The 68,716-nt window shown below is 28.3% G+C and overlaps 1 pseudogene; it reads right to left on the bottom strand.

The window, feature by feature from the left end:
* Window positions 1–36,356: 36,356 nt before the first annotated feature.
* Window positions 36,357–60,083, bottom strand: LOC129980665 (cytochrome P450 4V2-like; annotated as a pseudogene).
* Window positions 60,084–68,716: the final 8,633 nt, after the last annotated feature.

Below are 68,716 nucleotides of genomic sequence, written 5' to 3' on the forward strand. Positions count from 1 at the left end.
GTAGAACTTTACTCAGCTGTTGCGCTTTATTTTCCAAAACTTTTTAAAAACCACGCTTTATAAACACTTCTTTCAGTAATTTTAATTATGGCATATACTTTAATTTTACTTTTTTATATCATAATTTGGTCCTCATTATCCTGTTTCATTTTAATTTTATACTTAATTTAGGTCTAGTTTCATTTGTTTGTTTTTATTTTATTTTGGTATAAATTAGTCAATTAGTTTTAAATTTAGTTCATTTTAGCTCACGAATATTATTTCTTAAATGGTATAAGTATTTTTTGCCATGTTATACATAATCCAAGATTACTCGAATATTATTCCGCGTGTTGTAATAAATTATATGATGCATATATTGCATGGATTATATGCTTAATCAAATGTTTGCGATATATGTTGTGAATATTTCCGGCGCAATTAAATACCATACATCATTTTGAATAAATAGATGAAAACCGCAAAATTTAAATAAGCGAATAATATCTCAAAACATAATTTTCTTTTTTAAAAAAAGGTCAAAATATCATAATCTTTTACCTTGATTTCAATCCAAATACAAGGTAAAATCAAACAAAACAATGTAAACTAAATTTCCAAATTCAGATCTCCGAATTTCCTAATATGTTCCTATTTCAGTTATCATAAATTCAAGTAATCAAGACAAATAAATGCAAATATCAGAAAATATTTATTTTTAATTCCATCTTTTTTTTCCTTCATTATATGAAATATGAAACAGCTGACCAAAATGTGTAAGATTATGAAAAACGCATTTGCTTTACTTTCTCTGTTTCTTTCTCTTTTTCGAAAATCACGTAATCGAATTTCGAACAAATTTTACTATTTTAGAAATTAAAACAATAAGCGGTTAACTTTTCAACATTACAAACATTATCTGGGTTTGCCATTAATAGCGGATTTGAGATGCACCAGGTCGAATTATAAGATGATTCGGCTGTAGAATCTGATCTTTAAATAGTGTTCCACCTATAGTGAAGTATAAACCCTGTCACCAGACAATAGTATCCATGTTTATAATTTTTTGCAAGTTTAGTTATTTTTTTATATACACCTGAAATTTTGAAAAATGTATGATTTGAAAAAGGTAAATCATTTCTGGACATTTTATTTTCTTATTAATTTTGTTGGCTTAATTCAAATAATAATTTTTTTTATATTATATTTTTCATTTTGAAAATATGCTCTAAAACAATTTTGTAAATTCGAAAAATATTTTAATCATTAGCAAAACATAAGTTTTCTTTTACTACAGGAAAGAGATTTTTTCAATATTTTCAAGTGATTATACATGTAAATGTGACAAACTTATGAATCATGATATATTTAGAAAATTAGATTATGATATTCGCAGATACTGTCAGTAAAATTTCGGTAAGATGGCTCTTTGAATTCCATTCAAAGCTGCCCTTGTAATATCGTCAAATTAATGGTTTTTAAATGTGGAAATGTAAAACTATAACAATACCCTTCATTTTTTGGGAGCATACATCATATCATTTATATTATTTTTATTGATATTACGGATAAAAATTACTTTGTTCCATCAAAAATAAACAAGTGCAAAAACTTAACGTTATCTGAATTTTAAAAAAAGTTAAATGTGCAATGCCTTAATATGATCCACAAAATAATGTTATGGAATATGAAGCGAGGCCTCAATTGAAATGATTTTGTGTAGCAAAATATGATGCAGTATATTCTGAAAAATATAAATGGAATGAAAAACGTTTTCTAAAAACTGCTAATAAAAATATCATTAAAATCTATTGTAAGAAAATATATGGGAAAAAAGTCCAACCTATTGATTTATAAAAGAAAGATGAAAAAAAAAATCTTAAACATGTTTTCCAATAATGAAACACATTTATCACTTGAATACATAGAAATGAAATTTTCTATCATCAATTTAGTATTTTTTTTTCCTATAAAGATATAAAATACGCTTTTCTATTTACAATTAATAAAAAAGCAGAAGATAACTTCAGACTCTTTTAGATGTTATCGATTTAACATCACGCGATTTTTCTTTCAAATATAGAGGAACGCATTTTTCTTAAAAAAATGAACCACCAATATATGAAACTATGAAAGACGGCAGATGTATCAAATAGGAAGTAAAAAATAGGAAATAGGAACATTTACGCCATCAGTATATATTTTTGGAGTTCTATAAGTTATCGGATTAAGAATTTCGTAGTTGCGTTTTTTATTAGATGGAAAGATAAGAATAGAAAGCTTAGTACACAAAAGAAACATAGGAGAATTATGGCTTTCGAAATTTTCTGATAAGATTATTTTGAAAGCATATTAATGCATGGAGTTAAATATACATAAGATAAATATTTGATCTTAAAGTTATCTTAATTTTAAAAACTGGTATTTAAAATTGCATGTAAACCAAATAAGAAAAAAATCTTAAGAATATTGACAAAAAATATACATATTTCCCCATAAAATCAAACCTTCATTAATTATTATAAATCCAAATATTCCTGCCCTCGTAAATGTATTCAAAAAATCCATCGAATTTTTTAATAGTTTAAATCGAATAGTTTTAATTGAAAAATTAATCTAGCACTACATTTCTAAAATCTTAAAAATAATAAAAACATAAAAAATTGTTTTTTATGAGATATGACTTGAAATATTATATATTGTTACGGATTACCCTCTATCACTATCAATCCGTCGGGTTCGTTTACTTGTGTGCATTGTGGTTGTGTACGGTATGAAGATAACACAACAAAATGATCAGTCTTTTCAGTAGACGAACACACAACCATTTATTGACACTACGACACACAGGACAGCACAAAGACGACAACTATATACAGCATAGAGAAGACAATTATTTTCAGCCGAGACGTGCACACAACATGACTCTACTGCAGACAGTAGCTCACAGCTTTGTTCAGCACTAGCTTAACTCCGTCGCTGCTCTGCTAATCTCTGGAAGACCCGTTGTTTACTGTCGATTCCGACTACAACTAGCGGCAGCTGCAGACTGCCTCCTTTTATAGGTCTCAGGAGGCGGGGCTAGAAGCTCGGCCTAATGGACGGATCGGGAAAATTCTCGATGTTTCGGGTATAATCTATTTTGGCGCCAAAGTCACCAAAATCGTCGCCAAATGGTCACCAAGTTTGTCGCCAAGCTCTGAGTTCATTGACGCTTAGCATGCACAGGGCAGATAGTACATCCTGTCTTTCTTACGATGACACTAGTCGTACTGAGAAGCAAAAGTACATGTTTGTAACAATATTTTGTTTTGAAATAATTACAAAGCAAGAATGTGAAAGTTCATAAGAACAATGAAAGAATGTGATTATTAATTCTTTTGGTATTAAGTCAAGCTAGTGCTGAACTAAGCTGTGCGCTACTGTCTGCAGTAGAGTCTTGTTTTGTGCACGTCTCGGCTGAAAATAATTGTCTTCCTTATGTTGTGTTGTATATAGTTGTCGTCTTTGTGCTGTCCTGTGTGTCTTCGTGTAAATAAACGTCGTTGTTTTTTTCTACTGCCGTCTGCTGATTGAGCGTTCTCCGCACCATATAGCTTCCACTATCCAAACGAACCCGGAAATTTCGTAATAGTATATAAACATAATAACTAGGCCGGGATAGCGTGGTTAGTAGGGCGTTGGATTTGCCTCCCTTGGCTTGCTAATTTGAACCCCGCCGGAAGAAGAATCTCCTTGTGTATGGTGGCAGACGCACGTATAAATCTGTCGTGGTCACAATGTCCTCTGACAATGTCAATGTCGAGAATAATACCACTGGGGGTACTGGCTCAGACTGGTACTCAGTACTGGCTCGTCTCTGATTCAGGTCTAAATTACGATATGTGGATGAGTGAATGAAACGCATAAATGAAATCCGGCCAGTAAAAAGAGTTGTGACATGTGAGTGGCTAAGTCGTACTCTTATCCCTAGTTGGGGCTATTGAAAAAACAAAATACGCTCATTCGGCAAATCGCTGACAGATAACTGTCAGCGGGCTTGTAAAGTGCCATAGGTAACAACAAAAACATAATAACTTAAAAATGCAGTGTCTTAATGAAATTCGGTAATTTATCTTGTCAATATAATTGTAGTTTCGCTTGAAATTTTAGTTTCAGTCCATCGGAAAAAAGCTGTTCATATTCTCATGAAAGATCCAGTAAAAGTGTTGGTTTACGTCAGAGATCTATATTTCATAGCTACTTATTGTTAGCTTCATGCAAGACATTAGAGACCTTGCTAAAGACTTACAATTTTATACGCTAGGCACAGCGATAAGACTTAACAGAGAATATACTAGAAAGTTCAGGAGAGACCACTCCAAGAGCGTTTTTGATTTTTCAACTTCAATTATTATTCCAATTATTTTAGATATCATAAAAAAAGTACAAACATGTTAAAATATAGAAAATAATTCAAAAAATGGCATTAGACTTTGTATCCCGTAATGGAATGTCAGACTTAATTTAAATAATTGGCATTAAACTTTATTAAAAAAAATGTTCAATTAGTTTTTAAAGTTTTCTTTTCTAGATTTGCTAGATTTTTTGCATCACAATATTTTTTAAAGAAGGAAAATTGTTATAAATATATTTTTGTTATAGATCAATTATTTCATATCGTGTACCAGAGAATTTGACAATTTTTTATTTCATAAAAATCTATGTAAGGCATTGCGCATATTTGTAAATACTATTTGCATATTTGCGCATATTTGTAAATTACTATTGCGCATATTTGTAAATACGTTTTTCAAATAAATATAAAGTATAAATATTAAATTTCAAGAAAATATATATTTCTCTTCTATATTAATTACGATACTTTTCCTTTCAGAGCATAAATAATTTTAATAAAGACAATAAAGACACCGTTTGTCCAAAGAGACAAACTTGTTGGGATACTAGTCTCTCATTGTTTTCATCATTCTGAATTCCAGAGAAGAAAAAAGGTGATTTATATAATTTACTATCTGTGCGATCATGAGTTGCTGTAGTCATACCAGTCATACAATTAGCAGAGTGTATCTAGCAGAAATATGAAAGACTTGCTGTTGAATAAGATTTAACATATAATAAATGAGAATACAGGAAAGAGTGGAAGTTTTGAATGAAATTTATGTTTACTACTCTTTGCGAACTAGACCTTTCAAAAACTCTAGACCTTTCAAAAGATTTATTGTCGCAAAGAGTAATTTTTATTCAGATTTGGACTTGATAACTTCTTCTTAAATCTGAAATAAAATCTAGCTCTGAAGGATCAATTTATTCCGGGTATATATCTGCTCAAAGAATTCATAATTTCGTGATAGCGTATCTCAGTTTTCAAAAAATGATACCAAAAACTTTTTTACTCATAACTCAAAAAAGGGTTTGCATCAAATATAAGGAAGCCAAACTGGAATAATTCTGTTCACAGATTACTGTACTTCTGTCATGTACTGTAGTATCGTATTAAATATAGTACTGTAGTATCTTCTATAGTATCATCTTAAGTGTAGTACTGTAGTGTCTTCTGTAGCGTCATCTTAAGCATAGCACTGTAGTATCTTCTTAAGTATAGTACTGCCATATCATCTTAAATATAGTACTGTAGTATCTTCTTAAGTATAGTACTGCAATATCATCTTAAATATAGTACTGTAGTATCTTCTTAAGTATAGTACTGCAATATCATCTTAAATATAGTACTGTAGTATCATCTTAAGTATGGTATTATAGTATCTTCACACATTGCATCATAAATTTATCATTTGTTTCTCTTTCCTTTTTTGGAATAAAAATATAAAACTTTTTAGATATTTCAATTTAGACTTTCAATTATTTGCTCCATATGAGTTATATGCTCCATATTTTGTTGCATTAGGAAATCCTGTAACATTATTTTTTATGGATCGAAACAGGTTTCGTGGTAATACAAATAGGAGTTTAATTTCTTCTTAAATGCTATTCTTTATTTTCAGCAATATCGATAGAAAAAAAAAGAGAAACTTTTTTGATATTTCAATTTAGACTTTCAATTATTTGCTCCATATGAGTTATATGCTCCATATTTTGTTGCATTAGGAAATCCTATAACATTATTTTTTATGGCTCGAAACAGGTTTCGTGGTAATACAAATAGGAGTTTAATTTCTTCTTAAATGCTATTCTTTATTTTCAGCAATATCGATAGCAAAAAAAAGCGAGAAATGGCTACATTATTTATCAATTCTGCTTTCAAAATTTCATTTCCAATCTCTGATAAATTTATAACTCTATACAATTCTATTCACTAGTGAGCATGCATCTGGAAACCACACCAATGAAATCCTAGACATTGATTATTTGCCAAAGGAAAAACTGACAACAACCCTTATTGAAGATATATGATCTTTCTGAATAGACGTCGTCGAACAATAATTATGATATGTCAACAACAGCTTTGTTTCTTTTAATAACTTCACTCTGTTTGGAATGTTCTTTTTATTATGATTGCTATTTCTTTTATTGAAGTGCTCATACTGGAGGTGAAAGAAATGTTTTTTTAGTGGAAATAAAAGCAGTATTGAGTTGCAAACGGAAAAAAAAGAAACACATATCAGTTTATATTGCTTTTTAGAAGATATTTCCTCACAGAATGTAATTTTATAGATAGCTTCACCATCATAGATGGGATGGTGAAACAACCTCAGATGTTTTTTTATTAAATGTTCTGCACTTAGATAGTTTGAATTCAATTATATTTAAAATTAACAAATTTGCAGTTGAATCACTTAATTTATATCTTAAATTCTATGCTTAATCATGTACAAACATTTTATTAGCAATATACATTTTACAAATTTATCGCCTTTAATAATTCATATTTTAACCGAAATATTAACTAACGCTAAATTAAATTAATCAAAAAATATTGGTCATATCAATCATCTGGAAATATAGTTTTTATATTTTAATAAGTCGGAATATATTTTGTGGGGCATATGGAAAATACTCACTCTCCCCTCACCCCCCAAAAAAATCTGGAATCATATGATGTCCATAAAAAGACATCTTATAAGTAGTATTTTGACATTTAGAATTGCAGTTTAGATAGTTGCAAGCGATTACCAGCTCGAATTATTGATTTCGAAAGGTTCATAAGCCATTTCCGGTTATTTATTTACTTTGAAGCAAGAATGATCAATTAATAAGCTAGTAATGATTATTTCTGTCGATTTGTAACAACGACGTGAGTTTCAATATTTGTTCAGATTCCAAAGATTACAAAAAATACTCAAACAATTTTATAACAGTCGTATAATACACACTTTTTTGCAAGAAAATCATCTAAAAAATTTGGTTTCCACTGTGTTTGAAAATTTGATGATGATGAGATACATACATTAAATAAATTAGGTAGCGTGCATACCCATTACCTTGTTAATATAATGTAGCCAACGATGAAACTGTTTCCCATGCTTGTAATATCATTCCTATTTGATTGGAAGATTCAATGCTATGTTGAGTCGGTTACATGGTTACATCTCCTCCTCAACCACTTGCTGTGACATCGAATTCAGTATTTAATTATTATTGTATATGTGCTCATATGTTACAGAAAGATTTCTTCGACGCATCGCAATGTGAAACTATGATGCTACTAAAACGTCTAGCATTTTTCTAATCTCCATTAGCGCTCAATTTGAAAAAAAAAATGAGCAAACAGGCATTAAACACAGATTGATAGCTGAGATGTTGGCACGATTACGAATGCGACCTTACGATGTCGCCTCGTACCCACCTCGCGAAGTATTGTTCATTAAGGTAATCTTTTTAATAATTTTTTTTTTTTGCACCTTATGCGAATCTTTTATTTTGAGAGGTATTTGTTTAGCGAAGTTTGACTGCCTAGCTTATGACTTACGGACACTTGGCTATAGCACATGGTTTACGCTTACTTACATGGTTTCAAAGTTCAATAAAATGATTGAAGGAAATTTCATAAGAAAAAAATATGGGACTTTATAAAACAGAAAAATATATAACCAAAATAGCTGTACACTAATTATTCATTCCTATTTGAGCCCATAGATGATAATAAAGGAACATATAATGTGTAAATTCAAGGAAAATGATCAAAATGAAGCTCACATAAATTAAATCAAAGTACAACGATATATATATATAAAATTTTGTCAGAACTATGTGTATTTAAAGGTATTTATATTTGTCCCCAAGAACTGATATTTTGATGTCCATTCAATAAAATTCTACAAACAAACAAACAATAAAAGCTATATTTTATTCACTTTTTTTCTCACATTTGTTGTGCAGATATCTAAAATACAAAAATTCTTCTGAAGACAAGAATATGTAATAAATTATTTATCACCCAGACGAGCAAAATTATTTTATGAAAGAAAATAAATGCAAACCATCGCTCTGAGAATATCAGTTGTAATTCTTTTTTTTATTAATTTTCATGAATATATTTTAAATACGAGATAAGTAATTGGAAGACAAAAGTTCTAGGTACTTATAATCTGTGTTATCAATGATAATATTTTATTTTCAGACTTTGACGCATGTATAATTTTCCGCTGGAAGCAAAATTAGGATTAAACAATGATATATTGTTTATTTTTTGTCTATATCAATCGCAATATTAGAAATTGAATTGAAATTTGGAAAATTATTATGATAAATTTAGTATTATTATGATAGCATTATTTTTGTATCCAAAATAAGACATTCCAAACCAAAGGAAAAATCTAAGACGGTGAATAATGATTTCATTTCTTTTTACCACCGTTTGAAAACAAAAATTATTTCTATTTCAATAAAATTTAATCAGATGGCATGTTTAAAATTTAAGCATTTTCACGAAGAAAGGGTATTTAAAAGACCTGCTTCTATCATGAAAACACAACGAACAGGGAAATTTCCCTTTCGCTTTTTTGTTTGTAGAGAGATTCCTTATTTCACCAAATTTTCTAAATGGTGATTTCGAAAATGGGTTCAGTATGATTTAAAACCACACTCTGGCTTCTAAACGGAGTTCCAAGTATTTAGTCATAAAATGTTACAGATTTAAAAAAGAAATTTATAATTATATTAATATAATAAATATCATAAATGAATATTTCCTTCGAATTATTGCAATTTATTAATTATTCAAGTTCATTGTTAACAACATCGATAACAAATATTACCTCATATGCTACTATTTGATGTGGAGTCAATCATTTAAAGATGTCATCTTTTCCATTTAAACAATGTGGAAATTCAGGGATATTTCAAATTTGTGTTTTGTTTAGCACTTATATTATCCCCTGAAATCTCGTAGACGCAATAGTCAAAAGAATTTACATCTTGTTAAGAAGTTGATAAATCTTTTCTATTAATAATATTCAAACAATTAACATGGAATCTAATATGTATCAAAATGGCTCAGTTTGATTGTGAAAAATAATACTGAAATTTTCAGTTTTTTTGGAATAAGATTTGACAGCATATGATCATAAAGTGTTATTTCTGTTTTGTAATATTTAGCAAAGATTTTTATCTCATTATAGATAATTTTAAATGTAATGTTTCCGTGACACGATATCCGAAACCATGACAGATTGTTGTTCTGAAAGATTTTAAGAGTTTAAAAAGAATGAAGATTTTCATGTATATAGTAGCTTAATATACGAAAGTATTCGGGGCTTTATAACAATATTCAAACCAAAGTCTTTTCTCAGTGGAAAATATTATTTTGTCACCATTTATTTATTAAATTTCCTGTTTAGATATCCCTTCTATTTTTATATATTTCTTTTATTATTTGTATAGCAAATATACCTCAGAATTTGCGCTTGCAATCAGATTGATCAGGATTTCATTTATGGTAACTTCAATAATACATTCCCATCTGCAATTATTTTCTTTAAAGCGCATTGAGATTTCTTTATATCTTCCCTAATTTTTTTTTTATAATTTCTTTTAATGATCTTTTATTCTTTTGATGAGTGATCTTTAATAGTATTACTATCCAATATGCGATTGATGGCTTTGTGGATAAGTCGAAAAATAATATATTTTTATCAAACACATATTTATCAACCATCCTGTAGAAAAGTACAGCATGTTAGTTGAAACAGTTATTGAAATGAATGAGAAATTGATACTGAACAGCTTTATGTAAAAAAAGATTTAATATTTTCCTTCGTTATATTTCATCAAATAATTCCAGAATTCAGTAATGGTAGTTAAATGATCAATTCAGAAATACCCTATAGAATGAATAAAATAAAACTATTGTCACGAATCTATAATGAGCAGTAGGGTGGAACAAAAATGACCTTAATTTTTGTTTCTGCGTTTTGGTCAAAAACATTTTTTAAAAAATGTGTTTGAAAAATTGCATTATCTTGAAATGCTGCAAAAAATTTGAAAATTGAAAAAAAAAAAAAAATTACAATGGGCTTTTAAAATTTTTTCTTAGATTTTCATTTTATAATAGCACGGAAAAGCTGTATTTTAGGTTCAAAAACAATTTTTAAAAATTTGGTTGCAAAATTATATTATCTTGAATGGCCGCAAAAAGCTTGAAATTTGTAAAATAATTGGAAAAAAATGGAAATTTTTAAAATGGGCCTTTAAAATTTTTTCTTATATTTTAGTTTGATAAAGAATTTTTTTAAAAAAATGTTGCAATACAAACATATCTCGTGGTGTCGCAAAAAGATTAAAGTTTATAAAAAAAAATTGAAAAATTATAAACTTTGATAAAATACTTTTATGAATTTTTCGTTCATATAATGTTACAAAAGATGATTTGAAATACATATATAAGCATTACAACTAAAAGAAATAATTAATTACAAAGTATAATAATAAATAAATACTTTTTATGTCATTTTTTTTTTTTACTTCTGTATCCCTAATGATTACAAATGCTACAGCTGCAAAATGCTTCTTTCTACTTCATTGCAGCATTAAACTGTTTATTTAATTAAATTTTGGTATGTTCATACGTTAGTCAATTTTTGTTCTTATGTATCTCCTTCTCTTGCGGGGGCCGCGGTGGCCCGGTGGTAAAGTCTCGGCTTCGGAACCGGAGGGTTTCAAGTTCGTGACCCGATTCCACCGAAGAACCGTCGTGTAAGGGGGTCTGTTGCACGTTAAATCCGTCATGCCAAACGTCCTCCCGTTGGTGTGGTGTGGTGTGGTGTGGAGAGGGGGGTGCCAGCTCAGGTGTCGTCCTCGTCATCTGACCGTGGTTCAAAATTACGAGGTCCGTCCCAAAATAGCCCTAGTGTTGCTTCAAACGGGACGTTAATATAACCAAACCAAACCTTCTCTTGCGATTGAACCACAGCCATTTTAAGCCGACTCGGCCACCAGTTTCACAGCTCTTTGCACTGCTTTCAGGAGACAGCGAAAGAAGGGAAAGTGGATAACTGAGTCCCCTATACTATTTGGTTCAGTTTCAAATGGCTTCCTTATAAATTCTTTCAGAGAGTCACTGAAAACATGTTTTAACAAGGGAGGTTCAATTACGTCATTTTCAAGCCATGGAATTGTGTCGATATAATCCATTGCATCGAAGTTTATCTTTGGAACATTAAACTTCCTGACTCTGCCTTTACTTTCTGTTCTTGCTTTTAAAACACGTCGTAAACGAAGTTCTCTTTGAATTTGACGTTCATCACTTAGCATGGATAAACGGATATTTTCTGAAGTAGCAAAGTACCATTTTTTGAATAATCTGATCTAAAACATTCTTGAGATCGTTAGAGAGATAGCGTGGATATGAGAAAAGGATAAAAAAGTATTTAAAATATCTGAAAAGGTACCCGAAAGGTATTTATCTTTAAAATGAACTAAAAATCTAAAAGATTGACTAAAATGCAAAAATGTTATGAAGGTGTTACATTACATTATAAATATTACAATATATTATATATATTGCAATATATATTACAATATTTTTTTCCAAATTTTCCTATTATTTTTGAACAAAAAAGGCTAAAAAATAAAATAATAATAATAATAATATTTAATGTAAATCAAAAATTGCAATATATAAAATTCATTTAATTTTGAGTACAACCTAACAGTGTAACTCATATCCCATTTCAAATTTTTCAAAGTTTCAAAAATATATATAAATGATACTTTAAAAAATATTTTGAAAACTGATTAAAAAAAATCAAAGAAAGCATATTCGAATTTTCTTAAGAAGGCAGAGGTAAAATTCTTTTCGAATGATTGATTCATTATGTAGAAAATAAAAAAGTAAAAAATATAAGGAAAAAGATAAGAGTTAAACGATCTGAATAGGAACAGCTGTTGATCTTCGAATTAATGCAGGAGGAAACTTCTCAACTCTGATACATTCGAATGGAGGTAATGAACCGAAACTTCTCTGAAAATTTCCCCGGAGTTGATAAAAAGGAAGAAAAAGGTAGATAGTGAAATGATAAATCCAACCTAATGCACGATTTTGGAAGGAAATAAAGATAGATAGATTTCAGACGAAGTAAGCATATGAATGAAAAATGCACAACAAATACAATGTGACAGTTTAATTTTGGAATCAATTACACATCTTGCATTTTTTTCAAGTACTCTTTCGTTTCAAAATTGATGGGGAATGCTAATTTAATATCAGAATTGATTTAGAAATTTTCTACATTATAAAAATTGTGACTTTTTAAGGTTATTTCCAATATACTTTTTTTTCTAACTACACATATTTATAATTCAAATATAAGATTATGAAGAAAAATTCCACTCCATTTTGATTCTAAAAAGATAGTAATAGTACTTTGGATACTAAGTAGATTTTATGACTAAGGTAAAAGTCTTTTTTTAGTCACTCTTTCAAATTTAAATTTATCATTAATTATGAAATAAACAATGACATTTTTTAGTAAACGGAAATCCCGGAAATAGAATATGTCAAAATTGGACTCATCTTTGTCAAACATTAGTATCATTAGATATTTCTGACAAAAATAAGCGATCCTTTTCAACTATACTGTAAGTTTGCAGATTCAATATCATCAATTGCGACTGCATAAATACGAAAAACTAAAAAAGAATAACTTTCATCTCAAATGAGTAACCCTGTCATATGTGCATTCCTTCATCAAAAACTATGCTCTAAATCTATTAGAGCATTATTTTTATTTCCCTTTTGTTATAAACTTTTTTATTAAAACCGAACTACTTAAATACTGCATTAATTTTTTTAAAATTAATATGTTTTATGTATTTCAGTTATATAATTAGGCTTGACATTAGATTTTTCGTTCAAAATTTGGTAATTTTCGATATTTCTAATCGAAATACTAATAGATCGGAATGTCAGATCTTATAGTTTCTTTTCTTTGTAGAAAGTCAATGTTTTTCTTCTTGCTCATTTTTTTAGCATTTTGAATAAAATATTGTCTTTTTACATTTAATGATAAGTTTAGATAAAAAATAATTAAATTCAGCGATATTAGCATTTCAAATATTAATGTCATTTCCATTCTGCGCTTGTTATACATTCAATTTTAAAATCTAAACCATGGATACTTTATAATAAAATTACTTTATACTTATAATAAAATGTGGATACTTTATAATAAAATGTTAAAATTTTAATCATAAAAGATTTGTTAAAAACACCTAATATAATTTTTATGCAGAGTATAAAGTTATATATATATATATACAGGTTTTTGCCGAATTCGACCGACAAATTCAGAGTGGTGATAGTAGGCTACAAGAGGATAAAGAATCACCATACAACATGGTATCCCAAACGTCGTTTAGGGGGTGAAAATCGCAAAAATATAAGGAGTCGGAGAACTGTTGGAAAGTAAAAAATTAATAAAAAAAAAAATAACAAATGTTGTTTCAACTATGATTTTTTTTAAGTGAAAGCACATTCTGAAAGGTTATTTTTCATGTAAGTAACATGGCGATTTGTTGAACCAGGGGGGGGGGGTCGTAAATTATTAAAAACGAAAAAGTAGCTTAGTACCCTTATCTGCAAAAATATTAAAAATTTAAGAAAAATAAAAGTTTGAAAATATAAGGAATTGTATACTCTTTAATTTGATATAAGTTTGTAGTGTGAAAACATAGAAGGTTATAAGATATTAAAAAAAATGTTTGCCTAGGAACATCGCTGTAATATCGGCACCGATGTTCACAAAAAATATTGCAAAATTCTACTGAAAAATTCTGAGGAGTGATAGTAAGCATCAAGACGATAAGAATTTCCACAGAAATATAAAGTCGCAAACGACGATGAAAATTTATTTGTTGGAATACAGATAACGCATACATTTACAGCACAGTCATTTTAACATTAGAAAGGAGACAATGCGAAACTTTTATAAAAATTGCTCAAAATTGTGGCCGCGAAGGTCATTACACAACCGACGCCGACGTTTAAAGGACCACCGGATGCACTCAAGCATATCAGGTGTGCCTGCGATTTCTCCAGCAGCGACGGCAATCCGTGCTACGAGATATTCCACTGTATCCAAATGTGTCTGATAAACAAGAGATTTCATGTGGCCCCAGAAGAAGAAATCCAAGGGATTGATGTCCGGGGAACGTGGAGGCCAATCAACAGGTCCGTCGCTTCCAATCCACCTCCCAGGACATGTATCATCTAGGTAGTTACGCACAGAATTCGAAAAATGCGCTGATGCGCCATCGTGCATTAACCACATGTTCTGGCGTGCAATGACCTGTATTCCCTGCAGTAAATCCGGAAGGACGTGCTGCCAGAAAACAAGGTAATTTGCACCACTGAGGCGTTCAGGCATAAGTTGCGGTCCCAACAGATGATCTCCGAGAATTCCTGCCCAGATGTTAATTCTAAATTTATACTGCACGTTTGACGAGATAGTGATATGAGGATTTTCGGAGGACCAAATATGTGCATTGTTCGTGTTGAAGACGCCTTCTCTACTAAAGAAGGCTTTATCTCAGAATAAAATTTTTGCAGGAAAGTGCGCATCTTCCTGTGTGGCACCAAGCAACCAGCGTGCGAACTCCATCCGACGTGGGAAATCGTCATCGCATAGGAGTTGACTTTCTGCAAGTAGAAGGGGTACATGTTTTCAGCATGCATGACTTTCTACACCATTTCGTGCCGAATACCCAATTCAGCTGCAACTGATCGTGTGCTTATCTATGGGGTATCGGCAAAGCGCTGCAAAACTAGATTTTCTGTTTCAGGTGTGCGTTCACTTCGTTCTTGCCCAGCATTTGGTCTAGTTATTTTGAAGGATCCTGTTTCCAGCAACCGTCGATCAATATTTGCAAAGGTGCTGTGGTGTGGACAACGCCTACTTGGATATTGCTCTTGGTATATTCTTTGTGCTAGGCGTCCATTACCATCCGTTCGATCGTAAATTAAATGCATATACGCATATTCATCATTTGTGAAATCTGACATGTTGTTTGCGAATGAAACTTATCGACTATCAATTCTGATAATGATTCTCAATCAATTCTTCTATCTGATTCTCAATCAATTCTTCTATCTGATTCTCAATCAATTCTCTATCAATTCTTCTATCTGATTCTCAATCAATTCTCTATCAATTCTTCTATCTGATTCTCAATCAATTCTCTATCAATTCTTCTATCTGATTCTCAATCAATTCTCTATCAATTCTTCTATCTGATTCTCAATCAATTCTTCTATCTGATTCTCAATCAATTCTCTATCAATTCTTCTATCTGATTCTCAATCAATTCTTCTATCTGATTCTCAATCAATTCTCTGTCAATTCTTCAATTCTGATTCTCCTTAATGAATACAAGCTGCTTTTATACTCCTCGAACAATCAATTCTTCAATTCTCGCTGCTTTTATATTCCTAGAACGCATGGAAAATTTACATACGAGAAAGCTTCTTCTTCTCGACAACCTTGTCTCAAATCCTTGCATTCATTGGGTCATTCTCTTTGCCAAGCTAATTGTCTCTTCGATGTCTGTTTTTGTGATTTTCACAGAATAAACGTCTCTTGCGACCCTAGGTTTTATGATAATTTTTCATCGCCTTAATGCCTACTATCACTTCTCTAAATTTATCTTTCGAATTTGGCAACACCCTCTGAAAACATAGGTGCCAATGTTGCAGCAATATTTCTCGGCAAACATTTTAGTTTTTCTTAAATATCTTAAAACCTCCTCAGTTTTCACACTACAGACTTATATCAATTTAAAGAGTATAAAATTTCTTATATTTTCAAGCTTTTATTTTTCTTAAACTTTTAATATTTTTGCAGATAAGGGTTCTAAACTATTTTTTCGTTTTCAATAATTTACGGTCCCCTGGTTCATCAAATAGGCATGTTACTAACATGAAAAATAGCCTTTAAGAATGTGCTTTCACTTTAAAAAAATTCATAGTTGAAACAACATTTGTTATTTTTTTATTAATTTTTTACAGTTTCCAACAGTTTCCCGACTTCCTATATTTTTGCGATTTTCACCCCCTAAACGACGTTTGGGACCCCATGTTGTATGGTGATTCTTTATCCTCTCGGCGCCTATTATCACCTCTCTGAATTTGTCGGTCGAATTCGGCAACACCCTGTATATATATAACTTCATACTCTGCACAAATATTATATTATGAATTCGGTAAGACAATACCCAGAGTGAGCTCTTATTTCTTTTTTTAAAAATCTGAAATAAAATAAGTTAATTAATTATGTAAAATCCATTTCTTTTTGGCATTATTTTGTAAATAAATATGTGTTAGCTGCATGTTAAAGCTATGCTTCTTATTTTCTCATTCTATTTAATTTAATATAAAATGTGCAATACTGATTATATTAATGTCATATCTGGCATAATTGAAAGCATTGGAAATTTCAAACATGGGCCCAAAGTAATTATTTTAAGTTTCTGTTTGTATGTCGTTAAATTTATTCTGTAAAGGAATTTCAGAAAGTAAATTCTTCAAAAATATATCCGCCTTTTATTTCATAATTATTTTACCAATAATTACAATAATAAGATTTATTATTATAATTAAATAGAAATGATTATAAGAGTTATTGAAATCAAACTGCAAATAAAAGCTGAAACCTTTGGTCCTTATTGTACTAGATTAAATATCCATAGAAGGAACATCTAACAAATAAATACTCGTTATTATTTGTTATTCTATTATTAATCTATTCCAAGTTCTTATATCTAAACACAAATTATTATAGAATTGTAAATTATTAATTCTAATATAATTAAAAAAATAACAAAATTATTTCAATGGTGTGTGCTAAAATGAGAGAAAATAAAGTCGTTAAAACAATGAAATATGTAAAGAAATAACGAAATGAAATTTCAATTTTCTAAATACGTATGATTTCTACATATATAACGAAAATAATAAAACTAAAGGAGATGAGATTATAATAAATTTATTTGAACAATATATTTTTTTAAAAAATCAATAAGGATGCGTTATGCTCATCTTCATAATATATAAACCCTTTTTAACAATATTATTAGAAAAAATAATTCGTTTTGTTTTGAAATAAAAATAAACTTTTGAAATAAAAAAAAATTCTGCATTTATATTTAATTGCAATTATTTTGTATTTTTTAATTTAAATTATTATTAATTATTTTGTTGCACAGTATTTTTATATATTAAAAAATAACAAACAATATTAAACAAAAACTACAAATAATATTAGAAATAAACAATAATATTCAAATATTTATGCCATATATAAATTTAATGAATTCTCCTTTCTTGAGAAACGTAAGCAATAATCCGGGGTTAAATATATATATACAAATAAAAAAAAAAGAAAACATCTATATTAATTACTTGCAAAAAAATTTGAAAACGAATCAAATGAATTCTTTTACATTACATTTTATTTGAAGAAAATAAGTTAAATTTTCTGTAAATTCCTATTATCAAACATTTTTTGTAAAGTAAGGGTTAACAGAAATTTCCTTGCTGATTATTTTATACATTTCATTCAAAATAAAGCTAAAAAGGCCTTCCTGTGTAAATGCAAAAAATTTTAGCAACTAAATTTCTTTAAGGAAACTCTTTTCACACTTAAAAAAAATAGCGACATATAAAATTCATGAGAATTTAGATATAAATTATAAACTTGAGGAAATTGAAGTAAAAGTGTTCTAAAAACAATGTAGTTTTCTGAACTTTCGCCATAATATAATTTGAACTCTTGCCAGCCAAACAACCCATGAGAGTTCTTTGCGCCTGAAAGTTTCTTTTCTACTTCCTTTTACTTTTCTATAGTTTAACTTAATTTTCACACATGCTCTAAAATGAACAATAATACTTTTATTTAATGTATTTTTATTGCCAGTAAATTTGGTTCAAGTATTTCATCTTTCCAAACGATATTGTTTTACAAATTTATACTTTCATTGGTTAAATGTAGTTTAAAGCTATCTTCCTAATATTCATCGTTTAGAAACTAAGCCAAATTTAGGCTCAGAGCTGCACAAAAAGGGAATTGTATTTATGAATGGGGCATGGAATGATGAAAATGAGTCACACGTGGCAAATATTATATTTTCTCACATAATTCTAAGTTTTCTCTTTTATTATGGTTAAATATTTTCCCTATCTTTATTTACAAAGTTATAAATAAGAGGATCAGCAACCAAGTCCATATCCGTTGAAAATAGAGTTGTCAACAATCAGAACACAATCCGCATGCATAAATTTTCAACGCCAATTAAGGTAACGTAAATGCGTGAATTTTCTACGCCAGTTGGGGTAATGCTAAGCAGATTAGACATTTTTAATTTCCTTTATTCTGTTTTATTTTAATTCAAAAGTACTTCAGAATGAATGTGGAAGATCGATTATTAACAATGTTTAATTTTAAATGCATCAAATACTAAGAAAATAAAACGAATCGTTTGAAATAATCGGCCTAAAAAAAGTTAACCTTTCCTCGTTAGCATGGGAAAAAAACTGTAAGCCTTACTCATTTAGCGGTGGGGAAACGAAAAGATTTTTTTACCGGGAAAGTTAGTTTTTAATTAATAATTGAAATTCTAATTAAAAATTCAAAAAAGGGACCCCAGGTGCACATTCCCGACCTCCAAGGTATGCATGTGCCAAATTTGGTAGCTGTAGGTCTGGCCTGTAGAGCGCCAACACACACACATTGAGCTTTATATAAGTATAGATTATTTTTTTATATTTCACATTTCTGCCTATTCATTTTATAATTTTTGCAAACTGTTGTATCGAGTGTAAAGAAATGCCATACGTACTTAATTTCAAAAGAAACTTTAAATATATTGTGAAAAAACTTTTATATAATTAAAATTTAAAATAAATATATTAAAAATAAATAAATTTTTAAAATAACAATTTTCTTCAGCAAATTATAAAATTGTATATTCTATTTTTGATTTAGGATTTTTTTTTTCCACATAACTTCATCTTTTGAAATACACAAAAAAAAAAAAAAGACTGGGAATGTTAATAATTGTGATTCCATATATCAGCTGGCGTCCTGGCATAAGGGTAGCGCGTCTTCCCCGTGATCTGGGTATCCTGGGTTGAGTCCCGGATCGAGGATGGTTGTTCTTCCTCTGTTCTGTCTGTGATTTGTATGAATGTACCTTCCCGTAAAAACGGGTTGTGCAAGCGAATGAGTGATGCATAAGTGGCCAAGTCGTACTCTTGGCCCTAGTTGCCGCTACTAAAACATGAAACACACCCTACCGGCTTAAATCGCTGTCTCCGTAACAGCGGACTTGCCCAATGCAAGTGCCATATGAAACAACAAAAATAAAGTAGATCGCGTTGTATTGAAACGATACAATTTAGGAAAGCAATGAAGTTAAATTAGATGTTAAGTGAAAAGAATTTAGGAATTTTTCTAAATGGTGCTAAAATACACATGATTTTTACTATGACTTTAGTTTTCAAACTAATTATAGGTAATGTATTAAAATATATTTTATCGTCTATTCATGTCACAGTTTGCTGAATAAGAGATTTTCTGCTCTCAAACGTTCATACATCTACTTCTTAATTTAACTTATTTATCGATAAAAATTAAGAATCTAAGGATTTCATCATACAAATTGATTATAAAAAGACAAATTTTGCAACACCAATACTATAAAATAGAATCATAATAGAGTATGAGTAAATGACAATTATAACATATAGTCCAAATGATTTACAGATGATAGGAAAGAAAAAAAAATATTTTACTGATTGTTTTTACAATGTTATACAGATTTACTCGATATTTTATTCTCTAAAATAAATTACTGTTCTAAAAATATTTAGGTCATTTTACTCTTTGAAATAAAATGAAAGGATATAAATAAAATGAAATCATCATTAAAATGAGGAATATGAAATATCAATCCCGTTTTCCGTTACAGTGATATCTTCTTGAACCGAAATATCACATTCTTTCAATGGCCCCGAAAGAATAGCCAACTGAAAAAGAAAAAAAAAAAAAACGGAAATTTTTGAGATAAAAGCAATGGCTCGTATTTACTTCGATCTTTCCCCTAAAAGTCTAAATTTATAAAGCAAAAATAAACTCTCCTGACATCTTATAAGTGCTGTATTTCAAAACATAAAATCTACAGGACGTCTGTATTTAAATACAGTTGAATCAGCTTCTGATTGGATTCTTTTATTGACCTCAAACTTATCAGCTCTTTTTGAAACTCAGCTAGAAATCACAGAATTTGCCCAAAACAAAAGAGCGGAATGTGATTAAGCGGTAAATTAGAGTGTAATTTATTGTTCTAATGCATCTACTTATTGTCTTTTCAGAAACCGGAACAATGTACTCTCGACGATAAATATAATAATCACATCAATAAAACAGATATATCAATTTATATCTTTACCTTTTATCTTTAATGAAGCACTCTGAAAATAACCTACAAATCCATTTCATATATAATAAAAACGAAGAGTATTTTGATGACTGTTTAGACGATGATTATAGATATTTTTCAGACATTCTTTAAAGCGATAAAGTGCTTAAAACATAACAAAATTAAATTCCTCTAATTATAAAAATAGAAATAAATAAATCACATTAATATTTAATAAAAAATACGTGTTATAAGATAAGAATTATTTTAATCCATCATTTTTATTTCTCATCTTTAAAATTTTAATAAGTAGCCACTAATGTTCTTCATAATGACACCTGAAACACATTTTCTACCCATCATATTTTGAACTTTCATGGCAAATCTGAATTACATAATTAATTTTGACTGAAAAATTTTTACGTTATAATTTTAATATTACTTTTAATGAAAGTATAATTTATTTATTCAATATTTTATGTCCATTCACCGATATTTTACTATGATTATTCTTATTTTTATTTTATTCACGTTAGATGAGAAACTGAACATAAATCATTCTAAGTCAAAAAATTGATTTTTAATCATTATTTTTTTTTATTCTAGTAGAGTCCTTTAATAGATATTATTCATAAGGGAAAGAAAACATTTTTTAAAACGCCATCACTAAATACATTTGATATATCATCTAAATAATGACATATCATTAAATACCATATAAAATGCAATTTTTTAGTTCTTTAAGCTTTTTCGAGTAATTAAGAATTAACTTTAGATAAACGTTTGATTCAACAAGCTCCAAACATTTTATTTTTCAGTGATTTTCAGATGGAATCACTCAATTTTAGGTATTGAATAACGTTTCAAATATTGTCAATAATAAGCATTATTTTCACATGCTTATGGAAGAAAAAATATGAATTGAAGCTTCGTCCTCAAATTCTTAATTTGAAAATTATACAATATACTTAAAAAAAAATTTTTCTTTGATTTCATCTGTAATCTAATAGTTAATTAAATTTTCCTAATCAAAATATTCAGTTTGAATTTTAAATTATGAACCAAACCTAAATAATTGAAAATAAATTCTAAATAACATCAACTTAGAAATTAATTAACAAAGTTGAAAACATCCATATCAGATTACTTCTGAATTCCAAAGTAAATCCGTGTTCAGTCAAGCTTGACGATCCATTTAAATACAAGAAGTGCAAATACAAGGAGCGCAAAACTTATTTCGCCTGGAAATCTCATCCTCATTTACACTTCCGATAATAAGCTCAATAAATTTCCGCTAACCAATTTGCTGGTAAAGGAATCTGATTTTATGGTCCGATAAGGCCGTCAGAAACAGACGATGTCGATCGATCAACCGTCTTGATTTGAATAAGCAAATTATTCTAATTTGTTGTGCGAAAACAATAGAAAACAAAAGTCTTGTACACCAAATCGGACTTCCGACGCAACTCCAACACATTTAAGATGAGAAAACAATTGGGTTAATGCCTGTAATTGGGTTAAAAGGGTCGCCGTATTGAAAATATTTTAAATTGCCACTCGTTGCTATTTTTATATTAACCTATATATTTTTAAATCATCCAAAGGGATAAGTAAGTAGGGGATTTATTGAAGCGCATGTCAGAATGGTTTTCTGTGATTACATTCATATGTTAGCGTAATTTTTAACTATATCTAACTATTACAATAGCAATAAAGAAACCCGAACGAAAACTGTATGTGCCATGAATAAAGTTGCACTTTGCAAAAACTGTTTAGCAATGTATCATACGTAGAAATGCCACGACTAATGTTATTAGATATGTAATTAGTAAGAATTTTATTGTAATAAAATTGTTTTAAAATATTACAAAAACTAGAAATTCGACTTTTCACTGTATTTCATATGGTCACCTCAACCTCAATGGGGCACATGTGTCCCATTTAAAACGAATTGCCTATAGCACCTATAGTTAGTTTTTGTTTTTATTTTAGCAGAGTATAGCTATTTAGACTTTATTTGACCCATTAAAGCCCTAAATTATCTTAATTTTGGAAAAGAAAATACTGACATTGAAAGGGTTAAGGCTAATTTTAAATTTACCTTTATTATTAGTTTAAAAAACAAGGGATTCACATATTAAACTTTCATATATTAAACTTACACATTAAAACTCTAATTTGAAGATGTGATAAATAAAAAGAAATATTATGGATATCTTTAAAAATGAAAATAAATACAATTTTCTGAAAATTTCTTCTTTTAGAAAATAGCGAATTTTGAAAAATTTATCCAAGAATATTTGCTTTTCTTTCAAAATGGATATTTATTATAACGTGTGATGGCTTATTTTTTAGAGTTTATTTTCAAAGTTCATTTTAAATGGAACAATTAAGTGGGAAATTTCAAAAATGTACTTAATATTCCTTGTTATAATAGTCTTTCTTTATTAAATTTTTTGAAGACTACTTCCGATAAATCTTCAATTGATATTAGCAATATCATATTACTATAAATAACTTCCACATGATATTCAAAGCATAATATAATGTATTTTGCAGATCCATTCATTATAATAGGATTATAGATTATCATGTGGAACTTAGTAGTGAGGGCTTGCTCATGAATCCAAGGCTTTTCAGTGGATTATTTTTAGTTTTATTTCTATATCTGCATTGAATATGGCACTCGCCGTTTTTACTCGATATTGATTTATTCAAATTAATTCTTCAATTGTCTTATCCTTGCCCCATACAAACATAAAATTATTAACTTTCACATTTATATTCAATTAAATCATTCAATAATTCTGTATATCAATAAAAGATTTGCACATAATCTTCAAACACTTTAAGTATATGACTCTTATTTGAGTCAATAGCACATTCCGTCAGTAAATTTTGGAAATAGAAATTTCATCTAATTAGATTATGAAAATAGCAAATCAATTAAAAGATAATTCTAGATACAGGATCTAGAGATACAACTAAACCTCTTCAACCGTTTTAATGTTAAAAAAAGGATTTTCACTACTTTCTTATCAATAATAGGTTAATTATATGATTTGAATATTTGAATTAAAATTCTCATCCATTCTACAAATCTAACATTTAATATTTTCTCAAAATTAGGATCATCTTGGGGTATTTTGATAAAATTTGAAACTTTCGAATGAATAAATTTCCATCCATTTTAAATTTACATACATTTAATGAAGTCAAGACAGTTTTCTTAACATTCTTACCGGGAATTTAATACTTTTAAAAAAATAGCAAATATGTTAAGCAATTTTAATCTAATAATTTTATCTAGTGAAACTCATTCAAGCTTTAACTACAAAATAAGAAAGTAAATACCATTGTAATTGCGAGGCGTTTTATTCTTTTAGAGAAATGACCGACTGCATACAATTCAATTAAAATAAATGTAGTTGAGTTTTAAGGAATAGAAAGAGTTGTTTATGAAAAATTATAACGGTTTTTATTATTTCATTGTATTTGTATTATATAGATTAATCACGTTTAGGGACCAACTGGTGCATAAACATATTGGGTATATTTAATTTCATTCAGATTACAGGGATATAAATTCATGTCATTTATTTCTTCAAACTGGCAGATATTCAATCGATGTTATTTTAATCCAATTTGTTCATTGTGTGCATGGTATTTTCCAATGGAATCTAGGCTCATAACATCGTAGTTATATTATAAACGTAAATGTGCAGTTCCTCCACTTTCTAAGCCTTCATATTAAAATTTCATTTTTTTATTCGTCGTTTAAATTACATGTATTTAAACAGATTCCTTCTTCTTGAGCTTTTAACATTGAAAGTAGATCAAGCGCTTAAATATTTGATGAAACAAATGGTTTGAATGAAACTGAGAAAAAACAAATGGCTCATTGACATTTTATGAGTCTTTCCTGTTATCCAAATCGACTTTTCTTTTTAAGTTCCCATTATTTCACAATAATGCTAAATATATTTTTCCAACAAAAATTGCGAAATTATATATTTCTCTATAGCTTCAAATTTATTTCCAATGCTAAGCGGACTCCCTTCCAAGAACATAGAAATCTTGATAAATTCTATATCATTTGTAATAATGGTTTGTTATATTGCTATTTACCATTTTTTTGTCTGAAATATTTTTACTTTTTGCTATACGAAGCATAAAAAAAAACAGACAGTATTGTTATTGTCACCAAATTCAATTTACCTTATTTAACGGATCTGCTCATTTCTGATTTCCATGAGTCAGAATTATACATTTTTTGAATTAATTTTGATTTTTGTTCTGATGTATTTGAGAGCGCCGTACTTCAAAAACTATTTGATCTGAATGGATGAAATTTAGTTTATGGTATTTACGCTAAATTTGGAGACTTATGTCAAATTCGAAAATATATCTATCCCGACGAAATCTATTTAACTGGCTATATGATTACAAATAAACATGAAATTAAATTTATATATATATATATATATATATATATATATATATATATACTAGCCGCCTTTGGCGACCAGCCGGTTCGCCAATCTTAATGTTCGTTAAAATTTTAATAATTAAATATTTTATGCAATTTCTACTTTAATAGCTTCTTTATCAAAATATTTTAAAACTTCAAATTTTGATTATCATATAATTCATTCATAATATTATAAAGGCCTTCAGTCATAACGTAATATGTATCTCTCTCATTTTCTGTTAGCACCCGTAGAATTTATGCTTTAAATTAAAGTGGAAAGAATTTATCTTCAATTAATATAATAATATTTTTCACTGAAACAAAGCATTTTTTTATAATCTGATTACTGAAAATAGAGTCACTCAGCGTTTAAACTTTATGGGCACTAAAGAATATCTTTTTAAATTTATGTAATATCTCAAGAGTTGGTCAACAAAATTTTCTTAGATTCATTATGAGCAGATCGATTAATTAACAATGTTTAAATTTAAATGCATCAAACACTAAGAAAATAAAACGAATCGTTTAAAATAAACGGTTGAAAACGGTAGAATTTATGCTTTAAATTAAGTGGAAAGAATTTATCTTCAATTAATATAATAATATTTTTTACTGAAACAAAGCATTTTTTTATAATCTGATTACTGAAAATAGAGTCACTCAGCGTTTAAACTTTATGGGCACTAAAGAATATCTTTTTTAATTTATGTAATATCTCAAGAGTTGGTCAACAAAATTTTCTTAGATTCATTATGAGCAGATCGATTAATTAACAATGTTTAAATTTAAATGCATCAAACACTAAGAAAATAAAACGAATCGTTTAAAATAAACGGTTGAAAACAGGTTTTAAAAAAACTACTTAAAAAACGATGTACTTAAAACTATAAGCATATACAAAAAATATATAACTAACATAAATACAATTTACTTACAAAAGCATGCAACGAACCCAAAAATAATTTAAATCATCCATTGATAACGTTGTCATGGCAACAATCAGAACAGAATGCGCATGCGTGAATTTTCTTCGCCGGTTACGTAACGCAAATACGTGATTTTTTCTACGCCAGTTGGGGTAACTCTATGCGGATTAGAAATTTTTAATTTCCTTTATTCTGTTTTATTTTAATTCAAAAGTACTTCAGAATGAATCTGAAAGATTGATTCATTAACAACGTTTAATTTTAAATGCATCAAACATTAAGAAAATAAACAGAACCGATTGAAATAATCCGCCGAAAAATGTTAACCCTAGCCTCATTACTGTTGGGAGAAAAAAAAACTGAAGCCTTTCTCGTTTGGCGCTGGGGATAATGGAAGATTTTTTTGGCGGAAAAGTTGACGGTGGGGAAAATGGAAGATTTTTTTGGCGGGAAAGTTAGTTTTTAATTAATAATTAAAATTCTAATTAAAAATTCGAAAAAAGAAACCCCAGGTGCACATTCCCGGCTTCTAAGGTATACATGTACCAAATTTGATAGCTGTATGTCAAATGACCTGGCCTGTAGAGCGCCAACACACACACACACACACACATTTATTATAAGTATAGATATATAGGTATAGATATAAACACCGTTTTATCATCTAAAATATAGATTCATATTAAATTTGGAATAAAATCCTTCCAGAGGCTGACGTATGTGCATATGTTAATCTGTAATTTTACACGCATGTATATCCGATAAGTAAAAGAAGCATTGATTTAAATAAAAGAAATTCGGTTTGTGATCTTACGATTCTAATTGTAATACTGGTATAGTAAAAAAAAAACCGCCAGTGACAAACTGATAAAATCTTAATTGCAACAGATGTTTCTCCACTCTGCCTAAGCTACTCGTGTGATCTGAATGATTTTCGTCTCTGCAATGAAAGACAGGAAATTAAAATATTAGCAAACGGAGGAACATTTCTGGAGACTACAAGAATAAAGAACTTCTTACACGATATACCCTTCAGAATAAAAGGTTGAAATAGTAACGTTACAATCCGACAACCCCCTCACCCCTCCAAAAAACAACCCTCAGTTAAAAACTCTTTTCAATCCTCTGTTGCTTATGCTTCTATAATTTCGCGGTTCTTTCATTTTTATACCTGAATTCGAGTTTGTACTACTTGTCATTGTATATTAAACTAGGTCTTCCAATAATTGCAATAAAATATCAATACTCCTGATTATAACGAGGGTATTTTTGTTGTGTTGATGTTACGGATGGTTTGAAAACAAAAAAGAAATACAAACAGAGCACCTCGATTCTTTAAAAAAAATAATAATAGAGGTACTAAATTACAGACTATATGATGGAACTGCAGGTTTACGTATTAAATTATAATTCGCAGTATAATCTGTTGATTGGGAAAAATTTGAACTTAAATGTATATTTTTATAATTTAAATGCGCGTTTTTTATAACGTACATTTTTATATGTTTCAGATTGCAATGGAACTTTAAGTTCATGACTTACTCTTATTAATCTCTTCATGACTCTTTTTAATCTGCCCTGAGGAGTGAGACAAAAACCCTCCCCAGGGCTTTTTCTTGTGTACAGCCGACTACCCAGTCGCTTTATAACTTGGCACACTAATTTACATGGGATATCAAAAGAGTTCACTCTCGTTATTTCACTGCATATCTTTTCAATGCATTCTTTACTTTTCTTTCTTAACATTCCGCTGTATATTGATACATTTTTTTATAAATTTATTTCTCCCCTTTCTCTCTTCAGTGTTTTTACATCGTAAGATGATGATGTTGCAAGGCTCTATCAATTTTCTCTATGATGCAAGGCTCTTGTCAATTTTCATTAATTCTCCAGCTCGGTATCCCGTCAAGGGACCCTGAGTTGATGTGTCTCTTTGCTGTTTGATTTTTTGTCTATGTCTGGATGAATTCCGTAAATTCTAAGTCCTTCTTAGTTTTTATCCTTTGCATTGTTTCTTTTATATTTCCATACTTTTAAGCCACTTGAGAGCAAATTTGTCGAATTTTCTTCATTATTAGTTTAAATCTTAGTGCTGAAAAAACTTTTCCACTCATATTAATTAAAAATTCAAAAGTCCATGGTCACTCAGCATACTTTAGATTACTTTCCATCCTATTGTTCTGTCATGCAGGTCCTTAGTTGATATATTTTCGAAACATTGCTGCATTTTACTCAAAATTTGAGTAAATTTACTTTTGTACTATTCAAAAAAATATTTGATAATTTCCATTTCATGTTTTATTTCAATTAAAGAATTAATTTCATGTAGCGTTGAAATTATAATGGATAAATGATATGTTTATAGCATAATTTTAGAATAATAATTTTGAATTAATCTTTACAATATCTTTAGGTTACAGTTATCAATTATTTGGGCATGTCATCGATGCAAATTAGTCATGTGATCTTTTCTTTTTAATTATGTAATAACAAATATTTAATAATGTTTGTTAGTTATTACACTGATATAAGTTGCAAACATTAATTCCATTGGGAATTTTGCGCAATTCAACTGTTCATCTAATCGCACTCTAATTTTAAGAGTAACATATAAAAATATATGTCTTAACTTTCTCATATTTTTACTAAACTATTTTTTGAAAATCAGTATCAACTCTCAATTCTTCCTATTGCTAGAAAAGAATAACAAATAGTTTTTTGTGGTAATAAACCTAACATTTTTTTAAAAAAAGGGGCTTATGTGGAGAAGCTAAAAGTAAGTTAGTTTTCGAGTTATTTATGTAGTAAATAAAAAGTGAATTTAAAAAAATGGAGAGAAAATTAAAAGCGGAAGGAACAGTTGTTGATCTTAGCATCAACAAACTGCGGCCTTACTTTTCGAATACCTCAAATGAAATGAAACTCAAGATTCTACAGTTAAAAAAAATGGAAAAGATCAGAACGCATTGAGATATTTATAAAAGTGATAGCTTTTGGAGAAAGTATATGTGTTCTACCTAAAGATTTTTTCGGTTATTTTCCATGTGACAGGAATAAATATGTTTGTTTTTCCTGAAGTTTGAGCGAATTCTTTTTAGCTTTTATCAGATAGTGCACCATGTTCAGAAATTCTATTAAATCTCGTAGGGTTTTTTTTATTATTATTTAAAACAGGCAACTATTCAAGCGAAAGTATTACTTATATTTAATTTCAGTTCAATCACTTTTATGGAATTATTTCATTCCATAAAAACGTCAGATTAGAGATAATAAAACCCATGGTTTTTTTAAAAAAATATTTTGCATATCTTTTATCCATTGTTTACAAGAATTTTCTTAATCGAAACCAGTCCCATAAATATCATATGACTATTAAAAACGCAATTATCCGATTAATTTTTCTTCATTACAAATTCGCTTTTCATTCGTCTTACAAACTATATACAAATTAAAAAGATTTCTTCTTCATTAACTTCCAATAACGGAAGAAAATTTTGCACTTAAATATTTGATGAAATAAGAAAATTCAATGAAAATTCAAACAAATTTCAAATCAAAAATATAATATATTTTTGAAAATTATGCAAATAACATTTTAAAAATTTTGCTAATAACCTGCAGAAAATATTAAATTAATATAATTAAAAATCAGAATTTTTTTAATATTGAACCTGTGTAAAAACGATTTTTATGTTATAACATGTTCAGAATTCATGGAAAAATCTCGTAATCTCAAATTAATTTCTAATAAATTAAAATTTTAAAAAATCAAAAGGATATCATAGAAAAAGAAGAATATCAATAGCTTTCTGAAGAAAATGCGTTTTTCGTGGTAGAAAATTATTTAAAAACAATTCAAACATTTTTTCAGTAATTTCATATTATATGAGGAAATGAACTTTAATATTCAAATAAAGCTTCAAAGGTATCAACTCATGCAAATAAGTTAAAAAAATTATTTAAGATTTATTTAAATAATTTTAAAATTTTACTGGAATAGTTAACATATATGAAGTTAAATTTTACAGATCTATTGTACCAAAATTCAAACCATGATAGAAAATTAACTAATTTAAAGCTGTTGATTATTTGCTCCAAATTCATTTTCGCTTATTATTGTTTATAACAGGAAAATATAACTTCTGAAAACGAATTTTTATAAAACCACGTAAGTGATATTATTGAAATTGATTGCTTGATTTTGTACAGCTACTTTAAAACTACGAAAATAAGCTAAATAAATTTATTGCAATTCGTAATAACAATACTAAAAATTTATGACAGCTTCATTAAAAAAATCATCAATGAGGAATATTAAATAAAGATTTAGAGCATTATTTGTGATATTTCTTTATCCTAAATAAAATTTTTCTGGAAGTGTTAAAAAAAACCCGGAGAAATTATCCCGACAATACGTTTCACAAAAAAAGAAAAAAAAAATTATATTTTAACAACCATTGAAGTGACATAAACCTGACAACATAAACCTTTGATATTTAATGTGAAAAAATACGCAGCTTATTTTTTAAGCATAGAAAGGATTTATAAATATAATGATAAAAGTTCTTGAAAAAATTTGAAAAATTATGATTTATCTCTTATATTTTCCCATGTGGTCTTTTAATCTTTTGAATTAAGTCTTAAATTAATTACAAAATTTAGTTTTGAAATAATATAATGGATTTGGATTTGCATTTCAATGGATTTTTTTTTATAAAACCATTAGAATTTATTTTCTGTCTATCTGTTCAGAAGTTGCATTGATTTTTATATTTGCATTACATACATTTTAAATCTGTTTAACGCTTTTCATGGTATTTCCTCAAATTCCAATCTTTGATAAAAATTTTCTTACGAAAACCCTCATAAATTAAAATACATGAATAAATACATTTTTTTAAAATTTGATATAACTTTCCAGTATGCTCTGTATTTACTAAACTACAGAATAAGTAATCTATTGTTCTAGAAAAAATTATTGTTGTTTTAGTGCTTCACAATATAAAAAAAAAATAAAATTATGCGTTAATCATCACTGAATAACCCCAATACATAAAGAATGAATAGAAATGCTGCTTATTTTTTAGTTCTGAAAGTAGATAATATGTTTCTTAAGTTATTTGCAAACATTTTGATATACCTTTAAAATACAAGGATTTTGGCTTTATATTTCTTTATTTAGCTAATAATAAATAGTTAGTTCTTCCAATTTTTTTTTATAAAAAATTTCTAGTTAACTGATTTATTTTGGTTTTATAGATGTGTTCCCACTCCTTTTTATATAAATATTTAAAATTATAGCTATTTATGAATATTTTTCAAAAACTTCATCCCAATCATATCATATACCTTAACCTAAAATGGATGATAAATTTTTGCAAAAATTGAAATTGCCAATACATTTATTGGCAAAATTTCTATAAAATTATATTTTACAAAGGAATCTTCTTTTTTATTCAAAAGCTGGATGTAAAGACAACTATGGCCATATTTACTATATTTTTATTAAAAAATAGATCCAAGATATTGTATTTCGAACTACATGATTACAGAAATGCACTTTAATTAAAATAATTCACTACATTTAACATAGTTCTTCAAACGATTTCTCATTCTTTTCTCTTTCATGGCAATAACGACGAAAAATCCACTATTTTTAAAACATAATCAAAGAAACGTGACAGCTTTATCATTCAAATAAAAAGAAATTTGTTTATATGCTAGGAATGAGGAATATGAAACTGGAAATAAATTATTTTATTACACACAAGTACAGCAACACCTTATAATTATTTTGAAATTCTAATTATTTTGAAATTATTATTATTTAAATTATAATTATTTTGAAATTCTCTGCACTCTTGTACTTTTGAAAATAGAATAAATTTTTGAAGAACTATTTGAAGAACTGTAATTTTATTCGTTTTCTTGCATTTAGTTGTTTGAAAGTGTTTATTTTTCTCCTTTTTTTACCCAAACTAATTTGGAATTATAGTCGATAAAATATTCTTTCTCGCTACCATATGTTTTTCAATAGAAATTTTAAACAAATGAAACTATATTCCAAATGTTAAAGGTTGTAATTGTTTATAATCCAGGAAATAAATAGAATTGTAACTATAAATCTGAAAAATAGGAATGAATATTTTTCTTGCAGTAATTACGAAATCAGTCATAAATAAAATATTATTTTCAAGAATTTTAGAAATAATTATATTTTATTACAATGCTAATATTATAAATTTCGTAATTCGAACTATAATACAAACTTTTTCATTTTTCTCCAACAACAATGTATAAATTTTAACTTTTTGTGTAAGTTCGACGAAGCGTAAAATACGACTAATTTAAAATTTGAAAAAAAAAAATATTGAAAAGGCTCATTTGAAAATCAAACAGTTTAAACAAATACGAAGAATGTTAATAATTTAGACATTTTAGGGCATTTAAATTCTAAAAACTGTAATAAGATATTTTTAAACAGACGAAAATTGTTCCCAATTCCTGTTTACTCCCACTTCATATATTTACACTTTTTAACGGTGGTATACTAGGAAAAAAAACGCACGAATATCCTAGAAGAGAGTGTTTCTGTTGGAATTTTCGACATTTGTCAAAAGCAGCTTAATTTAAAGCTGAGCAATATGCATCAAAATTCAATATCTATGATCTCATCTTGTTTTATGAATATTCATATTAATACATAATCATAAACCTATTTCAAAATTTTGGAATGACTGAAATGATGTTTAAATTATATTTTCAGAAAGAAGAACGAGGAACAAAATAATTAGTAATGTTTTACAATTAATCATCATTAAATTATAAAATTTTATTTATATAATTAAAATATATTAAACATTGAAAGTGTTAATAATAATTAAATATACTATATTTAATATATATATATATATATATATATATATATATATATTTAATAATAAATATATATATATATATATATATTTAATAATAAATTAATTAATTAAATATTTTTTTGATTAATTTAACAAATTTTACATATTAAAATATTAAATATATTAAATTTGTCACCTTTGTATTTTCGATGATAGAGTTTAAGGTTCTTGAAACATATTTCGCACTTTCTACTTTGTAAGATAATTGATTAAATACCCTTCTCGAAAGTATGAGCCACCATTTAAGGAAGATTAATGAGTGAATTATTAGATCCCGGAAAGAAATATTTATAAAACACAAGTATACTAAAATATTTTTCTGATAATATAATTTTTTCTAATTTTGTCAATTGGTATCAATTGAGAGTAATTTTCAAAAATTATTCTTTAATAAAAAAGTAAGCTTCAAAATTTTATATTAAGATGAAATGCTTAAAGATTTATTCATTTTAACGATTTAAACCACAAATTCTTTATGAATGCCTGAATTAATGTATATGTGAGGACATTTTTTTATTATGAAGTAATTACTATCTTCATTACAATGCAATATTAATTTTAAAATATCGCAATTTAATTTTGTTAATTCCAAATATTCACGATAATATATTTTACATTAAAAGTTTTGCTTCATATAATACTTTCGTTAATAGAGAATAATCAAATTTTGACCCAGGATACCAATTAAGAATAAATTTCAAAAATAATTGTGTATTAAAAGTATTAATATTTTAATTTTAAATTAAGATAAAATGCTAAACCATTTCTTCATTTAATCATTTCCATAAACAAATTATTTAAATATGCCGGAATTAATGAATATTTGAGGACACTTTTGATTCTGAAGTAATTGTTGTCTTGATTACAGTGAAATGTTGCTTTGAATTGTGGCAATGTAATTTTGCTAATTAAAATATTTTCACGATCATATTTAATAGTATTTTATACGACAATATTTTGATGTGCAGTAAATTTATAAGACATATCTATAATAATTATAATATTCTTTTAGTAATTTTTGTTCCTTATAGAGAGAAATAAAAGAGAAAAGACAGCTTTGGACACGATATGAATTTTGAATAAGCTTTAGATTTCCAAATATTGTTCATTATTTTCAGATCTTTCCAACAGCATACTACAGGCAAGGAAAAAAGATGAACTAAAAAATCTGAATTCTTAAATGAAAATATAGTTTGCCAATTAATTTATTGAATTAAATATTCAAGCTGGTATTACCAAACTTATAATCATTACATTCATAACAAGATGAATAAATTGTATTTGTAAGTAATTTTAGTATTTTAAAATAAATTATACGAAATTCCTGAATTTCAAAGAATGCATCAGCACCATTTGAATCCTATTGAAATTTAAATTAAGGATTATAGACAGATCAAACCAAAATCCTTTCTTTTCCTAGAAACTGTGCATGAGCAACATTTTGATAATGTTTAAGATTCCTTTCCTTTCGCGTTTTAATTTAAATACTATAAAACTTTCCATCGAAAGAATAACAATTCCAAAACAATGAAAGAATATTAAAATTTCAAAAGTGCAATGTTGCCATTAATATTTTCCCATCTTATTAAATTGGGATTAAATATATATTCTTAATTTATGTTTTTATAAAAGCGAGTAGAGTGATGGTTGAATTCAATTGTAGGAAATTGTTCCTGGAGAGAATACATTGATTATTCACTCCGCAAATCTTACTAAGTGAAAATAACGTCAAAACAATCTTAAATTTCATTTCTTTTTCAATGGAAATCTATTTATCTTTAGAATCTAATTAGTTCTGAAAGAAAGATAACAGGGTTTTAATAAAAGACAATATTTGTAATATTTAATGTAAGATATTAATGATCTATTAACTACTGAACTAGAAGAATCATGTTATGATTTTAACCGTATCATTTTGATAAATAAAATGTTAAGGTTTTCAATAATTAATTTGTTATTGGTTTTCAAATTCCAAAGCAAATTTGAAATTACTACAAAACCACAGCGTTTTCATCATTTTTTCTATAATTTTTCTATATTAAATTATATTACATTTAATTAATGAAAATTTTTATAATTTTTAAAAATTATAATATTTTTCTTGTTTCAAATATAATGCAGCTTTTCTTTAAACACTCTCAACAGATATATAAAGTAAGCATTCTGTAAATTAATTAAATTTAATACTGATTTATATTTACTAATATGTATTTTTCAAATTAAATCAATCAAATCAATCAATTTAATGTCATTATTTGAAAATAAAGAAAATGATAATGATAATAAATATAATAAGAAGGCTTATTATCAACCATTAGTTTGAAAAACTGGCATCACATTGCCTCATCTATATAATGGATCTGTCGAGTTAGGCTTTCCGATGAAGAGGTATAAAGATCAGCTATTGCTTCTCAAAATAGGCTCTCTCGCTTGCAAGCTAAGGATGGCAGTGGGTAAAAGAAAACAGAAATAGAATAGAAAGTAAACTTGAAGGAAGAAAAGGCCTCTTGAGAACCTTTAAGTACACGTAAACGCAAAAAATTAGATGAAATACCGACATATTCAGCTGTGTAACTTCAATTAATGCTGTACATTCGCATTTATGGAATTGTTTAGTCGATAACAAATTTCTAAATAAAGGAAAATCTCCCTCCCTTTGAAATTCCCGTTTTCATTTTCTATTCATTCAAAAATAAATGGGATATAATTTTTCTATCAAAAATAAAAGAAAATCTGTCATAAAATATGTTCGTCAAAATTGAAAAGATTTTAATCTTTTCTTATAAAAAATATATATATTATTAAAAATACTTAAAAATTAAGTAGAAAAATGCAAACATTTCATGGAAACAAGATTCTAATCAATAAATATATAATTTAAAAATATTATAATGCTGTAAAAATAATTTGTGTTTTTTATTCTCAGCATTTGTAGCATAAAATATCAGAATTACAAGTAACTTTTAAATCATTAAAATACATATTTGCACTTTACAAATTACATACATTTTTATAAATTACTTTAAAATTTAAAGAATTATGATAAAAATATAACTCACTCGCATTAAAATATATATCCTCATTAAACAATAGTAAGTGTAAACATTTTTGAATTCATTATATATTTATGTGACGCTAAAAGTAATCATTATTTTATTCGTCATTTTTTATTCCAGATAAGCAATACAATGATCTTCAAATCACATGTGTTGACCGTGACCGAAATTTGACATAAACTGGTGATGAGGGATGTAATGCAACTTGCATTACTGGTAGAACTTTGTCCCTTTCTTCCAAAGATTCAACAGTGAAATTTCTCAAGATTGTTGCAAGAAGAATCTTAACTTCCATTGCTGCGAATTTGTACCCTAAATACAGTAAAAATATCTTATATAGATTAAAATAGAACATTATTGTAAAAAGCATATTAATTGTTTTTGAAAATAATTGATTGACGCACTTTAACATTTAACCTCTGTTACTAATTCACGGCAGCATTGGGAAAAATAGTTATTAAATTATTTACAAGAATTGCAAATTTAAATTAAGATAAAAGAGACCAAAATAAATAAATTTTGTAAATAAATACGCTTTTCATAACTAAACTTTGAAATAGTATATGAAGAAGAAAGATAATGATTGAGATCCTTTTTTTTAGTGGAGACATATATAGAATCTTGTAAAACTGAATCTTGAATGTAATATATTTATGTCGGTCACCGAAGTTAGTTTTTATTTAATAATACATGCAACTCGAAATCCCCAAAAGTGAATGCAGTTGCTAATAGCACTTTTAATTATTTAAAAATTACATCCCGTTCATGCATTCCATTAATATAATATGTTCAATTCAGTTCCTTTGTTCCTAATTCGATGATTTCTGGAAGAAAAGAAGCAAAAGTAATAAATTCAATAAAATTGAAAAATATTTATATTTCTTAATTTATGGTCCATCAATATTTATTCCTTAAAAATACTTCTCTTTTGAAGCAAAAATCTTGCATATCTTAGTTTATGTGGTCGAAAATTTCATTGGTAATTTTTTAGATATCAGATTCTTCAACTGATTCATCATCACGATTAATATCGCCTTCACATCATTCCAATGCCATATTTCAACACTAATTTATATTTTTTTTATTGAAAAAAATAACACAAATGATAAATTTACTGTAAGAAGGGCTGTTTAACATTGAAATCAAATAACGGTAATAAAACTGAATAAAATCATTGTTATCAATACAAGATTCTGAGAAATTTTCCGTGCATTTTCTCAATTTCACTTAGCGAATGGTTTGCGTAATGCCACAGAAAGAAGAAAAAAAAAAAAAAAAAGGAGAGACCGAAATAATGAGCAATAATATCTCTGCGATATTTGCAATTCGTGTTATTATTTATAAAATTCGCTATTAGCTAAAAATTTAGATGTTACGAAAACTAAATTTGTTTAATGCTATGTAAATGCAGAGCATAAAATTTACTTTCATCCAAAAATATTTTCTTAAAAATTAAATTAATAAACATAACCAAAAATATTTTCAAAATTCTATTTATTTCTTTATATGAGTGTTGGCAACGGCATATTCTGTTAGTGAGTGGAAGCGTTTAGCAAACTTCACATATGTGGGCGAAATTTGAGATCACAAATTTCATTTATTTGAAATCTTTGGTAAGAAAGATATTAGATTAAAGTCTTTAAGAATCTGAATCATAAATTATTCAAATGTAAAAGTGAATGTATTTTAATTTTTCATTCCTATATATATGGGATAGATTAACACGGCAAGGCCATGTAAAGACAGTTAGTTTTTATAGTTCATGCTCAATTATTATTCAGTTTTGAGTTATATAAGCATAAGTCTTTACTCATTTTAATCTGTCGTATTTTGATATGAATTAAACTACTTTAATCTAAATAATCTTTGTCGTTCTCAACTACATCCCATTTCAATCTTTAAAGATTGTACACCCATGACGAATTAATCGGTAATATAAAAGGAATATTAACAAAAGCATAAAATGCAAATTTATGTGTTTTTTTATGTAAATACAATTTCTAAAAGATATCGAAAATACAAGAAGCATCGTTTCCATTTTTCCTGATAAAGATTTTTTTTTTTTTGCTTCGTTTACAGGTCTTTTTTTCTAATCACAGCAAATATAAATTACCCTCCCCATGGTATATTTAATATGACATTTCTGAAAGAATGTATTCAGAAGAATTTGAAGTCAGCCCTCCACATATACACTTTTGTCATTAAATATTCCTTACCTTTTAGATTTAGTGATTTCATTTAAAAATATATTTTTTTTTGTTTCCAGTGAATTCTTGTTACTTATTGATCATACATTGTTTACTAAATAATTTTAACAGAGACCTAAGAATCAAAATTCAGCTTTTGCTAATTTGTATATTTAATATTGTTGAAAGGGATATTTATATAATTTATATTCAGTTTACTTTTTACGTTTTGTTACTAAACTAGCTTTCAATAATAGCCAGCGTGTTTACCCAGGTTATTGACTATTTAGGGTGTGAATCTACTTATATGGAACACTTTAAAAAAAGATATTAGCTTGTTATCTGTTAAGAGAAAAAGTGAGATAAATTGAATTATTTTGCTAGAAATTAAAAAATTATATATTATTACAAAATAAAAGTGAAAATTTACATCCATCTTGAATTTAGTTAATATTGGGCAAAAGCAACTAAAAACATTAAATAACAATACAAGGGAAAAGCGTATTATTGAATGTGTTTGATGAATAAGCTTGAATTTCAATCATAACATCGAAGACAATCTTATAAATTGTGTGGCAAAAAAGTGTTTTCAAAAATATTGAAAATGTAGAAAATATTTGTGTGGTAATAGAATTAATATATCATTATAAAGAGAATAAGTGTGTGCGGGCGTGTGTGTGTGTGTTTGTAAAAATAATAAATTTTAGCAAAGAAAATGCAATATATATATATATATATATATATATATATATATATATAGTAACCAAAAATATTAGCAGAAGGTAATTAATACCTATAATTGAAATAATCTAAAATTAAAAATATTTTGGGAACGAAACTGGATTATTTCGGAATCGCAACTGAAAAGTTATTTCTGGCTCAAAGTAAAAATTAAAAAAACCGAAAATGCACCATTGTATTTAGAGAGCGCAAATGCAGCTGTTACCAAAACACAGATGAATCAAGACAATAGTAATAAAAACCAAGTTAATAGGGAAAAAAATTATTAAAACTAATACAAATAAAATAAGAATCCAGCCTGAAGACTTTCTCAAATGTCAACCTCTGTTTGGGATTCAAAAATGGACTTTTTAACCCGTATTTCCTCACAGAAAAAAAAATACCTCAGTCTGTATTTCCTCGCAGAAAAAAAATCTCTTTTTTTGAATCCCTACCTGAGGGTGACCCTTGAAAAAGTTTTCAAGACGGATTCTTATTTTATTTGGTTTAATTTTGTTACTCTTTTCCCATTAAATTGGTTTTTATTACTATTTTATATATATATATATATATATATATATATATATATATATATATATATATATATATATATATATATATATATATATATATATATATATATATATATATATATATATATATATATATATATATATATACGTATCAAGACATTTTGGGTTACGATCGGATTCTCAGGCGTAGATCGGAGCATGCGCGGATGCCCGCATGCGCAGAAGAGACCAGAGGCTCTTATAAACAGCGCCGTCCTAGGTACGATAATTGTTCAATTCCATGAGCACAGAAGAACCATTAACTCCGATGAGTACTATGAGAAACTCCGAAAACTACGCAGGTCCATCAAGAATAAAAGACCGGGGTTAGTCACGGAAGGTGTAGTTCTGCTCCATGAGAATGCTGTGAAGGAATGTCTCGTCGCGGTCACAGAAATTCTGGGAACAAAGAATCCTTTGGCTCGTTAATCAAAGGGATCGTTGTACTCAGGCCGGGAGGTATATTTTAAATAAAAACTTCATTTATATCCTCAGTGTCGTTCCGTACCTTTTCCTTTGAACACTCTTTGTATATATATATATATATATATATATATATATATATATATATATATATATACGTATCAAGACATTTTGGGTTACGATCGGATTCTCAGGCGTAGATCGGAGCATGCGCGGATGCCCGCATGCGCAGAAGAGACCAGAGGCTCTTATAAACAGCGCCGTCCTAGGTACGATAATTGTTCAATTCCATGAGCACAGAAGAACCATTAACTCCGATGAGTACTATGAGAAACTCCGAAAACTACGCAGGTCCATCAAGAATAAAAGACCGGGGTTAGTCACGGAAGGTGTAGTTCTGCTCCATGAGAATGCTGTGAAGGAATGTCTCGTCGCGGTCACAGAAATTCTGGGAACAAAGAATCCTTTGGCTCGTTAATCAAAGGGATCGTTGTACTCAGGCCGGGAGGTATATTTTAAATAAAAACTTCATTTATATCCTCAGTGTCGTTCCGTACCTTTTCCTTTGAACACTCTTTGTATATATATATATATATATATATATATATATATATATATATATATATATATATATATATATATATATATATACGTATCAAGACATTTTGGGTTACGATCGGATTCTCAGGCGTAGATCGGAGCATGCGCGGATGCCCGCATGCGCAGAAGAGACCAGAGGCTCTTATAAACAGCGCCGTCCTAGGTACGATAATTGTTCAATTCCATGAGCACAGAAGAACCATTAACTCCGATGAGTACTATGAGAAACTCCGAAAACTACGCAGGTCCATCAAGAATAAAAGACCGAGGTTAGTCACGGAAGGTGTAGTTCTGCTCCATGAGAATGCTGTGAAGGAATGTCTCGTCGCGGTCACAGAAATTCTGGGAACAAAGAATCCTTTGGCTCGTTAATCAAAGGGATCGTTGTACTCAGGCCGGGAGGTATATTTTAAATAAAAACTTCATTTATATCCTCAGTGTCGTTCCGTACCTTTTCCTTTGAACACTCTTTGTATATATATATATATATATATATATATATATATATATATATATATATATATATATATATATATATATATATATGGATATATATATATATATATGGATATATATATATATGAAGGATATAAATGAAGTTATTCAAAATATACACACCGGCCTTAAAAATGCATGCTTACAATTGTTAAATGTCTCTTACCAATACAATTTCTTGGACCAGCAGAAAAAGGTATATAGGCAAATTCAGGTATTTTTATGGAATTTTCTGGTAAAAACCGATTTGGATCAAACTTTTCTGGATCGGGAAACACGTCTTCGTCTCTGTGTAATAAGTAACTGCAGAAAACGCAAGTTGCTCCTTTGGGTAGGGTGTATCCGCCTAAAAATGAATGCTGTTTCATAAATGAGTACTTAAAAGGTTAAAAATTTTAATATAATTCAGTTATCTTCAAAAGGTGGTTGGAAATAATTCTATACAGAATTTCAAATAAGTAATGCTTAAAAACCTAATACTTTTATACAAATTACTTTGCACTCTCAAAAAATGAATGTATTTTACTAATTATTCAAATGTTATAAATCTTTTCTAGAAATAAATTGCTCTAAAATTTTACACGAGACTTTGAACAAGAATTTAAATGTTTGATACTATCCATTTATTGAAGTAGTTTATCGGTGCATAATTATGTATTCACTTTTAAAAATAATTTTTAAAACCCAGATTTAACTTTTCCTCAGACGGTGTGTAGCGTTTTCTCCAGTTGTTCTAACATTTATTTATAAGCCGGTTTTTTTTTGTCACTTTATTATAAAAACATATTAAAGGCGTTCGAACGTTTCATATACTAAAGAAATAATAAAAATAATTATAACAAATCAAAAATATCTTTAAATCCATGTCCTTTTACTTGACGAATTTCCTTTTATTTGGAAATTAAGAATGTGATTTTCTCAGACACTGATTTATGTACATAAATCTTAAGATTTAATGAATATATCTAAAGAAAATACACTACGATTAAAAAAGAAAATACACTTCTATAAAAGAAAATACACTTCTATTTTCAATGAAAGTTCCCATGTGTGTTTTGACTAAATAGTTTCATATGCATTTGGAAATTATTTCATGTTTTCTAAAATATACTTTACTATATTAATAAAATTAGTACAATATTAATATATTACTACATTAATATTAGTACTATATTAATTAATAATATTTTAATATATTTTAGGGAAAGTCCGTGCAATTTTTCTTTAGAGAATAATTTGCCACGGAGAAAATGCTTCCATCGATGATTTTCACTGATACAAAGTGGACATTTGTGTCTAGTGTCCTTATCAGACAGAATAATTTTTAAACCAATTTTTGAAAGAATGTAATTCGTTTGAAAGCAAATCGTTGAGATCGACCTTATTCTTAGGCTTTCAAATTATATGATTTATAATACAGACATAAAAACCATAATGCATACACAAATTATAATACATACAGAAACATAAATATTATATATATTGTTACGAACCTATAATATTGCTACCCGGCACGAATAGAGTCATCGCAAGAAAGACCGTTGTACGATCGGTCCTGTACGTGCTGAGATCAATGAACTTAGAGCTTGGCGACAGACTTGGCGAGCATTTGGCGGCTTGGCGATAAATTTGGCGAGTTTGGTGACTAAATGGATAGTACCGGAAAGTTCGAGAACTTTCAAGATCCATCCACTAACAACCGAGATGCAGCCAGGTACGCCCTGATTGGTCAGAAGATTCTAGCCCCGCCTCCCGGAACTATAAAAGACGGGCACTCAGAAGCTACGAGGTTGTTGTTGTTGTGTGGATCGTCCGAGTCGTCGTGTGTATCGTCACAAGTGGTGTGAGAGGAGTCGGAGTCGCCGACACGTAGAGAAACTGGAGGATTAGACAGCAAGAAAGCTGCTGAACTATAGCAATTAAATGTGCTGCGGCATTACGATTGATAGACGGTATTTTGCTGTATAGAAAAATTTTGTAACAATATCTATATACCATATATATATCTCTTTGTTTGTATATGAGAGAGACGAGAGATGTGTGTGTGCGTGAGTGTCACTACGAAAGAATGTCAAATTTGTGTTTTATTGTAAAAAATATTTCTGTGACAATCAGAGTTACAAAGACCGATTGCAAGCATTTAAAAAATATGGGATAAGTAACCAACTTCATGATGACATTGCAAATGGAAGAAAGGTCGGATGACAACAAGAGTTGTGGAAGGTTGTTGGGAGATAATCAAGGGACAAACAAATATTGATAAATAGCTAAAAGTTTCTTGTGAGAAATCCAAAGACGGAAAAATTATTTAGAATGAATTTTGAGGGTTAGAACTTTAATTTTTTTACGTGACATTTTTAATAAGACCCTGAAAGGTTTAGGGATGCACGATCAGATGATATTTGCATCAAATATTGCGATATTTTCTATAATTCATTAAGATATATGAGATAATTTTGATATTTTCTATAATTCATTAAACAAGATAACACTGATATGTAATCAAAATTTAACAATATCAATTAATAAAATTATATTCTGAGATATATTTTCTCAAAACATGCAGAAGAATATGAAATTTCAAATTTCTGGTGCTTTAGGAATTAGGTAAAAATTTCATTACTTAAATTCATTTATGCAAATACGAAATTTGCTTCCAATTCGCGTTTATAAAAATGGTGTTAATTTGAATTTAAATAAAAGAGAATTGCAGTAATATATTTTATTACTTCTATATAATAACCAAAAAAATCCAAAATTGTTCTGTTTCAACTTTTATTAGTTTTTAGAATAAAAGAGATAAATGAAATTTTTGAAAATCTTGTATTCCGATATTTTTTTCTAAACTATGGTCGAGAAATATGCATTTTTAGCTATAAACGTAACAACAATAACAAAAAAGAAAATCTTACAAATGGTGGTATCTTCTTCGACGTTTCTTCCGATCGCTGGTACAGCAGGATACAGTCTAAGGGTCTCCTTTAAAAAGGATATAAATAATTAACTAAACTAGTTAATTAATCGTTAAATGTCCCATTTCAGAGACTATTTTAATACAGATATCTAAGAATACTGAAATTTCCGAAGAAAAGAAAACTAAGAAAGCCCTGCCCCTTCAAAACCACAATGGAAGCCCGTGTTCTTGAGACGTTATTAATACAAAAGAGGTCTGAGCTTAGATAATACCTTAGATGTATGATTAGACATCCTATCAGTGTTCTTAGGAAACCTCCTTTTTCCCAAATCCGTCAAGGCGAGCATCTGTAACGAGCACGCGTCATAGGAAATCAATCAATAATATTAAAAAAAAAGGGAGATATATGCAGATATCCAGATGACTCAGGAGGACGTCCATAACTTCACTGAATAGACTTTGTGGTCTGACCATAATACAGAATGCGGCAAAAAAAAAAAAAAAAAAAAAAAAAAAAAAAAAAAAAAACTTCGGTGAAAGTTATTGCATTAAAAAATAGAAATTAATTAATTTCTTTTCTTTTCTTTTTGTCAACCAATTCAATTATAACATTTTTTACAATGCATCTTTTACCTTACATACTGAGTTTTGCTTTTTTACCATGCCAAGCAAAAGATATGCTGTTTTAGACTTGGAAAACAAACTGTATGAAGTTGTTCGTTTGCTTACTGTACCTTGGTAAACAGTGTCTGATGCAATCTCTCATTTCAAAAAGCTTGGCAATGATGGTCAAAGTCCAGGAAGGGAACAAAATCGTATGATGAACACTTTTAAAGCCCTAATGGTATCAAAAAACGAATTCAGTGAAATGCTAGGGTTATCATATGAAAGTACGCTTGTGAATTGGAATAAGGGATCGATGAGTGCAACGAATGGCAAAAACAGAACTTGAACTAATGCCTAATAAGTTCCAAAATGTTCAGCTTCTCACTGAAGAAAAAAAACTCGTATAGCTCCAAAGATGCCGAAAACGTTTGATAGAGGCCACAAGTCAGTTCTGAGAGAGATTCCTTTTCACTAATGAGAAGCCCTTTACCGTCCAATAACTCATAATTTCTAGAAGTATAGGATCTAGTATGTAGTCGTTCCAAGCACTTCAGCAAAAGTTGAATATCGCAATAATTCAAAGTCGGTCATGGTCTGGGTAGGAATTTGCGCAATCGGCAAAACAATTCTGGTTTTGGGGGATAAGGGCGTTGAAATAAAACAAGAAATCTACCAGTGGGAAGTTGCTAAATTTCCATGGACCAAAACACAATTCGGCAATATAAAGTGGGGGTGATATTTTGTTAATTTATTTATTTTGAATCAAGTTATAGTAAACGTTGTTTGTCCGGGTTAAAGCACCCTGTAATAGAAGTCACCCTGTAATAAGTTACTAAATAAGGATTTTCCGTTCAATTGCTTCAGTGTATTGCTCACCAAATCAATCGAAGGCAGTCTGAACTGACGAGAAAAGTCAAAATGTTTCTTTGATTTGATATGAATATATGCAAGAAATTGAGTATTGCATAAATGAAATTCAATATGCACATACATTTTAGAGCATATGCATATTTATAAATATTAGCTTATTTCAAATTTCAACCATTATCTTTCTGTGGTATAAAGCATATATGCGAACATATAATTTTTCCTAATCCATTTTGATGATATTATTTCTTTATTTGCTATGATTACTCTTTCTGTCATTTTAACCATTTGGTTTAATGTGATATAAAATACCACCTTTTTGAGTAACTTCCGTAAGTTAATTTTGCTTCTGATAATAACCTGTCATTTAATTATTAGAATATTCTCAAGCCTTCAATTATACATTAGATATTCATTATATGTAAAAACTGTATTAATGATATATAAAATACTAAAATTTGACCAACCTTTACGACACAATCCAGATAACAGAGATCATTCAAGTCCTTTTTCAGTAACATCTTTATCAATATTTTCGCCCAAAATTCTATCGAGTTCTTCGTGAACTTTTACTTGGACATCAGGATTAAGACCTATGAGGTAGAGTGCCCAGGTAACAGTAACTGCTGCTGTATCATGGCCCTAAACGTAAAAATTAAATACGAGATTTTACAGTTCAATGAAAACAATTTGAGACACACATTATAAATACCAGAAGTTCAATAACTGATATAATATCCTCTACAGAATATAAATTGTACACTTAAATAATTGTAATATGAAATTTCTGTTGTGTAATGATGTATTCTTTTCAAAAATCATTCTTTTTATAGCAAATGAAAATCAATGAATCAATATTACTTTGATTGGGCAGTGGATTTTCACTTATGTCATGATGTTGTTTTTTCAAAGATTATTTATGTAGGAATAATTAAAACCAATTAATCAATATTACTTTTATTTATTTATTTCTTATTACTTTCTATTTCAAAAGGAGTTCCATAATTCCGTTCACAAGGAGTCCTTTTTACTTGAGCAAGCATGCTTTTACCGAACAAAGTAAAGATTTAGAGACTGATTTGTATTGAGTGTTTTATTGTACAAAGACATTAGAATGAGTGATATATGTAGAAGTCTGACAATTAAAAATCAATCTAGTGAGTATTCCGAATGATTCAAAAATTTCCATTGAGTTTTAAAAAGTTTTCAACCAGTTAATTTTTTTGTAAATCTATAGATATATTCGAATGGAAGCAGATATTTTATGGTTCATACGATTTTCTGATATACCCTTGTTTTTTTTTATATGCAGAATATTAATTTTTAATTTTTATGATGAAATATCTAAGATACGTTTATTTTTGTGTATATTTTCACTATAATCGCATTTTTTTAAAAAAAATAACACTAAATAAGGAAAATATGGCAGTTTTGATTGTCATATTATTTAATAGAGCATATTATATATATTCAGTATATATTAAATATATATTATTACTATTTCTTTTTTTGTGTCCCAATGCAAGTCCAAAAATTTAAGATTCACAATACTCATTGTCCTAAAAATATATAACTTAAATATAAAAAATTGCATTGAATTAAAATGATAATACACAATCAGAAGTTTGCAAATAAAAAAAAAATAGCTAAGCGAAAAAAAAAAAAAAACCCCTTTAAGCATGACTATGTTTCAGACCGCAACTTCGTTTTTAAATATTTAAATATAAGTGAATTCGTCAACAAGAGTTTATTAATTCACCTTTGATTAAAAATTATCCTGACATCTAAATATAATAATTTTAAACAATTTCAGACACGTTCACGGAAAACGTTTGCAACAACGAAAATTTATTCCTCAAATGTTTTAAAGGTGTCAGCAGGTACAATAAGTTAATTTTAAGATATTATGCATAGTTTATTTTTGAGCTGTAGACAAATCAAATTAGGGATTTCGTAAAGATGTCTACTGTTTCATCGTATATACTTGTCTTTGTAATATATTTTAGCCCAACAAGCCACAATCGTGAGTATTTTTTTTTTTGTTACTTTACAGGTGATTCTTTATGTATCGAATAAAACATATTTTGTTCCTTAGAAAAGTGATATTCTCAGATTTCATGTCTGAAAATAGGTGTTAGATGTATAATTGATAGATGAACGGCCACCTCTCTCCTTAAATCGAATAAAAAAATTATTAGACTGCCTTTCCTCGATCGTAATTTAGAAACCAAGTTTTCTGATTCGCCAACCAGATTACTCCTCTGAATAATTTCTCTCGGATGATAAGAAAAATCCACAATCACCGCATTGACAACCCTTTTTCTTTTCTTATGACATTTCTATAAGATAATCTCGCTTAAACTATAGCTGTTAAGTATATATATGCTCGGGCATCTTTTGAAATATTTCAAAAACCACCCCGTCCCTCAAGTCCATCTGGGTGAAAATCTGAACCAAAATAGAATGCATGACACATAGTCAATACTCACGTTGAAAGAAATTCGCAGGCAATTTCGCAATCACATTCGGGTGTTTTGGACGCCCGCCTTAATTTGTTAAATGGGGGTTTGAGATCTTTCGGGATTCATAGATTTGTACCTTCTTTATTTAAAGAAATTTTAGATAAGAAAATTTAATACTTTCTTCTTATCAAAAAAAACACATTAAAATTTCATTTGGAAAAACAAAAAAACAAAAAAAAATATTTACCGCTAAAGCAAATGTGTCTACTTCGTGTTTGACATCTTCTTCTGTCAATTCATGTTCAACTAAGTGCAATTTCAGAAGTACATTTAACAATGCTTGGCGCTTTCCTTTGTCAGCTCCAGGTCCAAGAGATAAATAGCGCTCTTTCTTCGCACGAATTACCTTCAGAAATACCAAATTGTTTTTTTTTTAGTTTTTTCATAATTATACACTCTTATATATATTTATATATTGATACAGTGCACAGCAATTATTTTCGCATAAGACCATTATTATTTTCACATCAGTTTTATTCTGTTGAAAAACTGAATAAGTTGTAATTATTCCTTTCAATTAAAACAAGTTTAAAATCGGCGCAGAATATACAAATTTCTAACTGCATATTTATTACGTATTATGTGTCATTTACAGTGAGTTAATTGCTTGAAAATTTCAAATTATCAATTATGTTTACTCTATATCTGTTAGTTTTCTTTTAATAAAATATATTTATTTTCATTTGAAGAATTACTAACATTGATTGATATTACTATATCAAGAAATCATTTTTAAACATGTTAGGGAAAACTAGAATACATAAAAATATATAACGAAAGTCAAAATCAAAAGTATATTTTTTTAAATAAATATTTTTACCAAAATGGTGAGGTTTAAAATTAAATAGAATAGGAAAGTTTGGTTTAGAAAAAGTTTCATATTCAAGCAAACTAAACATTTTAATTATTCAATGAAAGAAAATGATCCTCAAATCAAGCAGGTGTATAAATTTTCTATTTCGTCACAAGTATTATTTTGCATTACTCAATTACAATACTTTGTGTAAAATTAACGAAATTTATAGTGATAATACCTTAAAGTGTGAATAAAATTGTACATATAAAATTTAGTGGTTTCGGTAATCATGAAACATATCTATTATTTTAAGCAAGAACGATCAACTATCAATCATAACATTGGCATCTAACACTTAAAGTACTTTTTATAGCAAAATACTTAATCAAAGTTTATTTGATTTCCTTTACATTCTTGTTCATTTCATTTCCTTTACTTTCTTACATAATACTTCATCAAAAATGTGTTTATTTGATTTCCACTACTTTTTTTAATATTATTACTTCATATTTTACAGTCAATAAAGAGAATAAATGAAGGATATTTTTTAGTAATTGTTGATAATCACTTTACATTGTCAGGTATATTAATTCAATATCTGTTTCGCGACTCCTTATTTTACTTTTTTTAAGATTAATGATCCATGAACACTCACACTTGTATGTAATATATAGACATGGATGTAGATATAGAAATATAGATAGATAAATTGATATATATAGATATTTTCTTTCAATATATTATGTTTTAATGCATCGAGTTTGAAACCTTTTTACTTTTCAATGGATTATTTTTGTAAAGAACAAGTTAAATTCAAAACTATTTATTATTAATTATTTTTAAAATTAAGGGTATTTTTTTTATTTTAAAAGCAGAAAATTCTTTTAACTACATTTTGGAAAAACTAAACAGTTTATTAAAACTTAAAATATTTACAAAATATTTACAAATATAAAGTAAAGAGACCATTTTAGTTCGTTTAATACCTTTTCTGTGAATTCTCTCATGAATTTAAGGTGAACTTTGGCTTCTCTGCCGAGTGGCGTATTCCAAGCTATGACCTCTGGCCACAGCCAAAATGAATACAATCTATACAGAAGAAGCTCACTCAACCTTTACACAAAAAAAAGGAATAAATTAGGTTTAAAAATATTACATAGAAAAAATTTTCCTACAAAAACTGTATATTTCTCCAAATTTAATTCTTAATACTTTACATAATTAAAATAAACAAATTGCAATATATATTTTTTTAAATTTGGAAATAAATTCAACTTTAAAAATTAGAACCAAAAAGTTATGCATTGTGTTACTAAAACAATAAAAATTATCTTTAATAAAATAAAATATACATTATAACGATGAATGAAATAGAGAAAATATGTCAATGTAGACATCTTTGGGCTCAATAGTGACTAAAAATGCTTTTAATTCTCTCTTTCTACCCAAAAACAGTTTTAACCGATGCAGAAAGTGTTTTAAGGAAATGTATAGTTGGAAAATAAAATAATGAAAATCGATTTGGATTATTGAAAGTTGTTAATTATTTATTGAAGGCATTTATTTTATAAATTATTTTACTAGATATCAATTATATTTCAATCAGGCTTTACATTGTTAAGTAGTTCGTAGGTGCTTTATTTTGTTCTGGGGGATGGGCTACTTTTAGAAATCAAAAACTTGAATGAACGTTATTTCTTTCTGAAAAGAAATTCATTTAATACATAATTTACTTTTAAAGATTTATGCACATTTCATGATTTTCGTGATAATTTTATATTAAATAATTTCAAAAATTATCTATTTTTTTATCTTTTTATTAAAATATAGGATTACTACATACAAATTGGGAAAAATTTGTAGTATTTAATTTAAAGAGCAAATTCAACAAAGTTGAGATGCGTATATTGTATAATATTTTTTCTGCCAAGCTTTTAAATCCCGAAAAACTATTTATTAAAACATTTTACTGATTAAATTAGACAAAAAGATGTTTATAAGAAGAAAAAAATTTTTAACCTAGCAATTAAAATTGAAATATTTCTATATGTAACTAAAATAATTATTATAAAAATTGAATAACTTAACAATTTAAAATACTTTATGGATCTTACACATATATTGTATCTTTAAACTAAACACAAACATATATATGTAAATGTATGTGTATTTGTGTCTTGTATGTTTATTCTTGTGAAACTATATCTTATTATTTCATATAGATAAAATGTATTTATATTATTTCTTGAAATTGAAGGGTCTTCAAAAAGGAGGTGATTACATTCCGAGAAATCTTGAAGAACATTGATATTGATCTGGTTAAATTTAATATATTTTTTAATATTTAATGTTTATTACTCTGAAGAGTCCATGCAAGACATAAAATATTTGTGAGATATAAATTTGCTATGGTGTATATACTTAAATGCATATAGCGAAATAATGCGTGGTTTTACAATGAATAAAAAGTAGACAAAATAACAGATGCATAGACGTGTTTATTGAAAGAAAACGAGAGATTGGAAAAGGTAGTTTTCTCAATCAAAAAAAAAACAAAAACATCATTTGTGAGATATTTCTTTTAGAAATATATGGAATCGCCATTCTATGAAAGAAAGATTTAGTTACCTAATGTCCAATAGTATCAAATAATCTAACGATATATTAAATACTGATTAATTTCATGTACTTTTATAATATAATTAAATACTGAGGAAATCCATCAAAACTGATATTTTCGCTCAACTTTGGTGTTATATTTTTTTCAAGTATTTTATATACTTATCCAAAAATTTGAAGAATTGAAGTTGCTTGGCTTCTACACTAAAACCTTCAAATTTAGAAATATTTTGGCTGCACATTTGCTTATTCAAGAAATTAAATGAGCCGAAATAAATAAATCTCTCTTTAAATGAATGAGCTGTAAGCAGATAAATTCTACCCAGCTTAAAAGCAAAGGTTTTTTCATGTAGGTTATATGTCTGATTTTCATTTAGATATATTAACATACCGTTTCAACGCAACAGTCGAGCCAATAAAGTTTGAATCTCAGTCAAACGACGATAGCGAGAATTGAGCTTTCTCCCCTTTCCGCATTTATCCCCGAAGGATTAGGCGTGCACTAGACCCGCTTACAAGACAATTTTTCGTTGGAATCTCGTCTCGAACCTGAAACCCTCCGATCCCACCGCCAAGACTTTACCGACAGGCCACTACGGCCAGCAAAGATGATAAAACAGATGAAATGAAAGTAGCTCTTAGAACAATCAAAATTTGAGTAAAATTGTGCTATCATCGAACAAGTTTTTCAATGTATCTCACTTACCTTCGAACTGTATTAGAATATTGTGATTCGTTATTTTCAAGAGTTTTAAGCTTTACATCGAAAGCAGTTTCTAAAATAAAAAAAAGAAATTATATATAAAAAAAGAATTTTATTCATCATATAACATTAACACATAAGAAGTGCCTGTTCTTTTCTCTATTATAAAAATATTACTCATAAAAGAAATTGTGTATGGAGATTTCAAAAAGAATAATTAGAGAATAATGGTAAGCCTCATTTTGTACCAAATTGTAAGCCAGGGGAAATAACTTTAAGCCTCTTATTATGTCAAATATATTAGCTATATTTTAATCATATTATTTATTCCAATAAGATTTAATGCTCGAGTGAAGTGAATGATCATGTTGGTGTAAAAAAGTCACAAAATACGACATTATGGTAACTGTTTCTATTTCTCATGACATACGTAATGACAAAAATGTAAATTTCTGCAGGATCGATGTACAAGCTGTATATTTTCATATGGTTTAATATGTCCAATGTTCAAGCAGAGGACGGTTTTAAATTAAGAGCACTTCTATATTTATTAAGGAAAATTAAAATTTCAATTGACTTTTATAGTTTCTATTTTAATATTTTAATGGAGTTAAAAAAATGTAAACGGCAACACCTCTATACAACGTGTCACTTTTATTCCCACATTAATTATAGGAGTGCAGCAGATATTTAACCCTTAACTGGGGAAATGAAAATTCAGGACTTAACTGGGGATTTGCGGTATTTATTCTCAAATTTAATATTCTATTGAAAATATCAGTATGAAAACCTTCCAATATATTCTACTGATATTTATCTTGATATATAAATATGTTTTAGAAATTTGTTTCTAAATATTTTATCAGTGAAAAAAGTAATGGCGTTTGAACTTACATTTTTTTCTCAAATTACATATTACAACAAGAAATATTCTTAAAAAGACATATTATTTTTCAAATCGTATATATTTTTACACTATACAAAGCTACGTAGAAAACAATATAAGGGAAAATTCAACAATTATATGAAAAATTTAAAAAAAATGACAATGTATAAAATTGAACTTTTTTTATCGCCATCATCGGTTTTCGAGGTCATTTTAAACATACAGGTTAAGTATTATAATAAAAATCAGCCTATAAATTCTGTAAATATTTCTCTTGGTATATTTACAAATTTGGTAATTTTTCTTAATCCAATTTCATTAGAAAAATTAATTATATTCGAACATATATATTAGAATCACCCCAATGCGAACTTTTATTGAAAAAATATTCTATACTATTATCCTCATCACTCAGATCACTTTCGGACTCATTTAAAAGTCTCTGAAGATCTGCTTCATAACGAGGATCAAGAGGTTGGATGATGTTTCGAGCACCAAGTTTTAGAGTCCTCTGCTAAGCCTTGTTTAGTAACGGAACACTAAAAGGGAGGTGAGGTCTTACTATCGTCGCTCAAAGAATTAGCTAAATTGTTAAGAAAATCATTTGCTAAAACCTTTTGATAAAGTACATGTGTATTGAAGGTCACGAAACATGAAGCTACAGAATCAGTCCATTTGATTCAGTAAATATAGAATAGGGGTAACCGGAAGTCCATCGTCAGCAGCATATACCGCACCTCCTCGGTTAAGAGATAAGAATCGTTATGGAAGCCCAATTGTCAATCTGCAGCAAGGTTGTAATGGAGTTATTATTCGCTTTTTGTTTGCGTAAGGTGTTGAACCTACAGAAATTGAAATCTGTAATCAGATACAAACATCTTGGAAAACGGCAAAAAGCTGTCACCCGGCAAGAAAATGCTCTACAACATTGAAACAATAAAGGAAGGGATGGCTGAAACAATAAAGGAGTTGGGATTCGGAAAACTAAAAAAAAAAAACAAGCAATTTTTATATATTTGGAGCATTAAGGAAAGCTTTAAGGGAAGAAGATTTGCAACCAATGAAGAAGTCATTGACGCAGTGCAAAATTGGTTTCAGATATAAACGAAAACCTTTTTTTTTTCGAATGAATTAAAAAAAAAACTTGTGAAATGTTGAAGAAAATGGGTTGAAGTCCTGGGTGATTATGTAGAAAAATAATGCATGTTTCAGTTTAATATCATAAGAATAAAGGCATTTTTTTTTCTCAAATGTTACTTTTCTTTTGACGTACATTATTACTACTGTTGTTGTTTTTTCTTATGGCACTTGCCATAGGCAAGCCCGCTGTTCGAAGACAGCGGATTTAGGCCTGGGGGGAGCGCCTATTGTTTCTATAGTAGCTCCACCTAGGGCCACGAGAAAGACTTAGCCACATACACGTCACAACCCTTTTTACGGGGCGGACTTCATTCAGAGATCGTAATTTAGACCAGAATCAGAAAAAGATAACCCCTGATTCAGTAACCCCAGTGGTATTACTCTCGACATGGAGGTCATTGTGACCACTACAGTTTAACGCGCGTCAGCCACCAGGCACGCGGGGAATCTTCGGCCGGCCGGGTTCGAACTTGTAACCTAAGGGACGCGAATCCGACGCTCTACCAACCAGGTTATCCCGGCCGGTTACTATTGTAGAATATCGAAATAGTATTTAAAGTAACCGTCTATGGGCGATTCAAGCAAAAAGTGCACATCAATTGCTTACGAAAGCACAGGTTAAGTTCATAAATGATTATAATCAAAATTTTCAAATATTCATTTGTACAAATATTCACTTATGTTTCCCTAATTCGTATTTATAGTATATCATGAACCATGTAATAAATGGTGATAAAACCATCTTCATCTTTAAGTATTGTTTGATAGAACAATTAATTTTTTTTCTGAAGTGATTGGGGAAACTTTTTTATGCTAACTGAAAGATTAAAATTACATTGCAAGAAAATATTTAACGTTCAAATAATCTCATTCTTACTGGATTTCCCTCTTAGAAATTATTTTTAAAAACTAGGTTTATTAATTCCACCATAAAATCTTAGATTTTTGAGTGCTCTAAGACTGATTTATTAAACAATGTATTACATAACGCTATGCGAAATATGCAATTCGAGATTGAATACGCGATCTCAAGATTAGACACAATGATTGGGCGTGGAAGGCAAATATGTCTAGTAAGAAGTAGTTTCTCACCTTTAAGTCAATTCATGTCGGAACTAGAGTTACACATGAAGTAATGTTCGCAACATTTCTTTTCCTTTAAATTCAATGCTACTCTATATGTGAATAGAATTTAGCATAATTTCGCACTCATAATGCATTCTAAAATCCTCTGAATTGAGAAGCATTGTTTTTGTTGTTATTTATGGCACTTTACAAGCCAACAGAACTGTCAGCGATTTAAGCCGAGTATGCAGTGGCTTCTCGTGGCAAAGTCCCCTGAATACCCGAAGGCAGATGTCTGACTTTTAGCTCATATGAAGATGACACACACGCATTCACTTGCACAACCCCTTTTTATATGGGGGGAGGGGCTTTTTCACACATTTCAAAGATAGACACAGAGTAGACAATAATCACGCCCAAACCAGCACCTGAACCAGGGACGCCCGCATTAAGGGGAACACGCGCTACTCTTGAGCGCCGGAAATGATAAACCCTCTTCTTGGTAACACTGTACTTGCTATTTATTTTGATGAAAGGAAATAACACACCTTAATTATAAAACGAATAAAATCAAAATAAAATTGTTGAACTTTGAAGCTGGGAAATTATTATTATTTTTTTTAATGAGCATGATTTGGTTAATAATTGCTAGATATAGCTGAACTCTTTATGTACTAAATGCTGATAAGATTCAGGTAAGACACGAAACCATCTGGAATCGTACCTGATTTAACGGGAATTCACCTGTTTCAGCTTTAGGATGAGAAATCAGAATGGTTAGAATTATTATCATATTAGAAGGTTTCTTTTTATTTTTATTCAATTTCTATCAATCGTAAGTTTTCAGCATCATAATAATATGAAAATATAAATATGAAAGTATTCTCGGTATTTTGCATTGCAGTTTGTAAGAGAAATAGGAAAGAAAAATTAAAATATCTAGTCAAAACAAAAGGGAACAGATATAAGACTAAGATATGAAATTCCGGTAGCAGAAAATTTTTAAAGCAAGTTGAGGCTAAATAAATATTGAATTAAGGGAAATAGTTATCTTGAATTGATATATAATGATCTTAAATGAATTAAATTACAATTAATGTTTCCTTTAAAACATCTGGATCTTCAAACAGAATCTATCTATCTATCTATCTGAATTTGTACAAAATCAAGATGAAACACTTGGAATTACATTGGTTTTATGCATGTGTAAATACTGATATCCATTATTTTTATATGTTTCCATAAGTTTGACCCTCTTCAGAACACTTGTTTAGGCTTAGAGCTAACGAATTTGCAACAAAAAATATTATTTTTTGTTTGTTTAGATTAGCATTTATATTTTTGCATAACTTTAATAATAGATTTTAATGTTTAGACGAAATTTAAATTGTTTTAATTGTTTCATAATAAATATGATTGCAGGATTTTCTTCCATTTCTGATAATTAATAGAAAATAAATCTAATAATAATCGGTGAAATTTGAATAACAAATAACAAAATGAAGTTGATGTACCTCGGAAGTTAAAATGTAAATAATTTTGGCAATCACTTTTTTATTTCGTGTTGTCTATGGGACTTTATTCACTATTCATTGTGTATTATTTGTATATACTATAGGTGAGAAAAAGTGTCATCTTAATACAATAATCCTGTCATAATTCAATGCATATAAGAATCATAAATATTAAGTTGTACATAAGAGATAAATGAAGATAAGCATAGCCAGTATTCCCTGCAAGCCAGCTGAAAATGAATATGGTTACTATGTGAACCCTATACATTTTCAGCTGGTAAAAGCAAAAAAAAAAGGCTTTTGTTTGCATACCACAAATTGTATCCAGAGCACAAAGTGCTATCGTATGAAATATTTCAGTGAATTCATTTTCAGATTCTCGAAAAACCTTAACGAGTTCTTGAGCATGTTCATTAAAAACCGGCAAGAATCCTCTCAAAATATCAGGATGGAAACAACGGTTTAGAAGCTTGCGTCGTGGCTTCCATGTAACATGTGGACTGGAAAGGAAACAATTAAAAAATTGTTTACATATTTTTTTTAATTATTGAGTTTATTACAAAAAATAGATCAAATCCTGATCCATATTTAAGAACATATATTTCAGTTAAAAGTTAATTGCCATTTATTAATTTTTTTGCATGTTAAATATTTAATAAGCTTTCCAAATATAATATGGGCCATTCTTTTTACAAACAGACAAAAAAGTCGTATTCGTGGAATAAACAAATTCAGTGTATATTTATTAAAGGGACTTTCTAATATTATAAACGCAGCTTAGACAAGAAACACATGATATATTTCATAAAAGTATACAAAATTAGGAGAATTTGAATAACTGAATAAAAAAATAATAATTCTAAATCTAACAAAATAGTTCTAATTGAAATAAAAGATATCGCAAAATGAGTTGCTAAATCTAAAATAATATATGGCATTTATAAAGCACTTACCTCGTAGCTAAACCATAACCAAATAAAGGTTTTGCGAATTTATAAACCCAACTCTTTTCTTTCATCTTATTTCCACTCAGGGCTTCCTACAGAATAAAAACGAATAATTTGTCACCATTTCTTTAAGTAACTAACTTTGCTATCAATATATATTTGTCTTTTAAATGTTTATTTTACAGTTCATGTTACAGCTATAAAATTATATGCCAGATCTCAGTTTTTCTGATCTCCAGTTCATTTGTTTTTATGTCTTCTTTAACTTAACTTGGAAAAAATTGGTATTCATTATAATTTTTACTCAATTATGAAAAATATGCTGATTCCAAAAATTACATTGACGGATAACCTAAGATTAGATTTCAGTTCTGAGTAAGTTTAGTTATATTAACGCCCTGTTTAAAAAGGAAGGCAAGGGCTATTTTGGGACGTAATTTTGTGCCGCGTCAGATGACTCCTTAGCTGGCACCACTTTCCAAACTTCCACACCTCATACGCAGGTGAAAGTTTGATCCCGACGATTTTAAATTGCACCAGTCTCGCTCACACAACGGCTCTTTGGTGGAATCGGATCTAGAATCTGAGAAACGCTATTCCAAAAGCCGAGACCTTACCACCAGGCCACTGTGGCCTATGTGTCGGCTCTGAAGATGAATTTAAAGTGTTGTTTATCGTTCAAGAGAAGATATTCTTCGTAACTTACTTTTGTTCGAAATCCATAATGCAATAATATAAAATTTCAATCCATATAATGTATTTGATTATTTAAAATGTTTGAAAGAATCTTTACTGCTATAACACACTTATGATTTATTGCAATTCTATATGTTATATATAATAATTAGACAATATGTAAAAATTCGATATATTGTCTGTTTTCAGACGCCAAAATTTTCTTCGCTTATAAGCGTAAGTCGGATTTGATTTTACTAGGAAAAGAGAGTAGATAATAAATGAAGGAAGTGTTTATGTTATACTAAGCAATATATAGATACATCAGGTAAACTCAAATTACAGCAAAATAGAACCATTATTAAAAAAAAGAAATTATTGTCCTATTAGAATCACTAAATGAGGAAGCGCGATAAGCAATGGCCTCCAAAGAAATGCCATTCTTATTCTCTGTGTATCACCTCTATACGGAGTAAAATCGTGAAGAAGTGATAAACACGTAATTCTGAAATGAGTAGTAATTTATATTGATTAAGAACAACAAGGCAACAGTTTAAATTCAGAATTTGATACTTTCGAAAAGAAAATCATGTTGGTTTCATAAATCTTAGAGGTTTTACTTACCCAACAAAATTATATAATACGAACCTTTACAGCATCAGCTTTGACAAGGAATACAAAAGGTGTGTATAAAATCCAGACACAGAACAAATGTTTCTTCTGAAAAGTGTTATATACATTTCTCAGTGTATCTACAAATTCTGTAGGAAAAAAAAAAAACAGTTACTATTCAAATACTGCGAAGAAGATTTTTTTTGTTTGTTTTTCAGAATTTAGTAAAATGGGATGTCATCTAAATTAATTTTCTGTTCTCACCTAAGATACTGATGGAATCAATCCGGACTTGATGAATATCATATGTATTCAAATTTGAATATCTATAAAATTCATCAACTCAATTATATCTAAATCTTTAGCAATCGGTTTTTTCACACTAAATTATTAATGAATATGTATTATATATACTAAAGGAAATCAGCACATAATTAATAGGAAAACAAGAATATAAATTTAAATCAATTGTAGTAAATTCTACTGTTTTGAATGTCTAAGAAAATTATAACGCAGCATTAATGTTTATTTTAGTTATACGCATAAAATGGACTTTTCTTCGTTTAAGTAGCTTCATTATCATATTATGAACTATGTAATTATAATATCAATGTTATAAATTAACATTTCTTCGGAACTGCAAGTCATGAATAATGTGAAATTTGACAGAAACATGTTGAAGTTATATCTGGAGGAAAAAAAAAGATTACCTTTAAAATGGAAATAAGGAATGAATTTATTTTTAAATAGATTAAAAATTATGTAACTATTTTTACATGAAATATCCAAATAAGTCTAAGATATTAAAAATATTGAGTGCAGATTAGTCTAATTTAAATTCAAAATTCACACTGGTTTAATTAATAAATGAAACCTTTGTTCAACTTCCAAAATAAAAAATACTTACTGAGATGTATCGAGTATGTAGATCCTAAATGTCTAAAATCTATTAATTCCCCAATATCTCCAAGAATATTAAAGACACTCGGTTTTCTTCCTGGCATCAACCTGCTATATTTATATCTCCAAAAAGAACATTTTAGAAAGAACGCGAAAAACATCCCTATAAATATGTAAAATATAAGCAACAGCATTTTATATATCTTGCACACAAGAATTCAAACTAACTCTTAATGAATACTTCGTTAATATTGTTCCCTTTTATATGATAATATTTCATAACACCATTGAAAGTAAGGCAAAATTATGTATCTTAGACTATCGATTCACGTGACACATACTTTAATCTTAAGGGAAGCGGAAAATTTTATAAAAGAGTCATATGCAAACTTTTGTACTGTTCGTATTAAATATAATCTATCTAAATTTTTGATTTTAAAATATAAATAATGAAATTTAAAGATAATTACATTTCTAACTATTCGGAATGCTTGTAAATGAAGGAAGTTTTACCTAATTTGACTAAATTTTATCTAATCTTTTCTAAAATTTAGCCATTTTGCAAATAACTATTCAATTCAAATGTAACCAGTTGCATTTTTTAATAAAAATGAAGCGTTTATATATAATAAACGTAGAAAGTTAATGTTAATTCCTTTGTCTAACAAGGTTTCATATCATGGTTGACTTTCTCTATTATTTCCTTATTATTCTAATGCACTATAGATGAATAATTTTGATATTTTTTTTTTAATTGGAAAAGAAAATACTCATCAAAATTTGATCCTTTATTGTTTCCAAGATAAAATTTTTTACCTTTATTAACTTAGGAAATTTAAAGCACGGAATTAAAAAAAAATGGGATTGTTTTTTAATTTTTTTTTATAAAAACATCAAAATTTAATACCAAAATTTGGTGCTTATACAAAGTTATTTAATTGCTTTCTTAATTGCTACGAGGTCTTAATTGCAATAATGAGTTGTTGTGACTGCCGCTTTTTAGTTAGATTCCTTTTTGAATACTGCCTATTGGAATGGTTCTCATGACAATGGTTCTCATGGCTTGAAATATGTTATGAGATATGTATATATCTCGAACTAGTTCGTAAATGGCTCATTACCTCAATAATCTTAGAAGTAGGGAAGAGTTGAAATTTTCTTTTCGCTATGAATTTCTTAATATTGAAGATGGAGAAAGAAATCGAACGAATAACCATCGTATTTAGAACTTTTCAATAGCTGCAATATCTTAAAAGTTAGGGATTGAAAAGTGATTTTCAAGGCCTAATAATCACATTTTCTAACATCAACAATTTATGTTGCCAAATAGTAACTTAGATGTAAAGACCTTCATTTGCCTTCCAACTTACCGAAAGGAATTATTTTATTTTCCTTTGGGCGATGAATAAATGTCAAATGTAGAAAATAAAAGGAATTTATTACCAAATATGTAAAAAGATAGAGAAACAAAGAGTATTTTTCGATATAATCACTTTGCGGTTCAAGCATTTAACATATAAATAGTCTCCGAATCGCAACTAAAAATTATTCCTTATTCAAACTAAAACCAAAAAAGGAACAGAAAAATCATCAGAGTATTTAGAGCGCGCAAATGCAGTTACTTCTAAATTACAGATGAATAAAGTTAAAAGTAATAAAAATCAAGTTAATAGGAAAATCAAATTAAACCAAATAGAAAAGAATCCGGCCTGAAGATTTTTTCAAGGATCACCCTCAGCTAGGGTTTTAAAAAAGGGATTTTTTCTGTGAAGGAATATAGTCTAGATAGTCTAATAATGATTCGTCGTGATTCGAAAATCCCCGAAATTAGGCCCAAGACATATATCATTTTAAGAGAAAGGAAAATACAAAACAATAAATTAGAAGAATGCATCCATTAATAAACAAAATACAATAACAAAAATACCATATAATAACACTCAAATCAGTAATGTAAACAAAAAGAAAAGGACATGCCAGCAGCAGGCAAAGAAATTTTAAGCTATCGATTGTGACCAGCTTTTAACACCTATGAGCTAACGCATTTGAGGTAAAAAGAACAATTGTAGGGTCCCAGCGCCAATCATGGAGTGATCTAATATGCAAGTAAAGTTCTATTTTTAAATTAGGTAAAGGATTAATCCCAAATCGTGCCTTGTCTAATCAAAAAGTTGACATTACAGTAGTTTCTTGGAAATTCATTAATTAAATTTTTAATGAGGTTATTTGATGCCTCAATAGAGGAATTTTTATTATTACATATCCTACATTTTTAAGGAACAATAAGTCTTCAGGACGGATTCTTTTTTATTTGGTTTAATTTGATTTTCCTATTAACCTGATTTTTATTACTTTTGACTTTATTCATCTGTGTTTTAGAAGTAGCTGCATTTGCGCTCTCTAAACACTATATTTTTAGTTGCGATTCTGAAACTATTTCGTTTCGTTTCCGTTATACACACACACACACACACACACACACACATATATATATATATATATATATATATATATATATATATATATGTAATTTAATAATAATAATAATTTAAACTCTTGATTGAATCTAAATTAATTTCCAGAACTTTATCTTAATTTAGCCAATCGTAACTTCATTCTAAAATATTCTCTTATTTCGTGGTCCAATTCCACTTTCGATTTAATTAATTCCTTTGTAAAAATATAGCGTAATCAGTACTACGTTTCAAATGAAAGTGATCCCTTAGGTGCCCTTGAAAAAGTTTCAATGGTCACCACGAGTATTGAATTGGCGCATAGTCAGAAACCCTATGTTATATGACTAGTGATCATTTGTTTCGGCCTTTTCAACTTCTTTCATACTTCTGCTTTTGTGCCGCTCTGCGTCTGCTTTTAAATATATCTAAAATTCTTTCTTTGAAGTGTAAGCACATTCTTATAAGTTATTTTTCATATAGGTAACATGCATATTTGATGATATAGGGGGTCGTAAGGTCGTAAATTACTGAAAACGAAAAAGTAGTTTCCAAACCTTATATGAAAAAATATTAAAACTTGAAGAAAAATAAAGTTTGAAAACATAAGGAATTTCAAGCTCATTAATTTGATATAAACATGTAGTATAAAAACTGGGATTTTAAGATATTCAAGAAACACTGAAATGTGTACCAGAAAACATCGTTGCAACATCGTTACCGATTTTGCAGAGGGTGTTGCCAAATTCGAACGATAAATTCAGAGAGTTGATAGTAGGCATTAATGAGATGAAAAATTACCTTGAAACATAGGGTCGCAGGTGACGTTTATTCGGTGCAAATCGCAAAAATAGACATAGAAAAGACAATTAGCCTTAAGTAGGAAATATCCCTATGAATGCAAGCATTAGTAACAAGGTAGTCGAGAAGAAGAAGCCTTTACGTATGACATTTTTCTATGCGTTTGAGGAAAACCAAAGCAGCGAGCAAGTATTCGTTAATGAGAATTATACATTTGATAGCCATTAAACTTCACAAATAAATATCAGATTTCACGAATGACAAATATTTCGCAATCACCAACATTTAGAGAAGCGATGGTTTTTAACAATCTCAAAATCTTTCGATTTCTATTTTTTCTTCTTCGAGGCCTGAATTAAAAAAAAAGTTTCAACTAATTTGAAACATAAATATGACTATTAGATTACACATGCGTCGATATTTAAAAAACGATTTTTTTTTTCATCTAAAAATTGTTTGAGCTTTAAAATTTCCTGTTCCAGCTAAAAAAAAAAGAAAAAAAAAAAAAACTATATCATATTATATCTATAGAAATTTCGATTCCATCCACGATTCCACGATGCTTCGCTTTCAGTCCCATTTTCTTCTATCTGCTTCTTTTGGATATAATTTATTACACCTCTATCTTTTATTGATCAAACAGCCTTTCGTGTCCAATTGTAACTTATTGTTGGCGATATTTCGCCAATTGTGACAACTTTCTTTATCATTTTCCAACAACCCTAAAAGCGAAAAATTGATGCCTCAAACGTAATTAATTGTTAGTCTTTTGCATTTGAATTTTGAAGCTTCGAAAGGCCAAACCAAAACAACATAATGTTCTCACATGGTAAAAAAAAGTAATAATGCATTGAATTTAATTAGAAATGTTCATGTTCATTAAGATTTATATTTATGGCTATTTAATAAAATTGGCAATATTCATTTTTTATCCACATCCGGTTTTTTTATAACAATAAATTTTATAAACTCTATTCAGGAGCACTTAAAAATATGCCATTTGGCAATTGCTTTTATAAGATTACCGAAAAAAAAGGTAAGAAGGCTCTCTTAACTGCCTATTTTGCTTATCTATAATAAATATTAATGTATAAATAAAGGGAATTACGAATAAAACATACTTACAAACTTTCAATATAAATTGAAAAAGAGAAACATCTGAACTCCGCAAATGCAAGCAATAAAGAAATACAGTATAAATGTTATCCATTCAAATAGAAAATAAAGTTCACTGCGTTGATCGCAATTGTATTTTAAAATTGGAAATCGAAATAGGGTGGAAATGACTGCAATAATGATGCTTGCTGCTATACATTTCTTACTTATAAGTATCGTTAAAGTAACGACCGTACAGTTCAAATTACATTGATATGAGTCATTAGCTGAATAAGATTGTATTTAATATCCAGACATATACACTTTAAAGGAAAGGTCATTGGTAATCAAAGACCTTGTATAAGACACTCTCATTCGGTTACATTCGGAAGATCAGATATTAGAGCTTTCAAGTGCGTGAATTAGGATACTGGGAATACACATGACAAGTGCTTGCCGTAGATTAACTTATCCCTAGCATTACATTTTAATAATTGAGTTGCTTCGCTACGCAATAAAGAATAGGCTGATCAATATATAAGAATTTATTTTGGAGCGGGAGATATACTAAATGTTTGGAAGAAAAATGTCTACACTATTCGAAATAGATATGATATACTTTTAGTAAATATTACATTACAAAGTGTAGCATCTAATTTCAATTGCAAATTCTCTTTTTGAAATTGTTTCATAGACCAACAAAAATATTAGCTATTGGATGATCTGATTTCATGAATTTTATAGTTATAATTATTTAATCATTTATACATTTACTTCAGTCAATAATTTGCTAATAATTTAATTAAATATTTTTCACTCTCAGAGTAAAACGAATATGCTTTGTCTGGATATGCAGTCAACTTTTTTCAATGAAAAACTCTGATATTTCATAAATACAGTCAAAATAATCAAGAGTTCTTTCTTAAACTATTTGTCGTCCTTTAAGGTCAATAGCATGATAATTTTAAGAATATAATAAAAAAAACACCCCATGTGTAAAAAAAAAATCCAGATGATTATTGTTTTTACATCGCTTAGAGATTATTAGAAATTATTCTTATAAATATTATCAGACATTTAAAAGAGATTCTAACACACTTCCTAGTATGATCTCTAATTTACCATCTTATATTCGATTACAATTATTCAATTAATATATTATTCTTTTTACAATGCTTAGAATAAGCATTTCTATTGTATTCTTATAAATATTATCGGATATTTCATAAGATTCCAACTAACTCCCGAATATGATCTTTAATTTATCTTCTTATATTCAATTGCAATTATTCAATTATTATATACTTCTTCTTAAATAAGTATTTACATTGTATTCTTATAAATATTATCAGACATTTCATACATATTCCAATTAATTTCAAAGTCTAATCTCTAATTTCTTCTTATATTCAAGGTTTTCTAATCTTCAAATTTGAAAATGGATATTGGCCCCATTGAAAGAGCTCAGGAAGTAGCCGAAAGGAAAAGAAATACTCAGAAAATATATTGGATATTTCCTAAGAAAAGCTGCAATCTGGATAAAAAGACGAGAGAGTGATATTTTTCAAGTTATTGATTTATTAAGTAGGAAGATTCTGTAAGAAAGTGGAAGCAACAGCTGTTGGACATTCTATTAGTTGAAAAACGTTTCATTTTTTGACCATATTCGAATGGCGATAATGAAGTGGAACAGGAAAGTAATTTTTTTGTGAAGTAAAAAAAAATGAAGTACAGCGGGAAGCAAATAAGAAATCCAGCATAGCAAATGAATGGGTTGGTAATGTATAGATACTTTGAATATGATCGTTTTCATTTTTAAAGATCAAGTGTTTGTTTAGTTTTCCAGAACAAAAGAATGAGCCTTTTTTTTTAACAAATTAGAAAATTTTAATTCTTTGAGATTTTAAGTAAAGGATCATAATTCATCAAACATTTTAATTTTTCCTCTTGAATGAGAGAATGAACATTTTAGTTTAAAATGAAAGAGGAAATTTTTAATTCTTATGAATTTATGAATATAACATTATAATTGATTTCTTATTTTTTTAAAACTAAACAAACATATACTGTAAGAATTCTTATCTCTCAGATCGATTTTATCATAAGACTCCATCAGTAATATTTATCTCACTGAATTATTTTTAAGGCTTACAATCAGAGTAAAAAATATTATATACAACGTAATTTGACAATTAGTAAAAACGTTTGAGGAAGAGAGGGACTCCTTAAAGAGTAATGTAACTTTTAAGAAATATAAAACATAGGGTGTCCTGAAATAGAATGACGATTTTCAAAAATGCGTAATCGGAAAACTGTTAAATATAATTCATTTAGCAAGTTCATGTGACAGAACATAAACTTTTCCTCCGGCAGTTTCTGGTTTCAGTTCAAGAAATGGAAGATAGATGGCGCTACTCACAATAAACATGCTAATAAAGAAATAATTGAAAATCACATCACATATTTCGAAATCTTTTAATAAATGAAAATAACAGTATAATAATTTCGAAATATCTATTATCAGCCTCCAACACATATTATAAGTGGAGGACGAAATTGTTAGACATTTTCTGGAAAGTATCTATTGGAATGGCTACGCATGTGTCATTGATTGACCAAAGTATTATCTTCCATGTGAAGCAGAATAATTTGAAGTAATTACACGGTTATTAAAATACCCCTATAAGAAGCGGGAAACGTCAACAGTACAATGAATCCTCGCGCAATCTTGCATAAACCAGGATGCTAAGAATGTTCGACTAAAACCTTTTGAAATGCCACAAAAAGCATTCAAAATTTTAATATATCGTTTTAAAGTCATTGTACCATGTAGAAAAAAGAATTCATTTATATTTCTACATGAAACATCTGCCCATACAGTCACAGTTTGAGAATAGAATGCATTTTTGAAACACGCAGATACGAATTTTTAGTTCGCCAATTTTGCTTCTTAGCGAATCCATCGACATGGAAATGTGCAAACGTCGGGAAAATACATAGAGTTCACATCAATATAGCCATTGTCACTCATGACTGACATTTCATTCGCAAACATGTTTACTCCAACGAAAAAATAATTTTTGAAACCTTCCTGCAGAATCTGTTGCTCGGCTCTCTATTATCCACCAAATCCAGAGAACTCATATTATGGTCGAAACAGTAACCTCCTTCAGAGGCTGAGTATTTTGATGATTGGTATGCGGAAAGAACGATAAAGGAACTTTCAGTGCCATCTATCTATAGATTTTTAAACTGATACTAAAAATTATAGGAAGTAAAATTTCTGGTCTATCACATGTATTTGCTGCTAGGAATGTTTTTTTTTTAACCTTAACCGTTTTCCTGCTATGCTCTTTCGAAAATCGTCAGTCTATTTCTGGACACATTGTATATCTGTTGATATATCATCTGTACTACACATAACAGGACTGATTTCAAACTGCAAATTTTCATATTCTTTTCCACATGGGACAACATAATCAACATTTAACAAAGTAAATTCATTAAAAAAAAAACCTGAACCTTGAGCTCACATGCGTAACCATTGGTTTATCTCGAGATTGCAGAACTTTAATTTCCTTTGAAATGTAGCTTATATAGCAAATAATTTTGTTTAAAAACTCAAAATTTAATAATGAATGCAAGTTGGTTTTTTTCCAAAATAGGAAACTATTTAGATAATTAGATTAAGAGATCTGAATTCTTTTAGAAGTAAAAAGGACGTTCTTGAAATCCGACGAAATTCGATTTTTTAAAATCTTAACTTCATTTGATATTTTCCCAGATGTGGCTGGTACTCTTCACGAAATATTCTCAATCCAACAAAATTTACTTTTTACTTCTTGGGGGCAAATTATCGATTGTTCCATTGATCATCTTAATTTTGAATATATTTATTAAAAAAAATTTATCTTTACAAACTTGAAGCGTGTTAAAAACTAATACATGTATATCAGTTTTGTTAGTTTTGCCTCATTTATTTAATTCGTTTTTAATTGATAATTTCAAATAATTCATTTTTAAACTGACATGTATTAATTGAAGCATTGCATATTTGTAAAACGCAGATAAATTAAATTAATTTCTTTGTATATTTTTAATAAATGAAATTTCAAATCGCTCATAAAAATTCCAATTCATTTATAAAAAAATAAGTAAATTTCTCTTTAAATAAATTTAATTTAATTTAATTTAAACTTAAAATTAAATTTATTTTAAATTTAATTTAATATTAATTCTGTATATTTTTTAAATTTAATATAATTTGAAATAAAAATTAAATTTATTTTAAATTTAATTTAATATTGATTTCTTATTTTTTGTTTAATTTAATATTAAATTTAATTTTTGAATAAATTTAATTTAATTTTTAAATAAACTGTTAAGTT

This window comes from Argiope bruennichi, chromosome 8 (assembly GCF_947563725.1).
Source record: "Argiope bruennichi chromosome 8, qqArgBrue1.1, whole genome shotgun sequence".
In the NCBI taxonomy this organism is placed as follows: Eukaryota; Metazoa; Arthropoda; class Arachnida; order Araneae; family Araneidae; genus Argiope; species Argiope bruennichi.